The 72,089-nt window shown below is 32.2% G+C and overlaps 3 protein-coding genes across 3 annotated transcripts in view; all 3 read left to right on the plus strand.

Annotated features, from left to right (window-relative positions):
* The first annotated feature begins 20,235 nt into the window (after positions 1 to 20,235).
* On the plus strand, positions 20,236 to 21,033 carry LOC143056127 (uncharacterized). The gene has a single exon (XM_076229213.1). It carries the CDS (start codon positions 20,236 to 20,238, stop codon positions 21,031 to 21,033), a length of 798 nt encoding a protein of 265 aa, XP_076085328.1.
* Positions 21,034 to 46,543: 25,510 nt separating this feature from the next.
* Positions 46,544 to 48,694, plus strand: LOC143057263 (uncharacterized). Its single transcript, XM_076230542.1, has one exon. The coding sequence runs from the start codon at positions 46,548 to 46,550 to the stop codon at positions 48,510 to 48,512; it is 1,965 nt and encodes a 654-aa protein (XP_076086657.1). The 5' UTR covers positions 46,544 to 46,547; the 3' UTR covers positions 48,513 to 48,694.
* Positions 48,695 to 49,237: 543 nt separating this feature from the next.
* Positions 49,238 to 72,089, plus strand: part of LOC143057031 (peroxisomal acyl-coenzyme A oxidase 1-like) — a 24,594-nt gene continuing 1,742 nt past the window's right edge. Inside the window, exons 1-13 of the mRNA XM_076230258.1 lie at positions 49,238 to 49,372; positions 49,932 to 50,094; positions 51,131 to 51,291; positions 51,617 to 51,724; positions 53,014 to 53,133; positions 59,293 to 59,408; positions 61,027 to 61,196; positions 61,991 to 62,153; positions 63,250 to 63,440; positions 63,962 to 64,114; positions 67,313 to 67,418; positions 68,241 to 68,387; positions 70,962 to 71,168. Of these exons, the coding sequence (XP_076086373.1) occupies positions 49,252 to 49,372; positions 49,932 to 50,094; positions 51,131 to 51,291; positions 51,617 to 51,724; positions 53,014 to 53,133; positions 59,293 to 59,408; positions 61,027 to 61,196; positions 61,991 to 62,153; positions 63,250 to 63,440; positions 63,962 to 64,114; positions 67,313 to 67,418; positions 68,241 to 68,387; positions 70,962 to 71,168 (1,926 nt within the window). The 5' untranslated portion in view covers positions 49,238 to 49,251. The remainder of the gene's footprint in view (positions 49,373 to 49,931; positions 50,095 to 51,130; positions 51,292 to 51,616; positions 51,725 to 53,013; positions 53,134 to 59,292; positions 59,409 to 61,026; positions 61,197 to 61,990; positions 62,154 to 63,249; positions 63,441 to 63,961; positions 64,115 to 67,312; positions 67,419 to 68,240; positions 68,388 to 70,961; positions 71,169 to 72,089) is intronic.

The following is a 72,089-nucleotide window of genomic DNA, read 5'->3' on the forward strand; positions in this document are numbered from 1 at the left end:
AAGACTTTGTTAAATATTTTTCACAACTAGTCTTTACTTTGTGTTATTCTGAGGTAAAAAAAAGTATTAAATACTTTTAAATTTTTAAATAGCATCACCAAGATTAGTTTTTCATATCGACGTGTTTTTCAACAGGCTGCTGGCATTGCTCTAGAACCGTGTGGCTCTTTTATTCTGATAAAGCAGACTTTTTACGGGAGCATTGAAAAAGATGCAATAGAACCACAGACTGCTTTATAAAAAATGTCCACTCACTTGAAAATTAAAAAAATATTCAAGGTTTGCTGACTTTGTTTACTTTATCGATCCCCTTGAAATAACAGTAAAAGATACAACTAAGATAGTATACATTCGACTCCAAAGATTTCCTTACAATACAAAATTAACAGCGATGGTCATTAGCTCAGAAATTTACGACAAAAGGAGCAAATTCAAACTGAAAACTGACCATTTACATGTAGCAGCCAGCACCTGCATATATTGTATGCATGTCATATGTGGGACATTTTTTCTTTTATTAAAATAGCTTTTCACAAAAAAGCTATTGTACCAATACCTCTGAATGATATAATGATAACATTGAACTTATTTGTGTATGTTAAACAGACACATTATATGTGGAGCAGAATCTGCTTACCCTTCCGGAGCACATGAGATCAACCCTAGTTTTTGTAGGGGTTCGTGTTGCTTGTTCTTTAGTTTTCTATGTTGTGCCATGTATTCTTTTGTTTGTCTGTTTTTTGTTTTTCATTTTTAGCCAGGCGTTGTCAGTTTATTTTCGATTTATAAGTTTGACTGTCCCTCTGGTATCTTCCGTCCCTCTTTTATATATGACTTTGATTTGTGCAATATCTACATTCTATTAAATATATTCATTATGTTATGAACCATAATTTTAAACCTGAGGAAAATACATAATGACATTAATTAACAAATCTATACCACGTTTTCTTTTTCTATTAGACAAATTACATTTACCATTTGTATTTGACATTATGGAAGTCAAAACTGTAGCATATGGTTTTGTCTCATGGTTATTAGTGGTCTATTAACGTTGTTTAACAGGACAAGAGAAAACAGTTGTGTCTTTCTCAGGATACTTTAATATATTCTAAGTCGGTCAACTATTGGTCACGTTGAATAAAGGTTACACAATGTTAAAGATACCTTGCCGAGATGATGTGAGATTTTTATTAAAACATTAATAAGATATAGACTGAATCTTGTTCGTTTTATTAAGGAATATGGTATATCATAAGGAGAATATGTTTCAAAGGCTACATGTCCTGAAATTGTGTCTAATGACAAATTAACTGAAAATTGCAGAATCTCGTAAATAAACATAGGTCACAGACTCACAGGTAATGAAAATCTATTAACTGTCATTAACTTCGTATAGTGATGTAATATACAACAATTGTTTCCATCTACGATGTTTCTCAAATGCAATTTCTGTCTTTTTTTTTCAATGTGAAATTTCTCTAAAGTAATCATTTGTTTTCATTTTTGAAACACAGCTGCAAATATCATTTAAACCATTTCCGTCTAAGTTCTATAAAAAAAATGTAACTTCACTTATATATACCAAAAATTGAATAGGTTATATAGCAGTGGGTTGCTTTTGGTAAATTAAAAAACCATCCACGGAAGTAAAACATTAATAACGCTTATTATTTGAAAATACGCACCTGCTATAAAAAGTATGTTTTGTCAAATACTCTGCAAGTTTTCTTGTTTAGCATCTTTACTTGCAAGTTTTCCAATGTTTTACTAAATAAAGGATGCATATATACAAATCAATGTCGGGTATCAAAAATGTAGATCAGTAAAACTAAAGTATAGCATGAGTAATTGTAAATTGATTATTTTCAAAAACTACAAATTTAAGAAAGGTGTGGTATATATCATGTTCTTAGGGAAAAGGTAAAACATCAAAAATACTGAGGCAAATTCAAAACGGAAAATCCGTAATCAAAAGCTAAAACACAACAAACAAGTAGCTAGCTAAACCTCTCACTTGTATGACAGTCGAAAAAAACCAATTATATTGACAACAATGTGCGAACAAAACAAACAAACATGAGTACTATCAAACATTAATTGACTAATGATCTGAGGATACCTCGGGACTAGAACTCCATCAGCTGCGTTACCTAAACTGTGTTTGGCATATCTTTTGGAAATTATGGGTTCTCTATGCTCTTCAACTGTGTACTTGTTCGGTTTTATAACTATTTTGATCTGAGCGTCACTGATGAGTCGTTTGTAAACAAAACGCGCGTCTGGTGTATTTAATAACAAGCCTGTTACCTTTCATAACTATTTATTTAACTTATCAAATTATGAAAAGCAATAAGTTGACCTTTATAGGTCTTTGGTTGTTTTGATGGGTGTTTTTCTTTCGTTCAGACGAATGCCCAACACCTACTGTTATCCATGTATTTCCTGGTCGTATGTCACAATTTTATGGCCTCTTAAAGTCCAGCTTTAGAATAATATGAAAATCAAGAATAGTCCTAAGATTGTCAATCAGACAACTATCCACCAAATAAGGATGATAAAAGTATTTATAGGTTACTGTACGGCCTTCAACCAAACATGATGTTCTTTATATGAACGTTGTGACCTTACTTTTGATATCATTTCACTTTTTAAGTAGATCATATATAAGTTAAGTATGTAATTGATTAACCGGTTTCAGAGGCATGATGACCCCTGTCCATGATTTTCCTGTTTTACATTTCCACTTAATCAAACAGTACAATTGAAATACGCACGGAACAGCAAAATCTTTTTTTCCAGTTGACAAGACTCTAATTTGAAATACTTGCCTTGTGTCTAACTAACATTAAAACCTCGACATATACAGACAGAGTCTAAATGATTGATAACTTTGTATTGAGGAATTACTAATGTGTGGTAAACCAGATAAATATACGGAGTGCTTTGGCCTCTGATTTTCTGTAGTGCATCTCATTGAGTCAATGATATATTTTACAAATTCATATTTGTTTATCCATGCAATAGAGAACAAAATAAACGAAATATTTCCTCATTTTCTGAGATATGCCGTTTGTGTCTGTTTACATTGAATGTTGTAAATTATCAAGGTAACAACTATTATCAAAACTCAAAAAAAAAATTTCTGCTTAATGCAATACAAATATAATGAGACTTAATATGATTCCTGAAAGTACTATCAAAATCAAACGGGACACTGTATTCACTAAAAATGAAGAGGCACCCAGGAAAAAATATGAACATACTAAGCACATATATCTCAAACAAAACAAATATAACTACAATTAGTTATACATGTTGGGTTAATAAATCAGAGGCAGAATATTCCAAGAGAACATTCAAAACTCAAAAGTCGAAGATAATTTAACAGCGCCAAACAACGAAAGACAATTAAATCTTTAAAATATTCCATTGAAAACTAAAATCTGAATAGCCCGATCCACACAACAAACCAAGGGTTAACCCATGTATTCCGTCAGGTAAATACTTCGAGCTTCACATGAGGCACTCTTTCTGTTTATCAAGTAGAAAGCTTGTGACAAATCTCTCAATATAGGAAAAGAGGACGTCATTGTGATCACGACAAATTGAAAATATCGATGTTCCATTATGGTACACATGTAATCAATAGTGATCAACCAACTCGTAAAGGCATTCGTGAATGTTTCCAATCTCCTGTTTCTAGATTTGATTTGGTGTTTAACATACTATGATTTTGCTTGGGCCGTTAAACACCAGCAATTAACTAATTATTCAATCAAGACATTTTGTTTCTATTTTAATGAATATGTATGAAATATTTGCAAATATTATCCTCTAAAAAACAATAATCAGCATATCAATCCCTTTCGGGTGTTAATCATGGAAAAGCTTACATAAAAATTAATGGATGTGGTATGATTGGCAATTTATGAACTCCCAATCAGAGACCAGCTAACACTGATATTAACAAATATAGATTCCCAAATAATCAAAGGTTATCCCAAATAGACAGCTGTTAAAGGCTCCGAAATGGTAAATGTAAAACCCTTTTAATGCGAAAACGTTCGGCCTGATTTATGTTCAAAACATTGACCTCATAAAATAAACTCATCATGGATACCTAGATAAAATTTTGTATTTACCCCAGAAACGCGTTTCGTCTACAAAAAGTACTCATTTAAACCACAGACACTCTTTTTACAGCGTCTCAGCAATATATACCTTTTCATTTTGACATAAAAAATGATTTTCGAACTGACTGTAACAGTTACTTTGTCTCTTTTTACAATGTTTAACCTACTTGAAAGTGAGAATACTTTCTTTTTTATTTACTCCACATTAAGAAACTACAACAGTAAACATTGTTCTGACCAAATTCCCCAGCAGACCATTTATATTTTTTAACATGTACAAACATTAGCAATACAATACCATATAATTTATTTTAATCAAACAGTCATGTCATTCTAATTGTATTCCAATTTCTTTATTTGGTGTTTTCTTATATAAATCTCATAGCTTAAGACATAAAATCAAACATTAGCGGAGCTTTATTTCTCATCAGGCATCTAAATCAGCACATCTATGGTAATGTTAGACGTTGAACGTACGTTTTTTTCCAATGAGCTATTAGGTTTAGTCATTTATGTGCATTTTAGGTGTCTCTAGAAACTATAATTGGGAATACATGACATGATTAAGACATATAGAGAAATTCATTTATGCAATGCTTGGGAATTAACAGGATTTAGACGAACGCACTTTTAAAATATTACTTTCAAATCAATTTTCTATAACAAGGCTGCGTAACATTTCTTTATATAAAGCTGATATGACAGCATTTTGTTAAAGAATTTGCATTTTCAATGTAAACTATTAAATATAGTTCCTGGATTAAAGAACTAGACACATTCATATTATTATTCAAAACAAACGTCGAAAATGAAAGTTCAAGGAATATTTTTCTTTAAAAATATGAACAGATAAAACTTAATTCAAATAAATATATATATTATGATCCGTTAAACAGTACTGCCAAATAGTTTGTTTGAATTTTGGACCCTCAATGCTCTTCAACTCTGTACTTGGTTTGCTTTTAATATCACTTTTGTAAATATGGGCGACACTGATGAGTCTTATGTAGCCTAAACACGCGTCTGGCATACTAAATTATAATCCTGGTACCTTTGATAACTATTTCCCTCTTAATCACAATAATTCACCTTGAATGTTAAGTCTGCCAATACTCTCCGTAAACACGATTAATACTCTATCTGCATTGCATGAATGAACATAATCTCTTCTATATATGTTAGATGATTGAAGTATTATATCAATACAATACTTTCATGATTAGATATATAACGGACTATTTGTCTTAATGAAAAGGTAGACAAGTCACAAACGTCTTGCTTGTTTATCGTTTAAAGTATCAATACAATCAAACGTCCGCAAGGAAAGGAGGTAATTCTTCATTCAAAACATTTTATATGAAAAAAAATGAATTTAAAACATTGATATATATGAATCTGGATGTACCTTCATCTGGAGATCTAAAAAAAATGAAAAGCAAAGGGTGTATAATAACTTTAGGATTTATATAACCAAAGGGGACTAAAAAGACTAGCCTCTTTCGGTAAACTTTGAATACTGGAGTAGAATTCTCAGTTAAAAGAAAGATACCAGTACCGAAGCACTAACTTGTCTTCAAATAGGTAATTTATAATGAAGCCAAATAAAGTGGTGAATTACAATTATTTCCTTGTGCATAAACTGCATTTTCACAATATAGACAGGAAAACTTTCGATAATAAGACAGAGAGCATTTTCCATAGAGGTTCAAGGATTGAAATATGTGACAGAACTTTAAAAAAAAACAACACTAAAGCTAACCGCATAGCACGAATTGCCCCAAAGATTTTTCCAAAAAAATTGTGTTAGTGCCCACAAATTACAGACGGCATTTCTAAAAGCAGAAAGATAACAAAATTCGACCCCAAAAATCAGTAAAAAGTTAAAACAAATATTTTTTCTAACCAATTATGACAAAAGAACTATGAAAAATTATTTTTATAATGAACATTAATATTGATTTGTTGTGTCTTAGTAAATCATAGAGAATGATATATAGAATAAAGCTTTCATTGACAGCTTTCAAGCAGTTTTATCATCATCAGTGTCATCATGGGTGTTTATATCACATTTATATTCGCTTCATTATCATATTGTCCATGACATTAGTTTTCTTGCAATTTTGACCGAATTTTTTCAGTTCTTTTTTATTCTTTTTATAGACCAAAGCTGTTCACATAAATATAGGGAAAAAGTATGATAAGTCAAAACGACAAATTAAATAGTTAAAAGAATCGATAACATTAGTCATTTTCGATTATCGATTATCAGTGATTCGTAATATATGTTAAAGCTGAGCTTTGACGACATTTCTTATTTTTAAACTCATGAAACTGTTCAAATGTTAATCTTTTGGGTTAAATAGACCTAGATAAATTGTTAAAGGCCGTACTGTGACCTATAGTTGTTAATTTCTGTGTTATTTTGGTCTCTTCTGGAGAGTTGTCTCATTGACGATCATATCACTTTTTTCTAATATGAAAGTCCTTCTAATTGAACAGAATACGGAATAATAGCAGTTGTTTGGTATAAACTTTTAGAAACAAATGAAGTTGTGACACAGGAGTCTATGGATTATTTTAAACATATGTTCTATATCTTGAAAACTGATGTCAGCCAAAATGAGCAGAACCCATACCACATAGAAAGCTGGTAAAGACAATAAACGGAAAAACAAATACGATAAACAGCAACTATCGATAACCCCTGTACAGGCTTCTGACTTGGGACAGGCACATTCAGAATTTTGCAGAGTTAAACATGTTTGCATGTGTCAAACCCTCAAATAACCAGGGTCAGTGGTGTATCAGGACAAATAAGAATAACCTATATAAATGATATATATTGCCATACAAGCGGGAGGTTCGGCATGCCACAAAACCAGTTTCAACCCACCATTTTTTCTTAAAATGTCCTGTACCAAATCAGGAAAATGGTCATTGTTATGTTATGTGTTACATTTTTCTGTGTTTCTGTTGTGTCGTAGTTCTCCTCTTATATTTCATGCGTTTCCCTCCGCTTTGGTTTGTAGCCCGGATATAAATTTCGAACAGCGGTATACTACTGTTGCCTTTATATATAAAGTACACAACATTAGATACAATTAAGGAACAAACAAACAAATATTAACAAAACCACGCTACACACATGATACTCATTTGCGAGTACTCGTAATTACTATTTGCTTGTTCCAAGTCCAAAATATGACAGATATAATCCATGCGTTTAACGTGTTTGGGTTTTTGATTTTGCCATTTGATAAGGGACTTTCCGTGTTCATTTTTCCTTGTGATTTTCTTTTTTTCAAATCTAATAACATCTAATAAAAAAAAAGTATTAAAGCGTCAAAATAGGAAAGGCTCAAAATAAATTAAAATAAAAGTCATTTGGTTGTATGATTTTATTTGTAACGTACACACTACTATTTTTGTTTTAAATTGGACAAAAATATTTACATAAGTACAAATAACATTATATACATTTTTTTTTTATATTCATGATAGAGACATTGATATATTTGTCAAAACTAAGGTATATAGACCAGCGGTGGAATCAAAAATAATTTTTTTTAATGCACCCACCGAACACACGGCTAAATTATATATCATTGAAAAGATAAAATTGTTAACTTTAATATTAATGATGCCGTAAGCATGAGAAGTGGTCGGAATTTTGCATAATTGAGGTCAAAGGTCAACAATTGAATATTACAAAATTTTGACTTTACTGTCTATGTTGGGCTAAACTTAGGAACATAAAACATATTAAACAATCAGGGGACAATATTTCATTCAACATATATGGAGCCTGTTGGGCATACCATTTTTTTTTCTTCTAAATACGTCATTTTTAACGTTAAAATTGACGTTTTTCGTTATATGATACATTTTGTTTATTTATGACTTCATTTAGTTTCCATACAAGGATGACCTTGAACTTTGGTAATATTTTTTTCCCATAAAAATGAAGTCTTAAGACTACTTGCTACTATACAAAAGTTTAAAGTCAGGTAAAGGGTGATAAAAGTTAATTTCATTGATTTCAGTTTCAATGGTCATGATGGTTATTTCAGTAAATTTTTTACATTTTTTTTGCAGACAAAAGCTGTCATTAATATTTTTGTTGTTCAATTAAAATGTATTCATATAAGGTTTATAAAATATGTTAGCATCATATCAACGTTTTTTTGACGTTTTTTAACATTAGGAATGCCCGATCGTCCTATCATAATAAACGGAAATAGCTTCAGTGTCAAAGTAAACTAAACGTATATTAAATCAACAGAAAAAGTGGGCAAAAACTAAAAGCAAAACAAGTTTATATATGAATTAGCATTATTAAGACGTAGATAGGTCAGGTAATCAAGCATCATCATCATCATCATCTATATCTGCCAGGTGTGTATTGATGTTTTTACAAAGGAATGATGCTTGACATTGACACAGTTCAGTACAGGACAAATTCTGTTCAAAACACACACAACTTTTACTGCAAACTGATTTTTCTTTGCATGTGCACACCAAATCTTGAAGGAAGTCAGATGACATTTGACCTTCAAACTAGACAGGTTCAAGACCACACTTTCCTTCTTTCCAACCAAACTGTAAAGGCGATCCAATAGCAGACTTGGCGATATGTGCAGTCATCCAGATTTTGGTTTGGAAAGAAGACCTAAGGACGTGCTGTTTGAAAGATGCTTCACAAGGAGGGAGTCGGACCAAGCTAGAATCTTTACATGTGGCTAATTTCACCTGGAAACTGTTCAGATTAGTATGGCAGCCTTTGGACTTTCCTTTAGGATCATAAAGCCTAGTTACGAGTTTTCGACTGACGGCTACCGAATCTTCTATATCTAATAAAGATATCTGGGACAAGTCATTGAAATGAACAGGCGTTTCTTTTAGTGCCTTTAGCATGGATTTCTTGCCTATGCCAAATAAAGACGATGTAGTATCACATCCTGTAATAGCGTGTGCAGCTGGTAGGATTTTACGCAAAACTGAATTTAACGACCCACACAGCTCATGAACAGGAATGTAACGCCGACAATCCTTAATGCTAGTGATCATTCCTGTTTGAAACCACAATTCAGATATATGAGTCATCTGTGGGAAATAATGTATTAAAAGTACTAGCACGTCCGTATCCGGAGACTTTACAATAATGCGACCGTTTACATCGTTTTCCCTGTAAAGTTTGTCAGCATTCAATGCATGCAGAACAATACGTGTATCTGCCTCTTCTTGTGTACTTGACAATTCACTGCAATCTGATATACCTTTGGGACTTATTATTTTCACTATTTCTGGATTGGGAAATGATCCAGCAAGGTACAGTTTTTGTCCATCCATTAGACAACTATTTTCATTCATATATTGCAAAGTGAATTCACCAAGAAACTTTATAAGTGACTGCTTGTTTTCACCTGAACTAAGAAATTTTTTCCAGTCTGGAATGATTCTTCCTTCGATTACTTGAAACACTTTTGGATTGAAAAATGACTTTGATCGACGTTCCCGTTCAGAGCTTTTAATGGAATTTTGAATGTCATATATATCAAAAATGTCAGCAACCACTGAAGCATATTGAAAGCAAGCAACCTGATTGCGGACAAAATCTAAAGCCAATTCACCAAATGTTTTAAACCTTTTTGCATTGATAGATTGCAATAATGCCATGCCATCTCTTATATGGGTGGTTCGGGATATATCGAATATTGGAAGGATTTGACAGACTACTACATCCTGTTCCAGTATGTCAGCTAAATCTGCCTTGCAAGTCTTGCGCATTGTACCATCGTCATGGAACATGGATGTTGGGATAGGGCCAATTGGATAGGACAGAACTTTTTCAACTGTTACATCCTCTCGACAATTTGCCAAAACCAAGGCACGCCTAAAAACTAACTCTGAGTTGATATGCACATTAACTGTGTCACCAGAACGACACTGTAGTTTAGTTTTTTTCGTCATATCCTCGAAAGACTTTAGTTTAGATCTTGATATCGGGTTATAGAAACTTCGAGACTGCCCATTCGACAAAGAACCATCAACAAAGGATTTAACCCTTTGTGTGCCCTCATTAATAGAATTCAATAAAAAATCTTGAACTTCTTTAGATGCGTGCATCCCAGTTGAAATGTTTATGAGAGGAACTGGATGTAAGGTAACATCAAAAGGATCTGTCATTTTGTTGATAATATGATCTATCAAATCACTAACCTGTTGGTTATCTCGTGTCATTGCTGCTGGTTTCATTTCTTCGTGAGATAAATCACTCTCTATGGACAAACCAGCTCTATCACGCATTTCTGAACCGAAATGACCGAGAACATGTCTCGTTAATGTCCATCTAATCAAAGCAGATTTTTTGCGGGTTAATCCAACAATTCCCCCATGCCCTTTAGAGTCTTTTATAATGGTTTTTTCGGTGGCCATGTCACTCCAAATGCCGTTAAAAGTTACCTTTTTTTTGGTGAATTGCAAATTCACCAGAATCAAATGCTGATTGAACTTTATGAGGGATATCAAGCATATCAAGAATATAAACCGGGGTCCATCTGGAGTAGTTTGTTCTGTTGGTTATGAAGAAGTATGGCAGCATATCAGTAGTAGTATGTAAATGCAATGACCACAAACCCTCCCGTTCTGCACGAATGTTTTGGAGCATTACTTCAACCGCGTTCAGGAACATATCCCAGTACTTAAATGTCGGGGACTCGAGATATCCCCAGTTCCTGAATCTTACTGTTAATGGTAATACATGAGTGGTATACAGAATCGTTAACTCGTTAAGTACATCTTTGTAAGATTCCGATTCATCTGAAAACTTTGCTTGACATTTGGACAGCATCACCCATACATCCTTTGGTATTGCATCAATACCATCATTTTCCTCACACCATTTGAAAAACGAAGCAAACCATAACGATCGTAATGCTTCATATACGAGTGTTAAACCTCGAACTGATCGGTTAAACTGTTTCCCTAAGAGCATCTGGTCAACAGTGCATCCGGCATAAACACCAGAATCAACCATTAGATCCCGAAGACCTCCATCTGCCCACAATTTGCCAATACAAGCTATAAAACAAGACAGTGTGTGAAATTCACCAAGCCTCAAAATATGGGATTGAAAAACTTCCGGCATTGACCATTTCACTTGCTGTGATACTGCGTAAAGATCAAACGTCTGTATTGCAAAGTCCTGTCCTACTTCTTTTGACATGTCCATACATTTCTTCATTGTTGTATAAACGGTTGACATATCGCTTTGCTTCGAGTCAACAACTGGTGCATATGTAACAAGTGTCCGACAAGGAAGTGATTCTGAGACTAGGCCATTAAACCCAGTCCAGAAGGGGATTGCTTGTTTAATTTGTTCTGGAAGTTCCATTGGAAATTTAATTACTTCTCTGAACAGAAGTCCCAGCAAAACCCAAACGGAGTCTAAAGAAGCCTCACATCTTTCTGAACAATATTGTATATCACTATATGCATTCTCACGACGGGGAGGCTCAGGACGCTCTTTTGGCTTGTTGAATGGTACACAGTTTATCAAAGACAGTGTCTGCTCGTCGACTGGTAAAGATTTTTCCTGTCCTCGTTTAACTTTAACCTATTCAGCATGTACAGCGCTTGAATCTGTCATTTCAGTCTGCAGTTGGAAAACAGCTCTAGCCATAGAATGGAAAGTGTCCTTGCCATCCACCGTTTCCGTGTTTATGTCAATGTTATCTGATCCTTCCTGGATAAGACATCCATTGGAAGACAGCGGTACAATACCGTTTGGAACATACACGCCATTTTTGATCCTATCAATTTCATGACTTGATAAGCTTGTTAGGTAACGCCTAACCTCATCATACAAACTGCAAAACCCATGAGCCTTTAATGTTTCAACTAATTGTTTTGATCCAAATTCGTGATACAATTGTAATGCAAGACCAATTTGAAATGGAGTGATAACATTAGTACTCATTGAAACTATGCTTTCTGTAAGCGACATACATTTTCCCATTTTTTCTACGGTAGTATGGTTTTGGTTTGAAACGGCCAGAAAAGACTTTTCATCTATTAACCAACAAATAAATTTGGTCAGGTTTGGGGGCATTGGTTGAATTGACAACGGCAGAGAACATTCGGAAGGTGTTGGGTAATAATTATTGTTTAGATCAAGGCTATGTATATCACGCCTTAAAATATTGGCAGCGGTGTGTAAAATCTGTTCTTCACTTGTTGTATTTTTGGAACTTCCAATTTCCAAATCTAACTGTGCTATTTTGAGTTCAGATTTTAGCTGACTTGCAGCTTTGATTGCGTCACCGATAGATATAGAGCTGCTGAACATGATATTTGATTTACCCTGGCCTTGTTGTGGTTGTATGACAATTGAATCGCCGTAATAATTCATTAACCTATTTTGCAATTTATATGTTGTGTATTTGTCGGCATAGTCCTGTGGAAGCAAGAAACGAAATTTCTCAAGCAAGTTGGACATCATAAAAGCCTTATGCTTTACCATCAGGTCTGAATTAATTTCTGATACCAACTTCACAAATGCAGTATCGTGGTCAGAAGATTCTGCTTTTACTTTTTGGGGTGTTTTCAGTAGATATTTAGTTATACAGGCCGAATGATAAAGGGCATTTTCAGTAAAATTTTCATGTAAAACCGTTGACTCAATTTCATGATCCGAATTAATTCTAGCTGCCTCAAGTATATTCTTTATTCTGTCTTCTGATTCCACTTTGTGCAATTTAGCATCTTTTTTGTAAGTTTTGTTCTTACAAAAAATACAGGAATACCACTCTGATCGAGTTGTGATTCTAGATGTGCTTGCAGCAGGTGAAAAAATGCAAGCACCACCTATATTCTCCTCCGTTTCCATAAAATCTTGTTTATAACAAGATAGATTCTGCTTACTGGTGTAAGATTTACAACAATATCTATGGTATTTAACATCAATATTTTCCGAAAAAAATTGATTAATAGAAGACAACTCTTCTACAATCTTCAAATAGATCTCACCTTTCCGTAGTTTAGTAGCTTCAATAAAACTAACTTTGCCCTTGTCAGTGAAAATATATAATTTTTCCGGGCTTTTAATCTGACAAATTATGCATTCCTGCCAATCTAAGGAAGACGTCCCTCTCTTTGCACTTGTTGGGGTAAGTTTTAAAGGACTACCGAACTGTGACATTATCCGGAAAATTTTCACAACAGATCCGGAATAATTTTTAAGCGATTACTTAACACAATGTAAACCCTGATAAAAAAAAACAATATATTACCACTCTGTGTATTAAAAATAACAAAAAACAATGAAATCAACAACAAAGCAAATATAAAACTAGTGTAAAGACAAATATAAACCCTAAAACTGATATTAATCAAACAATTTCAATGTGAAATGCTAATCTACATTTGGCTTGTACAGTGATATAGAACTGAACGGAGTGAGGATTAAACAAAAATAAACGTCCCGGACCGTAATTCCGGAATTAAATAAATGTGTAACAGATTGAGGTGTTCTATTCAAATTAAAAATTTCTTGTTAATCGAATAAGAAATGTTACAAACGAAAGTTGCTTTGTATAAAGTAAATATCGAAGTGTATATTTATGCCAAATAAACACAAATGAAGTGTTTTATAATTATCCTGTTATTAACGGAAACCGGTGAAAATCGTGTTAATCACAACTACTGAAGTAAAACGGGTTTTAAAATGTTAATGGTAAATGTTTTTAAAAAAATTATTGACTATTTTTATCGTCAGTGATATATTCTTACATTATCAATTTAAAAAATAGCCGTAATATTGTGATTCGTAATAATAATTAACATTTTAGTGTATCAGTGAATTTTTTTTATACACTACATAACGCTCTAAAAAGCCATTTTTACGGAAATTCGACCATACGATTTTCTTACGGCATGTTTAAAATATAAGTTTAACATGTATTCTTTCATTTAAAAAAAAATTCAGGTGTGTGTTCTTTTGGTGCATTAAACTCCTTAACTAAGCGTCTTTTCAGATTTCGCCGCTGCACTAATATATAAGAAGTTTAATTCATGTATTTACTATCATTTTTCCATGGAAAGAGAGACTACTCTTTAGCTTCTCAGGATTTTCTCTATTTCTTTTAAATTCTTGTTTGTGATATTCGGGCGATATTCCTGTATTGAGTAGTATTTTTTTCTTACTCACACACTGCCATTATTTTTTGTGTTAAAGACTTGACAAACTATTCATATATGTACATAAAACATAAAGAGGAACAAAATATACCAAAGGAACAGTCAAGCTCATAAATCGAAAATAAACTGACAACGCCATGGCTAAAAATGAAAAAGACAAATAGACATACAATAGTCCACATGACACAGCATAGAAAACTAAAAAATAATCTACACTTAAATGCACGATAGAAAAGTATTTTAGATATCTGACAAAATTAATGTATATATATTACACGTTTAATTCATGACTTTACTGTATGATTTCGGAAGGAAGAGAGTCAACTCCTTATTCTTTATGTTTACGTTATCTATAGCATAATTCATTTCTAAATATGGATGTCAAAAGAACTAAAATTTGAAACTCGAGTACTCAGTCATGATACTCGTGAGTACTCATGTACTTAAATGGATCTTTTTGCCTAGTACAAAATTTTGCTTTTGTTGGGATGTTGTATTTGTGGTTATTACCTTTCATGAACCTTAATTAGTTCAGTATGGTGCAATCGCTTAATTACTGTCTTAACGAAAGACATACGTATTGTTGCTGAACTCAAACTGTATGACTACAGAATATAATTTGATCCTTCGTTATTTATATCGATGGTCTTTTTTGTGTCAATAGAACAATGAATAACGGACCATCTTACTTTGGGTTTTTTTAAAAGCTATCAATATAGCATGAACAGATTTTCACAGGGCACTCCTGCTTCTTTCACCAATAAAAACTGGCCAAATCAAATAGATCAAAATTGGTGCTGAAAAGTGGCGTTAAAAACACAAAATATTAAAATTATAAGAATCTGTTCCTGTGAAGTATTTTTAATAAAACGACTTGTCTCATAATTTGCCAACAAAAGATTGGACTTCAAATTACTTATACGAAACTATATCTAATTATAAATTAAACAAATGATAAAGTTTCACATTTTTTTTTTTACATTAAATTTGGATTTCATGCGATTCACGTTTACACGATAAGCAAACAAAAGTAATTTTACGGCTTGTGAGTTATTAATTCCATGGATTCTAGAAGTGTTAATCCGTGTACAAACACTGTTACAAATGTCTCTTATCGTTTGCCGTAGGGCAAATTCATTTTGTTCTTGTTCAGAAACATGATCCTACCCACAACTTGCTCTCGGAAAAAACAAACTATGTTGGTACTATAAAAACACGTTTTGCGGTTATAAATAAACCCTGAGACTATAGTAAGTTATAATACATACAAGTCTCAGGATACACTTATTTGTGTTGTGAATAAATATTTTTGTTATTAGTATTACGAAAGATATTACAAGGGAGAACTAAAGTGAGGGGAAATGGTAAGAAGACATGTCTCAAGATTAATAGAAAACAAATGAGTATCCGGATACTAAAATTAAACTCCAGTACTTGCTCGGAAGGTAGAGTACTCGAGTACTCGCTACCCTCCCTTCTTCTTACACATATTGATCAAGATCTGTTTAACATTTCGGAACATCTCCTCACTCTCAGTATTGGTGGTTGTATATGATGCTCAGTACTTAGTTTCTGTTACAGTGTTTTTCAAACTGATGTCCTTTTGTAATATTTGTTCTTTGTTTTTGTCATGGTGTTGCAAGCTCGTCTTCAACTTATGAGTGATAATGTACATTTGATAACATTCCCTTTTTTGATATAAAATTGTAATTATCGTTTTCTGTTAACATCAAACATTATCAAAACGTAAAACTCACATTCGAACAATTGAAAGTAAATATCCATTGAATGAAACTCACATGGTATGTAAGTTGTCGGTTAAAACACTAGATGATGCTACTAAATTAAACAAAAAACAACCAACAAACATTTCACACACCCACATAACCAAAACCAACAAAATAAAAGGGGAAAGATGATTGACCTACCTTGTTTCTGCACGACAATGAGAAATTCAACAAAATATCTGCCGGAAAATAACCACAAAATAGAAATACCTTTATCTTCATTGAGACTATCATGACTGAATATTTGTCGTTGTTTTTACCTTATTTGTATAACTTTTTTTAGGAATCGGTCTTGCTGGTTGATGTGGTCTATTATACTGTTCAGTTTTGATTTTTTTGTGCTTATTGTTATCATTTGTATGTTTTAAAAGAACAATTATAATGCCATCTTTATGCTAAATAAAAAAGAAAGTTCAATTCAATTTTATTTAGCTGCAGATTGAATCATTGCATTTGAAGAACTTGGAATTTTCATAGAAGTGCGGTTTATAGAGACGTTTGTGATCTTTTTAAGTAACGTTTCTATATTATCAGACACAGACACAATAAGTTTCACTAGATTACAATCCGACTTCATTTTGTTGAACTTTTCTTCACTTTGGCTCAACATGTTTTTTGTTTCATGCAAAAAAAGGAATGTTTTGGAATGCGAGCATGCATTAAAAACTTTATTTAAGTCTATCTTTTGTCTTTCGAGATGATCTATATTTGTTTTAATTTCTTGTATGTCTTCTTCAAGGGCGTTTATTTCTGTATTAAGCAATTTGCCCGTCTCATCAATAACTAATAATACATGGCTGTTAATTTTTTCAATCAGAGCTGACATTTCTGCTTCTAGTTTGGGCCTTTCTTCTTTTAATGCTTGGAGATTAGAATGTTTATGATCATGCATGGTTTTTAATGTTATCTGTTGTTTTTCTATTTTATTATTTATTTCCTCAAGTCTCACTGACGTGTTTAGGTCATAGCTATTTTGTCTATCTTTTCTGAATGCTCACATTTTCTATGGTCTTGTAGAAAACATGTAAAACAAAAAGAGGTACAATGATCAGAACAATAAAGCTCTCTATTTTCTCCATGGTGCTGATGGCATTTAATGGCCTGCATCAGTAATGTAGTTGGAAATGAATTTACTTCTTCGTAGCTAATAAGACTATGTGTTGTAAGTGTTGTTATTCTTTCATGAACTGTCTTACAAGAGTTACACATTGTTGAATCACAATCTAGGCAAAAGTAGGCCTTGTTTGATATCTCCAAGGAAATTGGTGCAAAAACAGGAACAACTCTTCAATAACGCCATACTGAAAAACACAAAAATTACTAAATATTTGAGTAAATACAGAATACATGTTATTTATAGCAATACTTGTCGGTTAGAAAATCAAAACCATTGTTTAATACATGGAACGCCATAAATTTCTTTAATAATGCTTTTCTTTGATATAACATTTTAAACTAACAAAAATATTAATTGAAAGAAAATGTGTATAAGGATCATGTACATCTCCAGTTAGAGGGCCCGACATACGGTAAAATTTAGAGGAAAAAGTAACAGTTTATTATCTTATAAAGTTTGTAATATAATAAGAAGAAAAAATGGAATATAACAAAGCATCTACTGCATACAATGTTGTTTGTTTGAAATATAAATAGTAAAATATGTTTGCAAACAAAGATGAAATATCATAGTTAAATAACGTAAGCACATGACATCATTATAACATTTTATTAATTATAAAAGGTAGTCACATATCATTATACCGATTCGTATTTACTTCATATATAACAAAAGCTAATATAAGTAGGTAAAACATATTATAACAAAGACACCACGCTTAGGAAACAAACAAAAAATCACAGAAAACTACTTCTGAAAATAGACAGGGAGTTCAATATTATACATTTTTTTTCAAACTGTATACATCATTCAGATTTTTATAATTATGTAAGGTTTCAGTATTATTTTTCCAATTAATTTTCAACTTAAAAAATTTGAATACTGAACAAATTCTATAATATTCTCAAAATAATACCAGAAATCGAAATTTTATAATATTGTCGAGTCAATTTCTCAAGATATGTCTTGACACAGGGTACTAATCAGAAAGTTGCTGAACGTCGTTGAATGGTACCACATTTCTGTAGGTCCATGGCAAGTCAGAATATATATTTAATTGAATATGTGATTGAACACACTATTGATATTTACATAATAAATTACATTTTATACTGAATCTGAAATAACTTTCACATTCGTTCGTTTTCCTGAATATTTTCAATTTTATAAAGCTTGAGTTATCACGTCACAGTACAAGAGGAAGTGATTACTTATTATAATTAATTGACAATATGTAATGTTGAGAAAAGCACATATGTAATACTATGTATATGATTAATAATCAATATTTTTTTCCTGTAAATGTCTGTTACAAATATGTAATATAATATAAGTACACAGGGACTTAAAAAATGATTTTAGACAAAAACTTTTATTACCACAGTGTCAACTTTTATCCCTTTGAATATGTCTTTTTTCTGCAAAAAGATCAAATTTGTATTACCAGCATTGCTATTTAACAACATGTAGTAAAATAATAAAATTAAAACAACAGCTTACCTTCGATTTTACAATTGAAGATGTGTATAATTGAGTATAAAACATATAGCTAGAATGCTTTATTACAGTAAATTACAACCTGAAGCTGAAACACCTGCTTACCTTCGATTTTGCAATTTAAAATGTGTATAAGTGTGTGCAAAGAATACAGCAGGTGTGTATTAAAGTAAATGACCTTTGTGATACACTACACAATAGCTGCTATTTAAATCATAATGTTTGGAAAGTTTAATTATATAAACCATAACACAAAGGTAAGACACGTGGTGTAAGAAATATCGAGATCATTGTATTACAGAATTATTATACTAAAGGTTTTTTTCAAACATGTGAGATCAGTAGCATAAGCTAATATCAATTGATTTTTTTAAATCTTAATCATCAAGTAAAAGAGTTTATAAGATAAGTTCGCCTGGATGGTTGCATGGGACTAAGGTTGTTGGTATAAGGAAGTAACGTGTCATATTCTGTATTTATACAAAATTCATTTCTTGCTCAAAGTTTTAATTTCCTGCATTTTTTTGGAAGAGTGTTTTACGTCACTAGAAAATGTCACAAGGGCTCATTATTATAAATCGTTGGTTTTCAATTGACTATATTACAGCAGGATTCATATTCATATTTCTACAAATCATAAAAAAAAACATAGACGGTCCATCTTCGCTAGCTAGCGCTTTAGATATGAATCAGATTTAAAGCGAATTTTGATTAGCCGTTTCATATAATTTCAAATATCAATGTTTAAATGAATGGTTCAATGAACGGTGCTTTATAGTACGGTAGGAATTATAAAATTCAAATTCAAATATTCTATCGAATTAAGCACGTGTATTACATTTAGTTTTCTCATATCTGAGTAGCGTCAGACACGAGGATACAGGGTTACAATATTTAATTTATATAGAAGAAATCGATAATTATTTCATCTTTTCTGTCATCCAAAATAAGACCATTGTATTTCTATGAAATAGGAAAAAAGTCACAATGTCTCATTTAATAGATGTCGTGATACGTTCAGAATTTGTTTTATCGTTGTTGGCTTCTACTTTTCTGTCATCACATTGATAGCTTATCACTGCTTTTGTATGCTACTATCAATTGCTGTTTATCTTGTCTTTTTCTTGTTTTTTAGCCAAAATCTTTACTTTTTGCTGATTAATTATTGTACTTCTGTGTAAATAGTATGTAATGTCTCCAAACGAGTTCTTTCAGACACTTGTCAAAAACATACAAGGTGATAAAAGAAGCCAGATCATTTAACTTCTCATTAATATATTTTGATAATATTCTTTCCATTAAAAATCCAAATTTTCTGATTTGGTTCCACTTATATATCCTCCAGTACCAGAAATTAAAGAAACAACAGACACGGCTTCCTTCGTCTCGTTTTAAATTTATATTAATTAAGTTATACCTCGAATTCGACATGATCTATGATATGCGGTTCCCAGGTGTAAGTAATATTAAAGTACTTGAATTATCAATATATTTTTACAGAATGAGCGAGATAATCAACCAGTGTGAAATTTGCTTTCTTGGTGGAGAATTGAAAACATCAATAAAGTACTGTCTAGATTGCAGACAGCCACTATGTGAAGGATGTTATCAACAGCATGGGAAGTTTCGCTTATTGAACGAACATAAAGTTCTTACAATTGAAGAATATTCAAAGTTCCTGCCAGAAATTCGCAGTTTTAGGAAGACATGCTCTGATCATGAAGACGAAACATTCGAGTTTCTATGTGTTGATCACAACTGTTGTATCTGTTTTCTATGCTTGAAAGATAAGCACAAACTTTGCAAAGACGTTCATAAAGTAAAGTCGTTAAATGCAGAGGAACAAATGGAATTGTTCTTTTCGAAGTTGAATTCAAACAAGAAAGAGGCAGAGAGGCTTATGAATTCATATCAGTCGAATATATCAGACCTAAGAAAAGAAACACAATCAGCTAAATCTCATATTCAGTCCATTATAAACAATGTACAATCTTATTTGTGCAGATTCCGTTCAACAATAGAAAGACAACTTGCAGATGAAACTCTTAAATTGAAACAGAAAATTAAATATTGTGAAGAAGTAGTAGCCAAAATACCAAAAAGAAAAGAAGTGCTTCAAAAATTCATGAAGTATGGCGATTCTTACCAGGTATTTGGAAAACTATGTGCTTTGGAAACTGAACAGAAAATAGACAAAAGACAGATACAAGATATGGAAAGCAAATTCCACAAAGTAAAATTTCGATTTAACATAGTACCACCTATTCTTGAGCAAATTGTTCGTCTTACTGTTTCTTAGTTATTTAATTCGAGACAAATGATTTACGTCATGACTAGCTGTTATGGTATAAATGTCAATAACACTTTATTATTAAAGGTTAAACCCAATTAATTCTTTCAGATCATTATTTCGTTTGTTAAACAGAAGCCATCACGAGTTGGTTATGATATATCCATTTCACATATGTTAGCAGATATGTTCCAGATGTCGTAAATATAGTCCTGTTCCCTTTTTCACCGAATGTGTACTAACATGAGCAAGACGACTGTTGTTACATGTGTAGCAGGATCTACTTACCCTTCCAATGCACCTGCGATCACTCGCCAGTGTTTGGTTGAGCTCGTTTTGCTCAGTCTTTAGTTTATTTTTGTTGTGTTTTGTGTACTGTTGTTTGTCTATTTGTCTTTTGTTTTACCATGGCGTTTTCAGTTGGGTTTTTTTCGACTTGTACAGTAGTTGTTTAGAAATTCGACGAAGCTTGAAACATAAATTGTTTATCAATATTATCATAAATTATTAGTAAAACATGTACAATAACAACTTTTATATCAGTTTATAAAACGAAAGGAAGTCTTAACAAAAATATATGCAGCCATCGATAAAAAAACACATACAATACAGAATAGTTATCAAATGTACCAGGATTATAATTTAGTACGCCAGATGCGCGTTTCGACTACATAAGCAAGTGAATAAGTACGAAGTTGAAGAGCATTCAGGATCCAAAATTCCAAAACGTTGTGCCAATTACGGCTAAGGTAATCCACTCTGGGATACGAAAATCCTTTGTTTATCGAAAAATTCAAATACGGCTAAGGTAATCCATTTCTTGGATAAGAAAATCCTTAGTTTTTCGAAAAAATCAAAGTTTTGTAAACAGGAAATTTATAAAAATGACCAAATAATTGATATTCATGTCAATACCGAAATGCTGACTACTGGGCTAGTGATACCCTCGGGGACGAAACGTCCACCAGCAGTCACTACAAAAGTCAAAAAGTCTGAAAAGACCAGTTTTTGTCTTCATTTGCATGAACTTTTACTCGACATTCTCCAAAAGTATGACTTGTGTCTTAATTTTTCTTGACAAATTCTCATTAATATCAAATTTGTATGAAATTTACTCGACATATTCTTGACATTCTTAATATGGTCTTAAAAGTTCTTGACAAATTCTTGACATTTGAATACTGTCTTGAAATTTCTCGACATATTCTCGACATTCTTATTTTTTCTCAGTATGGCCTGACATATTCTGAACATTTTGAATTGTGTCTTAAATTTACTTGACAGTTTTACAAATCATGACCAATATGATATAACTTTAATCTTTATTTCTCTTTATATAACACTTCTTACAACAAAAATAAAAGTTGGGCAAGTAAAATAATTGAAAATTTTGGTATATAAATATTTTTACAAATGCAAATATGGCTATGGAATCTAATGTATAAAATAATTTAAATGTGGGTGTGTTGATATAAAACAATTTAAACAAATGTGGGTTTTTAAATTACAAATTTTAATTCCTAAATCTTATAAATGAAATGATTAAAACCAAGCATACTGTCTAGTAGACATATTTCATTCTATGTTCATGATATTCAATGTTAATCTGGTAAATAAGTATTGTACCAAATTGTGGTTTATACAAGGATTTGTATAGTTAGAATATATATTAAGTATTACACACGGACAGGATGTTCCCATAAAATAAAGGTATTCCACACCCCAGAGTACACGCAACTGTCGAATAAAAATTACTGCTTTACCTGAAATCAGCCATAAAACTTATCAGTTGACCGACCATGTCACTACAATTTAAAAAGTTTGTTGATAGATGAAAATCATGAAAATCATCGCTTTGATGAAAAGAAATGAATTAAAATGGATTTTCTTCATCAAAATTATGAAGTTAATTACTTTAACATAAAAATTGAATAATTCCCAAAGAATAAAAGAAAATTATTATCTACTCCAGGAATAATAAAAAAAAAAATGTATTCATAATGGGTCCCATCAATGATTTCTTAGAAATCATTGGTCTTATGAAATGGATCTCAAACAGACATGCATAATATAGATATAAAGATTTTTTTCTTTTCACAAACATTTATTTTTGATAAAAAAATTATAAAATTCAACACTCAAAGTTGTTGAATAAAAAATGTTTTTGGGTTGTCCTAAAAAATGAATAAGGTTTTAGAATGAAGATTAAAACAAATTTTTGAACTATACGAAACCCCACCCTCCCTCTTTTTTTTTAGCCACACAAACCTAAAAGATGAATTGGGGGGTCCAAAAGAGACACATGGTCAGTTTTTAAAACTGCCTCAAGTCACCTATTTTATAGTAAAGCAAATTTGACTAGCAGTTTTGCGATTTGCGAACGGCAAAAATCTCAATGCTGTTTGTCAGTAACTTCGACTTATATTCCAAAGTGAAACAATTTATTAAATGTTTAATAAAAATAAATCAAAATTTAACTACACGGAGGATTATTCAGGGTTATACAAATCCTTGGGGTTATCAAACTTAGTTGAACAAAAAGGGTTTCATGTACCAAATTAATCCTGGATTCTTCAAAGTTTAGTTTAGCCATGATAAAAAGGAGTATATAACAGCAGTAGAATGTCATAAACAGAGCAGAATAAGTCTGTTCACATTTCAGGCTAAATTTATACTGTTGAGATAGTGTCAAGACATATTTAAGACTGTCAAGAATGTGTCGAGACATATTCAGACATTGTTTAGAATGTCAAGAATATGTCAAGACACATTCAGACATTATTAAGAATGTCAAGAATATGTCAAGACAGATCGAGACAAATTTAAGACAGTCAAGAATTGGTCGAGACTAATCCAGACTCTTATCATATGATACAGGAAGTGTCGAGAAATTTTAAGACAATGTTCATACTGTCAAGACACTTGTCAAGAAAAATCAAGAACCTTATAAGACAAATTCATACTATGTCAAGAATTTTTAAAAATTATTCAGACAAATTAAAAATGTCGAGTAAAAATTCATGCAAATTCAGACAAAAACTGGTCTTTTCAGACTTTTTGACTTTTGTAGTGAGTGGCATCGACCCATACATTGCTATAGGTGTAAATAGTTATCAAAGGTACCAGGATTATAATTTAGTACGCCAGACGTGCGTTTCGTCTACAAAAGACTCATCAATGACGCTCATATCAAAATATTTATAAGGCCAAACAATTACGAAGTTGTAGAGCATTGAGGATCCAAAATTCCAAAAAGTTGTGCCAAATACGGCTAAGGTAATCCACTCTGGGATACGAAAATCTTTTGTTTATCGAAAAATTCAAAGTAGTCATTGTTTATCGAAAAATTCAAAGTAGTCATTGTTTATCGACAATTTAATCGGTCTGTTCATTTCATTGATTTCTATGCGATTCGTATCAACTAAAACATCTTGCAAAATATTTCCATAGAAATAAGGAAGAAAACTGGATTTTAGAATTAGAAACTGCGACAACAAATGGTTACAATGACTAAAGCTCAATAAATATGATGCTGATGTTCAACTCTGGTCTTCGACGTAAAATGGTCTTCGTCATTGTGCGCCACCTTAGCTCAATAATATATATATTCATGACCTTCTTATATCTCTTATATTTAAACATAAGCTGCTAGAAATTCATTACATTCGTACAAATTTTAATGTGCGTATTGTTCTGCGTTTACTTTTCTACATTGGTTAGAGGTATAGGGGGAGAGTTGAGATCTCACAAACATGTTTAACCCCGCCGAATTTTTGCGCCTGTCCCAAGTCAGGAGCCTCTGGCCTTTGTTAGTCTTGTATTATTTTAATTTTAGTTTCTTGTGTACAATTTGGAAATTAGTATGGCGTTCATTATCACTGGACTAGTATATATTTGTTTAGGGGCCAGCTGAAGGACGCCTTTGGGTGCGGGAATTTCTCGCTACATTGAAGACCTGTTGGTGACCCTCTGCTGTTGTTTTTTATTTGGTCGGGTTGTTGTCTCTTTGACACATTCCCCATTTCCATTCTCAATTTTAAAGTTATATTAATCGACGTATGTGGAGAAACAACGTTCCACAAATCCTCATTCAAACAAACACATTCTGCTATAATTTCGAATATTTCCATCACAGACTTTTCACATCGGTTCACATTGAAAAATACGAATTGGAAAAAGGATACTTTTTCAAACATGCCTTTGAAAATAAAGGTATTGACGTTATCAACTTTGTTCAATCGAAAAAAAATCGAAACAAAGTCTGTACCTATCATCTCTAAACCTATACCAAACCAGTTGCGACTAACACATTTAATTGCAAACACCTGTTTTTCGATAATAAAAAAAAGTATATGAACAAACTGAAGGAATCTTTCCAGTCGTTTTGTGCAATGTCAAATATTTGATAAATAGGTTACATTGCGGAATCTTATCTATAAGATTGTTAATCACTTTTAAAACCTCTGTTTTTCTGTAATGAAAGAATTCAGATTTCGATGGTGTGACTTGATCAAAATCAATATCTTGATTGTCTCCCTCCTCACTAGACTGATTATATTTTCAAAACATTTAAGAAACTGTTCCATATATTCCAAATATTATAAAACAAATTGTGATATAAGTAATAAATTGCTTTTTTATATGATATACGAACATTTTCCGTTGCTTTCTAGTAGCTTTTCAGTAGCGTCTGTAAATATTCTATTGAATATGTTCGTGGGCTATCGAATTCTTTAAAGATAATGTACAAATAAAGATATGTTAATTCATATCTGTATTTCGCAATAGAGGATTCATGATATCTGATAAACATGATGATTCACATCTACTTTATTTTATATGCGGTAGACGGGCTAGTCTCATTCAGTTGCTTCTATGTTACATCCTTATTCACTTCTTGCGAATGATTTTTATATATTTGGCTTGGCGTTGCAATTTTCTCTTCCACTTTTAAATTTGAATGTCCTTTTGTTATGTTCCGCTTCTTTTCACGTATATAAATCATAAAAAATTGTACAATGCATAATTTTTTTTCTAAATTTAGCAATTTTCTACATTGAAATATTTAAGGTTAGTTCTGTTTAGCCTCAGATGGGATCATTGCAGTTGAAGAACTTGGTATTCTAGCAGAAGTACGGTCTATTGAGACGTTTGTAATGTTTTTAAGTAACGTTCCTATATTATCAGACATATACAGAATAAGTTTTACATTACTACAATCGGATTTCATCTTTTCGAATTTATCATCGTTTTTGCTCAATATGTTTTCTATGTCATTCAAAAAGAGAAAAGTGTTTGAATATGTGCATACATTTGAAACTTGAGTAATTTCAATCTTTTGTCTGTCAAGATTTTTTAAGTTTCTTTTGATTTCTTGCATGTCTTCTTCAAGCGCTTGTATTTCTGTATTTAATAAGTTGCCCGTCTCGTCTATAACTGATCGTACATGGGTGGAAATTTTTTCGATGATAGATGCCATTTCCGCTTCTAGTATGGGTCTTTCTTCGTTTAAAGCTTGAAGGTTAGCCTTTTTGTGATCATGCACGATTTCTAATGTTTTCTGTTGTTTTTCAATTCTATTTATCATTTCGTCAAGTCTAACTGACTGATTTGGTGCATTGGCTAATTTTGCAATCCTTTCTGAATGCTCACATTGTCTGTGGTCTTGTAGAAAACATGTAAAACAAAAAGATGTACAGTGGTCCGCACAATAAAATTCTCTATTTTCCCCGTTGTGATGGTGACATTTTATTGCCTGCGTTAGTGATGTAGTGGGGAACGAATTCCCTTCTTCATATTTGATAAGACTGTGTTCCTTAAGGATAGGAAATTTGTCATGTACTTTTTTACAAGAATTACAAATGTTTGAATCACAATCCAAGCAAAAGTAGTTCGTACTTGGTGAATCTATATCTTCAAAGGAATTGGAGCAAATTAAACAAGAGTAACTCATCATTAACGCCATGCTGAAAATAAAAATAATATAAGTATCTTTTCAAATTGGCTTCATTGAATGATCGTATAAAGATCTAAAACTGACAAAAACAACTTGTTTGTGCACTAAAAGTTGACGTATGATAAGGGTTCGAAAATAAAACAATAATATGAATCTGTCATATTGTATCATTCAGATGTTCCCCAGTCATAAAATCATTAGACACATGTGAATCAGCAGTATAAAATTGTTTTAATTTGTTCATACATATTTTCATTAGGATTTATCGAGTTGATATCATTTCAAAAAATGAAAATAACACTTTTTTTTAATGCAGCAACTGCAGGGCTCTTCCGGATAACCATCATCAAAAATGATATAAAAAACAAGAGAAAACTGTGCTGAAAGGAGTTTAATTTGTTGTATCTTTTAATGTTTTCTAGGTTGTGTCATGTGTATTATTGTTTGTCTGTTTGTCTTTTTTATTTTTAGCAATGGCGTTGTCAGTTTATTTTCGATTTATGAGTTTGACTGTCCCTCTGGTATCTTTCGTCCCTCTTGTAATGAACATGATGCATATTGTGATCTTAACCATAACTTTAAATGCTCACATAAACATTATATTTCGATACAGCTTATTTTAATGAGTAGAAGTGTGAATGTTTTATACTTAATTCAAATACTCAACTTTGAGTGTTCCTGATGGAGGTAAATCGAGAAAAACGCTTCGGAAGCATGCAATTTAAACCGGATGGCTTTTGGTTTTTCATAGTTGTCAGAAATAGATTGAACCAATTTTCCTCATATTTCTAAGTATTGGAAACATACCAGGATGTTAATATAACAGTCTGAATGTAAAACTAAAAGAACTATTTATTCTAGTAGTTCATGTTTTATCAATAACATGGACTAGATTTCATAAATAGAGAGTACTTTAAGATTTTTTTGTCTTTTTTGTTATTTGTATTTGTTTTGGCGCTGAGTGTAAGGCTGATGTGTCAAACAATTTCCATCTGACTTTTTGAGTTTGTCTAGTTGTTGTCGTTGATTGCTGTCTACAATATGTGTTGCTCTTTCATTCTGTTAGTATTAATCAGACCGTCTTATGTTTTGATTTGAATGCTAATTTTAGTCAAATCACATATTATACAAATTGAGCATATCATGCACTAATGTGTAGGTATTATACCTTATAATATACATAAAATTTGAATATTTCTACTTTCGATGATATTTTGGTGTTCGAAAAGAGCGATAAAGGTTAGATAAACATAATACAGACGTCACAAAAATTGAGAAAGCAGCACGAAACTTATGTTAATATATCCAAAAATAGTTATCAAAGGTACCAGGATTATAATCTTGTACGCCAGACGCGCGTTTCGTCTACATAGAAACTCATCAGTGACTTTCAGATCAAAACAGTTATAAAGCCAAAACAGTACAAAGTTGACAAGCATTGAGGACCTAAAATTCCAAAATGTTGTGCCAAATACGGCTAAGGTAATCTATTCCTGGGATAAGAAAATCCTTAGTTTTTTTAACAATTCAAAGTTTTGTAACAGGAAATTAATAAAAATGACCCAAACATCGGGAATTGGACAGTTTCCCTCATAAACTCCAGGAAAATCTACCGCCATGTCCGGTTGAAAAGCCTAAACAACTGTTTAACACCTGAATGAGATTTGTTCAATTTTGTGCAGAAAATTAGTTTCGACGAAAGAGCTGAAATTATAATGCGTTTCTTTTATATTACAATTTGTAGTTTATAAAATTGAAAGAAAACAGCCTACCTTTAATTTTGCACTGAGGAATGTGTATAATTGTGTACCAATAATATCAAAGATTTAATAATTCACCTTTGCGATAAAGTTGTAATCAATATGTCTGATTGGTTTAATGATAGTAACTAGAACACAAACATAAGGTAAGACAAAATGTACACATAAGGTGTAAAAAAAAATGTGGAGATATTTCACAATTTTGATTAATAACTTCTAGTGTAAGATTATTTTTTCTTTATTAAGGTTTTATTTAGTTTGTCGATCATTAACATAATAAAACGTCAAATTAATGACAAATAAAATGTGTAGTCAACCACGTTCCCATAGCCTCGTGTTGGATTCATTACACTATAAAGCTATCAAAGATCTTTCCTTTTGTATTTTGTAGACTTCAATTTTGTTGTTGTTGTTGTTATCTTGTTAAATTTCGATCAGCCATTTTCTACAATAAAATTGAACATGGAAATGGGGAATCTGTCAAAGAGTCAACAACCCGGTCAAAGAGCAGATAACATCCGAAGGCCAATACAAATGCGTTCTTGTTCAGTGAAAATGGACGACATAATAAACTCGGTCACATTGCAAATGCGATTTGGTGCCACGATATCTCAGTAGCATGAGTTCAAATCCCGACGAGGAAAGAACAAAAAATTTGCTTACGCAAACTTGCAGATCTAAAATTGTTGGCCTGATGTTTAGACGAATTATATATATCCATTGCAGTCAGCTGATTAAAGAACATCAGTTGTTTGACCTGTAAGTCAAATGCGTTTTGTTAAAATATACTTTTTCACTTTTTTTTTTGTCTTTTGGAAAATGTTGTTAGTGCTGTATTTAGACCCCTCTACAACGACATTTGCTTTACATGCACACGTATAAAAATGCGGTTTTATCCTACGCAATCGTACGTTTGAACGTTGTTTTCAATTTAGACTTGTTTATATATATATATACATATATCTGAAATTGAGGGTAAATTATATGGCCTTCCAAATACCGTTTCGATCCCTAGCATCACTGAAGAGACATATATTGTCGAAATCTAGATCTGGTGTACAAAAAAATATTGACACCTTGTGTTTGTGGCATGACATCTTGGTCACAAGTTTATCGTTTTCTGTTTAGTATTAAATTTATATTAAGATCCATTTTGTTACATCTCGTGATCAATTTTATTTGGCAATCGCCAATGACAGTCAGCAGGGTTTAAGAACATCAGTTGTTCGACCTGTTAGTCAAATGCGCTTTGTTTAAATATACTTTTTCATTTTTTTGGTCTTTTGGAAAATGTTGTTTGTGCTGTATTTAGACCCTTCTACAACGAAATTTGTTTTACATGCACACGTATAAAAATTGCGGTTTTTTTATCCAACGCTATCAAGTAGGCAAACTTAAATTGATTTTTTATTGATCTCTAAAAAAATTAAATAATAAAATATAAATTGTAACAACTATTCACCAGGGTTCAAATGACTCGGATTTACGCAAATATAGGCCCTCAACGATGAGAAAAACCAATACCGTAAAGGCGACTATAAAATGCCCAGACATGAAAAATCAGAAACCTTTTTAACGAGTAATTCAATTCAGAAAACTAGCGGTCGAATTTATAACCAAACAATTTACGAAAACAAATTATGCCTATCAAGGACCATCGACAAACACGGAACTATATGCGTCTGATTTGGTCCTGGTAAATATAGAATATGGCAGGATTAAACATGTTTGTGAGCACTAAAACCCTCTCCTAACTTGGGGCAGTGGTGAAAAAACACAATATGAGAACATAACTGTAAAAATCAGTTGCAATAGGGCGTAGCTCAAAAAGATCGGTACGAGGCACAAACACAACAAACATAAGATTAATTGACACAAAGCACAAAAATAAGAGTACTCGTAGTGGCTGTAAGCTAATTCAAAGCCAAAAAATCTTATTAAAAAATCATGTTCTCCCACACTTCAGTATCAATCAGTACACATCAAACTGATTTAGTATAAACGCATGACTTTGTACAATTTCAAAATACAAGTAAACAGTATCGACAGGATGAAGGATCACGAGTTCTCATTATTACTATTATCCCGTGTGAATTTTATATTTTCAAATCAAGAAAAAGATACTTATTGTTGGCTTTATGAATTTATTTAATACGCTATTCTTTTAAACAGTTTATATAAATATCTTATTGGGATTACCAATTTTTTTTTAATTTGAAAGATATCATTATTGTATATAAAAAAAGGTATCTCGTTTAATTTTGAAATATCTTATAAGTTATTTTCTTCTTTTTAAAGATATTCTTATACTGAATATCTTCCAAACTAGTAGATGTAACGTGTAAATTAGTAAAGATATTTTTTCAAACTCAAAACGATTTTGATAATTGAATCACACAATAATAATTATCAAAAGTACCAGGATTATAAATTTCTGGTAGCGTTTATAGGATATCTTACAAAGTGTAAATAAAATTCAAGATATCTTATAAACTATTTAAGATATGTTATATAATTTCAAGTATTTGTTTTATAAAAATATATAATATCTTTAAAAGATAAAGAATAGTTTATATCATATTAGCATATCTCATAAACCATGTAAGATGTCGTATTTATCGTTACAAAAAGTTTATATAGTGTAAAAGATACCCTATAAAGTAAATTAGATATCAAATAAAGTATATACGATATATCTTATTTACTTCAAGTCCAATTAGATATCCCATAAAGAATACAAGACATGACAAATGCTTTATAAGATAACTTATTCAATTTATAAGATTTCTTAAAATTGTATAGATATAAAAACGGCTTGCCATATACATGATATACTCCTGTAATATTTGTTAATTAAACATTTTTATTTATTTGTAAAAATTCAAAATAAAAATATAAATGCTAACATATGTTAGCCCTTTGTGTGAGTTTTGTAAAAAATAATGTATAATAGAATAAGTTTGAAGCATGTACATATAATGTGTGCGTATTGATGAGTGTTTGTTTATTCTACATTGGCTATAAAGGTATAGGAGGATGGTTTAGATCTCACAAAACATGTTTAACATATATAACCCCGCATCATCTTTGCGCTTTTCCTCTTGCCTTCCTTTGTTAGTCTTGTATGTTTTTAATTTTAGTCCATTTATATGTTTTGGAGTTTAGTATGACATACATTTTCACTGAACTAGTACATATTTTTATTTAGGGGCTAGCTGAAGCCCACTTCCAGGTGCGGGATTTTCTCGCTGTGTTGAAGACCCGTTAGTGGCCTTCCGCTGTTTTCTGTTCTTTAGTTGGGTTGTTGTCTCTTTGACATATTCACCATTTCTATTCTCAATTTCATCTGGTAAGAAAAATAAAAAAAAACAATTGTACGAAGTATGTGGTCACGCCAATGTGTATACAAAATAGGTTATATAATGTGCATTATAGCAGAATGCCTTGAGTGTGTAGATAAAGGTAATATCTTTGGTAAGCATTGCTTGCTAGCTGAACCGTAAAATCATTATTAGGTAAGGTATACTACCCTCATTTTGAAGTAGTATAGTTCTACATACAGATAGATTGTTTATCTGCCGGACTAGTCTACCCTTAAAGGAGGGTAGTATACCTAACTTAATAATGACTTAACGGTTCAGCTACCAGCAAGCTAACCAAATGTATTACCTTTAGCTCCACACTCAATGCATTTTGCTGTAAATCTCACCGCATGCTTGGATAACCAATATATTTTTTACAGAATGGGAGAACTTGTCAACCAGTGTGAAATTTGCTTCCTTGGTGGAGAATTGAAAACATCAATAAAATACTGTTTAGATTGTAAACAGCCACTGTGTGAAGGATGTCATGAACAACATGGGAAGTTTCGTTTGTTGAACGATCATAAAGTGCTTTCAGTAGAAGAATATTCAAAGTTCCTACCTGAAATTAGCAGTTTTAAAACAACATATACTGATCATGAAGATGAAACATTTGAGTTTCTTTGTTGTGATCACAATTGTTGTGTATGTTTTCTATGCTTGAAAGATAAACACAAACTTTGTAAAGACGTACATAAAGTAAAATCACTAAATGCAGAGGAAAACGTTGAATCGTTCTTTAGCAAGCTCGAATTAAACAGGAAAAAGGCAGAGAGACTTAACAATTTATACAAGTCTAATATAAAAGATCTAAGAACAGCAACGCAATCCGCTATGACTGATTTTCAGTCCATTATAAGTAATGCACAATCGTTTTTGCACAAATTTCGCTCCCAAATAGACAAACAACTTGCAGATGAAACTTCGAAATTGAAACCGAAAATCCAATATTGCGAAGCATTAGTAGCCAAAATATCCCAAAGAAAAGAAGAGCTTCAAAAATTCATCAAGTATGGCGATTCTTATCAGGTATTTGGCAAGTTATGTGCTTTGGAAACGGAGCAAAATAATGACGAAGAACTACTACAAGATATGGAAAGTAAACTTCACAAAGTAAAATTTCGATTTAACATTGTACCACCTATTCTTGATCAGATTGTTCGTCTAACTGTTTCTTAGTTATTCATTTATAGTCAGATGCTTTCTTTCATGACTAGCTGTAATGGTATTAATGTCAATAAACAAAGGCAACAGTAGCATACCACTGTTCGAAAGCCAGCAATCGATTGAGAGAAAATAAATCCGGGTTACAAACTAAAACCGAGGGAAACACATCACCTATAAGAGGAAAACAACGATACAACAGAAACACTTAAGTGCAACAAAAAAACAAACGACAATGTAACACATACAGAAACGAACTATAAGATAACAACTGCCATTTTTCCTGACTTGGTACAGGACATTTTAAGAAAAAATGGTGGGTTGAACGTGGTTTTGTGCCTAGCCAATTTGAAACCTCGCACTTTTATGGCAATCTTAAATATAACGCTAAAACAACATTACCTGACAAGACTACAGTACAATCTAACTCTCTTTCATCTTGCAAAAGTATTAAAACATTTGACTATTCTATACTTTCCACAAGTATTCCACATTCCAAACTAAAAGACAAATTGAAAGAGTTAGTATTGCTGTGTTTCATGAAATACAACGGCCGACGTAGATACAAGTATCTTGTCTTAGGGAGGGATGAATCCTTCTGTGTAAAGGATCACTCTGATTCAAACAAAAAATTCTCTGAAACTGACATTATCAAGATGCTTGATGTCTTGATTGACAACATATTTGTTACGTTCGGAGGTCTAGTTTTTTTAACAAACTGTTGGCATTCCAATGGGAACCAATTGTGCCTCTCTTCTTGCCGACTTGTTTTTTTTTTTTTCATTATGAGACTGATTTCATACAGGAACTTCTTAGGAAGAAAGATAAGAAGTTAGCAATATCCTTTAACTTTACTTTCCGCTATATAGATGATGTTCTCTCACTAAATAATTCAAAATTTCGTGACTATGTTGAACGCATCTATCCCATCGAACTACAGATAAAGGATTCAACAGATACAGTTAAGTCGGCCTCATATCGTGACTTACACCTAGAAATTGACAATTAGGGTCGGTTGAGAACAAACCTTTACGACAAAAGAGATGATTTCAGCTTTCCAATTGTGAACTTTCCAATTGTGAACTTTCCATTTCTAAGTAGCAACATTCCAGCAGCACCTGCATACGGGGTATATATCTCCCAATTGATACGATATTCCCGGGCTTGTATTTCCTATCATGATTTTCTTGATAGAGGCTTGCTGCTCACAAGGAAGCTATTAAACCAAGAGTTCCAAATGGTGAAGTTTAAATAATCCCTTCGTTAATTTTAGGGACGCCATCACGAGTTGGTTGGCCGTTTTGGAATAACCGTTTCACAGACGATATCGTATATGTTCCTTACGTCGTACCTACAATTCCCTTCCCTTTAATGAATGTGACCTACCGAATTAGACTATTTACCGCATTTGTTATAACTTCAGCAGCACGACGGGTGCCACATGTGGAGCAGGATCTGCTTACCCTTCCGGAGCACCTGAGATCACCTCCAGTTTTTGGTGGGATTTCGTGTTGCTTATTCTTTAGTATTTATAATAGTTCATACTTATGCAAACAGTAAATTTATAAAAAATGACCATATAATTGATATGCATGTCAATACCGAAGTGCTGACTAACCTCAGAATAAAAACAAACACGTAAAACAATCTAGGGCAGCACATAAAATCTGTTTGATCATAAATTAAACAAAGAACCCCAATAAATGGTTTCAAATTCTACGTCCTTACTAATAAGCATGCGTTCCTTCCTAAAAATGAGTCTAACTTGTAGTCATAACTACAATTACATGAGCAGTCATTCAGATCAACATTTATAACTGGCATGAATTTGTTTCCTCATGTTTCTCTTAATGAATTGATTAAAAAGAAAATTATAGCATACACAGAAATGGAGTGTTAAATGTGTTAAATTTCACAAAGAAGCAATTAAACCAAGAGTTCCAAATGGTGACGTTGAAATCATTCCTTCGTGATTTTTACAGACGCCATCACGAGTTGGTTATCCGTTATGAAATATCCGTTTCACAAATGGAAGCCGATATGTTCCAAATGTTGTAACTACAATCCCGTTCCCCTTTTCCCCGAATGTGTACTAACATGAGCAAGATGACATGTGATACATGTGTAGCAAGATCTTCTTACCCTTCCGAAGCACCTGCGATCACTCTCCAGTGTTTGATGGGGTTCGTGTTGTTCAGTCTTTACTTTTTTTATGTTGTGTTTTGTGTACTGTTGTTTGTCAACCTGTCTTTTTTAGCCATGGTGTTGTCAGTTTGTTTTCGACTATATAGTTTAAATGTCTATTTGGTATCTTTAAATTTCGCCTCTCTTTTATCGATCAATACGATTGACAACATCTTGTGCAGTAGTTGTTAACAATTTCAGCGAAGCTTTAATGATAAATTGTTTATCAATAGCAATTATAAATTATTAGTAAAACATGTGCAATAACAACATGGATTTCAAATTATAGAACGAACGGTAATCTAAACAAACATATGTAAAGCCATCAATCAAACATAAACAATAAAACAGATGACATTGTTTATCGACATTTTAATCAGTCTGATACTTATATCATTTATATGCGAGTTTGCCCGGTATCTATGATGAGTTTATTTGCAACCACTGGGTCGATGCCACTGCTGGTGGAGCTTTTATTCCCCGAGGGTATCACCAGTCCAGTAGTCAGCACTTCTGTGTTGACATTATCACTGATAATGTCATTATTATAAATTAACTGTATTAAATTAACTGTATGAATACAAAATTTAAATCCTGGTATGTATGATGAGTTTATTTGCCTCATCGAAAACATATACCACAGAACCAACAATCACCATATTTTTACACCTCTCCTTAGAAAACTAGAGGCTCTCAAGAGCCTGTGTCGCTCACCTTCGTCTATGTGCATATTAAACATTGGACACAGATAAATTCTTGACAAAATTGTGTTTTGGTGATCATGATGTGTTTGTGGATCTTACTTTACTAGATATTCTTCTTGCTACAATTATCTCTATCTATAATGAACTTGGACCAGTAATTACAGTGAAAAATATATTCTAAAAATTTACAAAAATTTACAAACATTTATGAAAATAGTTAAAAATGACTATAAAGGGCAATAAATCCTTAAGGGGTAAACTGACAATTTTGGTCATGTTGACTTATTTGTAGATCATACTTTGCTGAACATTATTGCTGTTTACAGTTTATCTCTATCTATTATAATATTCAAGATAATAAGCAAAAACTGCAAAATTTCCTTAAAATTACTAATTCAGGGGCAGCAACCCAACAACAAGTTGTCCGATTTGTCTGAAAATTTTAGGGCAGATAGATCTGGACCGAATAGATTTATTTACCCAATCAGATTTGCTCTAAATGCTTTGGTTTTTGAGTTATAAGCCAAAATCTACATTTTACCCCTATGTGCTATTTTTAGCCATGGTGGCCCTCTTGGTTGGTTGGCAGAGTCACGCCACACATTTTTCAAACTAAATACCCCAATGATGATTTTGACCACGTTTGGATTAACTTGGCCCAGTAGTTTGAAACTTTCAGAGAAGAAGATTTTTGTAAAAGATTACTAAGATTTACGAAAAATGGTTAAAAATTGACTATAAAGGGCAATAACTCCTAAAGGGGTCAACTGATCATTTCAGTCATGTTGACTTATTTGTAAATCTTACTTTGCTGAACATTATTGCTGTCTACAGTTTATCTCTATCTATATAGGCGAGTGACTTATTTCAAAAAGACGCTTAGTTAACGACTTTAATGCACCCACCTAACACACGGCTGTATCATATATCATTCGAAAGCTGTTAATCTGTACTTTCTGTTTTGCCCGGTCGTAAAAAAATCGTACGGTGCAATTTTTGTTAAATCAAGGTCAAAGGTCATGAAAAAAAATTCCAATTTTTGCGATTACTAAATAAAACGCCATTTTCTAATTCTTGTACCATCAAATTTTCCAGAAGATCATATGAACTTTATGGAACATGATACATAATTTCCAAATCAAACAGAAAATAAAAAATTCGATGCGCAAAATTTCCCGAAAATTGAAATTTATCACAAATCCTAAAAAAAAATGAAAAATTATTCAAAAAGCAAAATATATCTTGGGGAATCGATATTTGAATGCTAAAAAAATAGATAAATGTATATGTTTTAGGTCAAGGAATATTTGTTATTTTAAGATGCAATTATTAATTATTGTTCATGGAACAGCCTTCTATTGAAGTGTTTGCATTTGCCCAAAAATCTGCCATCTGCAAATAGCGATCATTTTGTTAATCTATGTTAAAATAGCACATCGCTAATTGTGAATATCAGGGAGGAGAATGATTTTCCATAATAAAAGAAGGGGTATTTAAAGTAAGAAAAGAATATATGCGAGGTAATTGAGGTTAAAATATGTTTTTTACGAAGTCAAACTGTTTTACTTTTTGTAATCTTGTTTAAATGCAAACATTACTTTGCGACTAAATCGTAGGCAACATTGAAATAAGTAACCTTGTTTAGAAACACTTGGTTGTCTAAAGCGGGATGTAAACGAACTAAATAAAATGCGGCTGCTTCTTATTTAGTTTTAAATCGTGTTATAGTAAGTCATATTAAATGTGTTTAGAAGTTTAATCGCTTTAATTATTTGAATAAAATATGCTTTGAGTATTTTCTACATAAGCTTTAAAAATACAAATGCATGTCATTGTGTATGTAAAACACTATAAGCAGTTGTGAAATAACAAAATGAAAAAGTTAAATACCCTTCCTGACCTCATAAGATCATTCGCTGTTTTAGGAGTGTTCGTTTTCATGGTATGCTGTGTTTTTTTGGACTGATGTTCATCTCTTGGACTTTAATCTTATTTTGTTCATGGTTTTAATTAACTTTATTTGATTCATGGTTTGAGATGTTGATTGTCCCTTTGGTATTATTTTACTTTAAACACATTAACTTGCAGTAATGAAAATCAGCCAAAAAATCACCTCAAAGAAAAGTGAAGAAGATTAACACAATAAGACAAATATCCGCGAAAATAACTTAATTTGCTCACGATGATATATATATATAGAACCAAATCGTTATCATGATACATTTAGCTACACTGATCTACAATTTTTAAACCTTTTACTACTTGAATAGTGACGAAATATATCAAAGGGACATCAAACTCATAATTAAAAACGAACTGACAAAGCCAGGCAAAAAACGAACAAGACAAGCAACAGTATACAAAACACAACATATAAAACTACAGATAGAGTAACACAAACCCCCAAAACATTTTTTGAGTGAACTCAGGGGCTCCCGAAGGGTAGGCAGATCATGTTCCACAAGTGACACCCGTCTTAGTTTAAACATATTTATTTATAGTGGATTGGGAATCAAATTTGCAACTTAAATTAATCGCTTTCCACTTTGCGGGTGCGAGTGCTGCCTTGTAGCGGCATTAGCCTGCTCTTTTTCGAAATCTACAAAGGTGTGTTTAACGTGCAAGAGATATGGCTCTCTCTTAACACGGGTCAGCCATTTATCGTCCCCTTCCGACGGACTTTCATCGTTTCCTCAAGACCATACTCACAAATGGTGTCAAGGAAGAGCCGAAAATTCAGTCCCTGAAATTTTCATCATGGAACGGAAACGAACCAGGAACCTTTGTGTTAGTAGTCCTATGCACTAACCACTACACCACGACTCTCTTTTACCCGTCTTGTGGCTCATGTATTTCCTAACTCGTCGCCAAGCCTTATTCGGTTGGTGACATTCACGGCAGAAATGACGGCAATTTAGTTACATCGATGGAACTTATCAGTCGTCATCTGGCGAAACAGATATCTCATAATTGCAACCAACTCGTAGTGGCGTCCATGAAATTTTCAAAGGAATGATTTCAACTTTGCATTTGAACTCTGGTTTAAAACATGTTTAAACCACCATTTTTCTTCAAATGTCCTGTACCAAGTCAGGCATGTGGCAGTTGGTATCGAATAATCTGTTTCTTTGTATGTTGGCGTTTGTTTTTGTAGCAGTTCTGTGTTTCTGTTATATCGTTGTGTTCCTCTTATAGTTGATGCGTTTTCCTAGTTTTTGCTTTGTGACCCGGATTTATTTCAGTTACTAGTAAATCAATTGATGACTATTTAATAGCGGTATACTATAGTTGCCTTTTTTTCAGAGGAGTTGAGGCTCATATCGGTCTCTCCTTTAGTAGTAAAGATATGCAGGCGTTGCTATAATGTTGTTACATAGAAATGAAAAGTTTATAATTTGGTAGTAAGGGGTGTTTTTATGGGTTGTTTTATGCTCATCTCTTTTGTCGTAAAACTTGTTCTCAACCAACCCTCATCATCGATTTCAAGATACGTGATAGAGTAAACTGTATCTTTTGAGTCTTTTATTTTTATTGAAAATACGAGTCCAACATTGTCACAAATTTTGCGATATTCAGTGAGATGACATCATCTATATAATGGAACGTGAAGTTTCAAGATAATGATAGCTTCTTTTCAGTCGTCATCAGAAACTCTTGCATGAAGTCATCCTCGTATGAAAAATGAACTAGTCATTCAAGCTATTCAGGAAGTCTAGTTGTAACTAGAATCGTTGCGTATTAATGGATATTTTTTCTTCAAAATTATTCTTATTTGACGAATTAATGCATGTAAACAATGAGCAACGCAATTTAAGCAATCAAGTAGTCAAGTTTTATAATGTGTTTACTAGTTTTTGAAATTCTTTGAAATTTCAATTTTCATCAATTTATTTTCTATTTATATATTTTGGTCTAAACTTTCTATTCACATTAAATAAATAAAAGGTCTTTTCACTACATCAATATTTATAATGAAGCTACAAATCAAACAATTAGAAAAGTCGAAATATGTTTATTTCAGTCTGGTAGTTACAATGCAGATTGCAATCTCTTAGTTTCACCCCCTTTATTTCAAGCAATAAGATGATTCGCGCACATATTTTTTCTACTCTAAATTTTTTAGATTCTTAAGAATTTGTTTATTAAATCTTATATTGACCACATACAATGTTTAAATAGGAAGAAATGCTTAAAAGCTGTTTTTTCGCAGATGGCGGTATTTTGGGCAACTGTATGAGTTGTTATGATTTGCTGTTTGATTAGAAGTAAGCATAATTTTAGGAAATTTTACTATGTCAAAAACTTCTTTGATAGTCATTACAGGGTTTTACTTAGTTTTAATTGATTAGCATTTGCACCAGAAAGAAAATTTTGGGTTTTCACACATTTTGTTAACTTTTAACTTTACTTTCAGGAAACATTTGAATAATGACTGTTAATCTCTCTGCTAGAAGTTTAAATTGTTTGCATATGTGCATTTAGTATATAAAAGTCATAGTATGCAATCAGGCTGAAATCTTAGAAAATATGCACTTAGTCGTCCTTGGCCTTTGATCTTGATTTGACGGAAATTGCACCGTACGATTTTTTTACGACCGGGCAAAACAGATAGTACAGATGTGTAGCTTTCAAATGATATATAATTTAGCCGTGTGTTAGGTAGGTGCATTAAAAATTTATTTTTATGGTTAAAGTCACTCGCCTAATAATAATATTCAAGATAATAACCAAAAACAGCAAAATTACCCTAAAATTACCAATTCAGGGGCAGCAACCCAACAACAAGTTTGTCCGATTCATCTGAAAATTTCAGGGCAGATAGATTTTGACCTGATACACAATTTCACCCCCATGTCAGATTTGCTCTAAATGCTTTGGTTTTTGAGTTATAAGCCAAAAACTGCATTTTACCCCTATGTTCTATTTTTAGCCATGGCGGCCATCTTGGTTAAATGGCCGGGTCACTGGACCCATTTTTTAAACTAAATATACCAAAGATGATTGTGGCCAAGTTTGGATTAATTTGGCCAAGTAGTTTCAGAGGAGAAGATTTTTGTAAAAAATTACTAAGATTTACGAAAAATGGTTAAAAATTTACTATGAAGGGCAATGACTCCTAAAGGGGTCAACTAACCATTTCGGTCATGTTGACTTATTTGTTTATCTTACTTTGCTGAACATTATTGCTGTTTACAGTTTATCTCTATCTATAATAATATTCAAGATAATAACCAAAAACAGCAAAATTTCCTTAAAATTACCAATTCAGGGGCAGCAACCCAACAACGGGTTGTCCGATTCATTTGATAATTTCAGGGCAGATAGATTTTGACCTGATACACAATTTTACCTCATGTCAGATTTGCTCTAAATGTTTTGGTTTCAGAGTTTATAAGCCAAAAACTGCATTTTACCCCTATGTTCTATTTTGTGCCGTGGAGGCCATCTTAGTTGAATGGCCTGGTCACCGGACACATTTTTAAAACTAGATACCCCCAAGATGATTGTGGCCAAGTGTTGATTAATTTGGCCCAGTAGTTTCAGAGGAGAAGATTTTTGTAAATGATTACTAAGATTTACGAAAAATGGTTAAAAATTGACTATAAAGGGCAATAACTCCTAAAAGGGTCCTTTGACCATTTCGGTTATGTTGACTTATTTGTAAATCTTACTTAGCTGAACATTATTGCTGTTTACAGTTTATCTCTATCTATTATAATATTCAAGATAATAACCAAAAACAGCACAATTTCCTTAAAATTACCAATTCAGGGGCAGCAACCCAACAACAAGTTGTCCGATTCATCTGATAATTTCAGGGCAGATAGATTTTGACCTGATACACAATTTTACCTCTTGTCAGATTTGCTCGAAATGCTTTGGTTTTTGAGTTATAAGCCAAAAACTGCATTTTATCCCTATGTTTTTTTTTAGCCGTGGCGGCCATCTTGGTTGGTTGGCCGGGTCACCGGACACATTTTTTAAACTAGATACCCCAATGATGATTGTGGCCAAGTTTGGTTTAATTTGGCCCAGTAGTTTCAAAGGAGAAGATTTTTGTAAAAGTTAACGACGACGGACGCCGACGGACGCCGGACGACGGACGACGGACGCAAAGTGATGGGAAAAGCTCACTTGGCCCTTCGGGCCAGGTGAGCTAAAAATGTGTCCAGTGACCCGGCCATCGAACCAAGACGGCCGCCACGGCTAAAAATAGAACATAGGGGTAAAATGCAGTTTTTGGCTTATAACTCAAAAACCAAAGCATTTATAGCAAATCTGATATGGGGGGTTAAATTGTTTATCAGGTCAACATCTATCTGCCCTGAATATTTCAGATGAATCGGACGACCTGCTGCTGCCCCTGAATTGGTAATTTTAAGGAAATTTTGCTGTTTTTGGTTATTATCTTGAATATTATTATAGATAGAGATAAACTGTAAACAGCAATAATGTTCAGCAAAGCAAGATCTACAAATAAGTCAACATGACCGAAATGGTCAGTTGACCCCTTTAGGCGTTATTGCCCTTTATAGTCAATTTTTAACCATTTTTCGTAAATCTTAGTAATCTTTTACAAAAATCTTCTTCTCTAAAACTACTGGGCTAAATTAATCCAAACTTGGCCACAATCATCTTGCGGGTATCTAGTTTAAAAAATGTGTCCAGTGACCCAGCCATCGAATCAAGATGGCCGCCATGGCTAAAAATAGAAAATAGGGGTAAAATGCAGTTTTTGGCTTATAACTCAAAAACCAAAGCATTTAGAGCAAATCTGACATGGGGGTAAAATTATTTGTCAGGTCAAAATATATCTGCACTAAAATTTTCAGATGAATCGGACAACCCGTTGTTGGGTTGCTGTCCCTGAATTGGTAATTTTAAGGAAATTTTGCTGTTTTTGGTTATTATCTTGAATATTATTATAGATAGAGATAAACTGTAAACAGCAATAATGTTCAGCAAAGTAAGATTTACAAATAAGTCAACATGACGGAAATGGTCAATTGACCCCCTAAGGAGTTATTGTCCTTTCTAGTCAATATTTAACAATTTTCATAAAATTTGTAAATTTTAACTAACATTTTCCACTGAAACTACTGGGCCAAGTTCATTATAGATAGAGATAATTGTAAGCAGCAAGAATGATCAGTAAAGTAAGATGCACAAACACATCACCATCACCAAAACACAATTTCGTCATGAATCCATCTGCTTCCTTTGTTTAATATAGACCAAGGTGAGCGACACAGGCTCTTTTGAGCCTCTAGTTCTTTTTCTTTTAAGTTCAGATTGATTTACTGACATAATCGATATCTTCGTCGACAGTTTGCTGTTGAGGCGGCTAACTATATATATTTTTCGTTTATGATTTGTACTTTGTATATATTGAAACTTATTTTACTGTGTAAATCAAGAGAATTGGGGTAGATCCATGATACATCTTTCAAAACAATTTGATTAGGGGCAATGAAGATGAAGACAAGATAGTCTATCAATTCAGTATCATAACATATTCTTCTACCTACATTTTTGTCATTACATATTTTAAAAATACCTCAAAATAAATTCATTTGCTTTCCAATGTTAAGAGGTCTATGACCATAAGGGTAAACATAAACGTGTAGAATTCCTCTCTGGTAAAATGTCATTGGCAAATACAGTATCATAATTATAAAAATATTTCTGTATTTCCTCATCATTAAAATGAAACATGTCCAGAACAAACCGTTCTGGAGACACAAAATATTGGCAAGGAGTGCATTTCGTATTATGTTCTTAAAGCTGTAGGTACTCTGTTTCATTTTCATTAAAAGCTAATATGATCGATGAGTATTTTTGGAATCATACACATCCAATTGAAATGAGTTCCATCAGTTGATATGTTCTTTGGAACTGAAAAACCACTGCACGAATTCAGTGGCTGTTTTGTGAAATGTCGAATACTGTTCCAAAATTACTCATATTTACGACTATTAAATCCCTAGATTGTCTTTTGAGACTAAGTGTTACAAAACATAAATGTATTCTTGCAGACTCGTCAAAATCTTATAGCTACATGTACATTGTATATCGCTTTTAGTTTCAACAAAGAAAGCACATCAATTTGTAGAATGAATTCTGAGAATTCCGGAGCAAAATTGTTTGATTTAATTCCGTAAAGTTTTAATAACATTGATGTTGGAAAACTTTAAATCAACTCATGCTGTTTGCAATTTGTAATTGTTAACAATAACAATTAATAAACATATCCATATAAAGACTGGTGATCGTATTTTTCAAAATATATATGTAAAAACGGCTTAGACTGTTCAAGAATGAAATCAGTAATAAGAGCATCCTGACTCAATATTTGAAACTTTGGTCAGATATCAATCATAAAAAGAAGTCACCTGAGAATTTTTTTGAAGAAAGTAGTGATAATTAAAAGGAAATGAATTATAATCTTTGAATTGATACATGTAATGACTAGTATGAATTTGTTAGTGATCTTTGGGAAATTAGGCAGTAAATACTGCTGGCGTTGTCGTTGTGTTCTAAACTTCGAACAGCACTAGAGTCGGTCGAAAGATTGAACCAGAAACAAGATGAAGAGATTGAAAAATACCTATTTAAAATAAATAATTTAACTTGACCGAGATAAAAAATGAGAAATTTATAATAGCGACATTTCTAACAAAGTCATATAAAAATACAAAACAATATAAAATACATCTAGTAAACAACAAATGCAATATCATGAGAAATGCAATATACAATATTATTGTATAGTAATACAATATTATTGTATAGTAATATAATATTTCCAACAGAAAGTAACCAAAAGTTAGCGTGCAATAAATTCTAGTATTGCACTAGTGCAATAAATCTTCAAAATTCATGACGTCATCAATGACAAAATATTAGTTTAAACCAATTTTTACTTTCAAATATTATATTGCTATACAATAAAAGGGTTATTGCATGAATATTGGGGAATATTGTCCCTCGTAGAACATATATTGCCAGTGGCGGATCCAGAAATTTTCATAAGTGGGGGCCCACTGACTGACCTAAGAGGGGGCCCGCTCCAGTCACGCTTCAATGATTCCCTATATAAGCAACCAAATTTTTTCCCAAAAAGGGGGGGCCCGGGCCCCCTGGGCCCCCCCTCTAAATCCGCCTCTGATTGCACTCGCAAGCTCGTGCAATATAAAATTCTACTCGGGACAATATTCCCCAATATTCATGCAATAACCCTATACTACTAAGTTAAAAAAAAAACATCCTGCGTAAAAGAGAGATCATAGGTCTATAAAGCTTTTGCGTTTGATATTTTAACCAATCAAACAGTATACTCCAATTCGGTATGTATAAGAGATGATACTTGTTTTATATGTAACGTCAAAATTAGGAGATTGTTTTTTCATCAAATTATAAAATGTATATTATCGTCGTGTCATATGTTTTCGTACGTCATATGTTTTCGTATCATTCATATTTCCTCGGTTTTTACTGCGCACGCGTATATTGTGACGTCGTTTCCTGTTTCTATATTTGTAACAATAACAAGTACACAACGTGAGATATGTCAAATATCTTAAAAGTCTCTTTTAAAGACGTAAGTACAAATTTAATAATAGTTACCTGTTCAGCCATTTTTATTTAAGGCCAAAATTATGCTCCACTAGAAAAGTTGTTTGGAAAAAATTAGGAAGGGTTATATGAAATACAGCTGTGTCGTCTGTAAGTCAGACACCGGATCTTCAAGTCACATGACTGTCATGTGGTTTTTAATCGTACTTATTACACACCAGCAAGTTAAAATGAACATAGTTCTTATATAAAATGGTTGTCCAAAATCAATTTTTCTAAAAAAAAAAAAAAAAAAAAAAATATTTTTGACATTTTTTTTATATATGACCTTAATAATGATCAATAATATCTTTTGTAGAAACCTAGTGCCAGAAGGCAAAGATACAGGCAATATTCACCAACAACATTGAGCAATGCCTTGCAAAAGGTTATTGCAAATGAGATTTCTGCTTATAAGGCTTCAGTTATTTATGGAGTGCCAATTACTACCTTGATAGACAGAGTTAAAGGCAGGGTGCGTAAAATTTGTGATAAATTTCACATTCATATACATGATATATTTTAATTAAAGGGTAAAAAAATAATAAAACAGTTTTAAAAAAATATATTGATAATTATAATCTATCTTTGTGACAGGAATGGTAAATTTTTATCAAAATGCTCAGTGGTTAACAAAAACTTGTCAGTATTAAAATAATATATATACATATCAACACCATTGAGTTAATATTTATATTGTTGTCCTGAATATGCATGAAATATTTGCAGCTGGATATTCAACAATCAATATTTATATTGACAGGTGGACCCTGAAACCATGAAATCTGGCCCACCACCACTCTTTTCCCTTGAACAAGAGGCTCATTTGGTAAACCACATTAAAAAAATGAGCCACCTGGGATACGGCTATACACGTGTGGAAGTAACAGCTCTAGCTTCTGATTATGCTGTTAGCATTAAATTAAAGGACAAAACTGACAAACAACTTTCACTTCAGTGGTTTAGATCATTTATGGATAGGTGGCCTGATTTGAAGTTACAGAAGCCACGTGCTTTGTCAATATCTAGGGCCAAAGGGGCTTCTAAGGAAGTGATTGATTCATATTTTGATGAGTTAGAGAATATATTAAATAAATATGACCTAAAGAACAAGCCACATTGTATATATAACATTGATGAAAAGGGTATTACACCGGAACATACTCCTCCAAAGGTAGTTGCTGATGTTGAGATAAATGCATCAGCTGTCACCTCAGAGAGAGACAAAACTACAACCATCATAGCTGCTGGCAATGCTATTGGTACCCAAATACCACCTTTTCTTGTCTTTGCTGGCCAGCGCATGAGGCAGGAACTAATTCAGGGCTGTACACCTGGAACCACTGGTGATGTTAGCCCTACCGGATGGTCAAACACTGATATATTTCAAAGTTATCTTGAAACACATTTTATTAACTATGTTCAAGGTTTATCTGACAAACAGCCAATTCTTGTAATATATGATGGCCATTTGTCGCATGTTTCTCTAAGTGTTATTGACTGGGCCAAGACAAACAACATTATACTTTTGGTTCTTCCAGCCCATACAAGTCACTTACTTCAACCTCTTGATGTTGGTTGTTTTGGTCCTCTCTCTAAAATATACAACCATTCTTGTCATAAATTTATGAGAGAGAATCACTGCAAAATTAGTAGATATAATGTTGGGGAGCTATGCACAAATGCCTATGTTAAAGGACTGTCGCCAGACAATTTGAAGTCATCATTCAAACGTTCAGGAATATATCCTCTAGACAAATCTCCGTATCCCCCACAGATGTACCTACCAGCTACTGTATACACTCAGACGGAGACTGACGGACAGAACCAAGAAACAGATGACATCATAGACCATCTAAATGACATAAATGTACCCTTGACCTCTGACCAGACTGACAGTATAGACAACTCCCCTCCAATGGACTTGTCTCCTGGTGTGAATCAGGTACTTGTTGGAAGCCCTACCAAGACTTTATCCCCTGAAATTATGACACAAGTACCTGTTAATTCCCCACCCATGGACTTGTCTCCTGACATTTTTCGTTTCTTTGATGACCCTGACTTTATGGACATTGACATTGCAGACAAGACAGACACTTTACATGACAATGAAGAGACACAAGACATACACATGACACTGACTGACATACCCAGGGACAGAACTCTGACAGAATCACCAACATTATCTACATTTTTTCATAGTCGTGAAAAAGGTATGCCAAATAAAAATATTAAAAAGAATAACAGAAAATGTTTGTCAAAAATTGTGTCTGGTAAATCAATTACAGAAGAAAATGTTATAGAATGTATTAAAGAACACTGTCAGTCTAAAAAGTCTGTAACCAAAAGTAGTAAAATTAATTCTTCAAAAACAAAAAGTAGTAGTAAAAAGAAATCTAGTACTAAAAAAATGAAAGAAAGGGGTGTACAATCGAAAGGTAATTCATCACCTACACCAGGTACAAGTGGGTTGCAGGTTATTTATTTATCAGACAGTCAAGAAAGCCTGTATGAGCATGAGAGTCAAATGTCTGAAAGTGACCTGTGCTGTGTATGTCACAAATTTTATCCACAAAAACTTAAAGAATGTGGCGATTTGACTATAGCAAAATGGGGCCAGTGTATGTTTGATGGCTGCTCTCACTGGGTGCACTTACGTTTTTGTTGTAATGTTAGAGCAGTAAGGACACACAGTATTTTTAACTGTCCTTGTCATGGCTTACCATGTTTGCAGGAAGAATAGCTAGGCCAACTTCTATTTATATATATATGTCTATATGTGTCTGTTACTAGTAGTTTATGAAATTATGCATGTAGTTCACTACGTTAAATATGTTTGGTTAATATAAAAGTAATTCATGTATAAAGCTATTATTAATTGTGAAATCTCAGAAAATTAGTAACACTTTTGTGTGATTCCTTTATGTTCAGTGCCATTAATCCAGAATAAAATAATTTCAATGGCAAAATCATTTGTCTTTATCTCTAATATGAAAACAATTTTACAATTTCAGCACATGAAACATCAACCGAAAGCTATTTAGTTATTTATATTACTGAAAAGTATTAAATATTACATTTTTTAGTGACTCAAGCAATCACCAGAACTTCGACTTTAAAAAACTCTAATTTCCGGGTTTTTTAGTCGTTTCCTATACGTGTACTGATCCAGTTTTTACTTCATACGAAAACATATGACGTCATTTTTAGACAAACGAAAATCACAAAATAATCAGAAACAGTTAAAAAACGTAGTAAGCCTTGACAAATAAATCTAGACACATACAAACATTCGACAGAATATGCTTTTAAAATTCCAGTACACAGGTAAATAAAAACTCAACAGTGAAAACCGGAAGAAGTGAAACTTGTTATTAGTACGAAAACACATGACACGATGATATATTTGTAGTTGTAAGATTCCGGAAACAGTATTTTCCGGATAAGTTTCCGATGTTTATCATTTAACTAGGACAATCAAAATGTCAAATGCAGTTAACACCGATTTGTTGAAAGAGAGATCTACAGCTACGTTTGATGCTGAAAGGTTAACAGAATTCATTTATAAAGGACCAGAAAAAGTAAAGCGAAAACGTCAAATACGTACGTAAATACAGTTAAAATGTCGTAATGCGTTAGAGGTCAAAATATAGGACACTTGCAGCTTGCACTTCGATCTCAGATGTTATATATTTGTTTTTTGTAATATACATTTACATTTTAAACTGAGGTACACAAATGTCATGACCATTTTTTGGTGGATTATACCAAAGTTCATACATTTTCCCCCTATTTACAAAATTCAGCAAATAAAGTCTGAACTGATTTGAAATATGTTTGCGTGGCATTTGTAAGTTCTCATCAAATTTATTGTTGATAAGGTGCAATTATACCACGATTACATGCTCATTAGTCATTTAAGCTGCTTTCCTTAAGATATAAACCAATAAAGAGGCAACTTGCTCATTAAGAATTGTCCATCGGCCAAGTTTTCCCCACAGCAAAGTATTTCAACCTCCCATTATTTATTCTAAAGAAAGTAAAGTGTGTCATACATATTGTACCACACCTGTATATACATTGTCAATATGATAAGCACCAATAAGCATTAAGGTAGATTGTTTATCATGTTTATGAATACTTATTTGTTCTTTTATTTCAGAAAACATAGTCCTCCAAGACAAGTTTTTACAAAGTTTTAGGCCAACAGAGTTTTATGATAGAGATGGTCAATATAACAATGCTGTGCGACGCCAGATCTATATTATGGATAGATTGGAAGAACTGGGAATTAAATCAGAAACTGACAGACTTAACTTTAGAGAGTAAGAATGTATACAAAATGTAAATCATCTTCTTATCCCCTGCACATCAGTAAGGGATACAGGGACAAGGTTTGGAGTTCTGTCACACTTTTATGTTTCACTATAAAAGAGAGGAGAAGGTGCCAAAGGGGCATTTACACTCATAACTCGAAAATAAACTGACAACACCATCGTTAAAGGAAAAAGACCTACAGAAAAACATTAGTACACAAAACGCCACACAGTAAACTAATACCGAACAACACAAATGAATAAATGACTAAATGTACAAATACATGTTCTATGCTAATCCATTTGGAAATATATATAATGGCTCAAAACATAAAATCGACCAAAATTTCATCTGTTTGATAAGATGCTAAAAATCTAAGAAATTAATTTACCTACATGTATAGGTTCATAGGGATATTCCATGAATTTAAATGTTGCAAAAACAAATTTGCTATAGTCTTGTTCATTGTGTATATACATGTATATGTAGCATGTGTAGGCTTTATAATATATTTTAAAATTTATGGTAATTAACTTAAGAAAAGTGAAAAAAAATTAACATAATACCTTCATAATACACAATCTATCTGTATCATATGTCTGACACTAAATTTAAGATATGGGACACACCAATTATTATCACGTTTCATCAGATATCCATCCAAGTTGTCTCAAATTTATTATCTTTCATGACATCAATGAAATTTTCACATATATTTAATTTGATAAATTAACTTGCAGTTGTTGCAAAGTCTCAAACTCATGTTTTATATGACCCCCGTCGGATAGAAATGGACCTTATGCAATTATCAATACATCTGTTAATTTATTTCGTGTTGAAAATATCTATATACAAAGTACATGTATGTAACTGTTTGAAAATTAATTGATCTTAGAAACCTACAAAACAAACCCTAATTGAACTTTTAATTTTAATATTTGAATGTTCCAAAATCAACCAAAGATTCGTACATGTACATGAATACATATACTTGCATAAGGTCGATTACTATCCCACGCAGCTCATATGTTTTTTTTGTTACAGGGCTGCAGCCCCAATTGAATTGAGTCCATTTGGTTTACATTCTGGTATGTTTGTTCCTACGCTGGAAAGACAGGGAACCCCAGAACAGAGCAGGAAATGGGTTCCATTAGGGAAAAGCTTCAAGATGATTGGTACTTACGCCCAGACAGAACTAGGACATGGTAATTAAATAGATACATTAAAACATAGTTTTATTGTATAGCACACTCAAATAAACATAAATTTTGATCATGTGGGGTTTGATGTAAATAAATTAATTATTATAAAACATTGTAGTAAGAGGAATTTGATGTTAATATGTGATACTAAATGTACATGTAAAAAATGTAGCTAGACTTCACATTGAATTTAAATTTACAGTTTTCACAAGGAAGACACAAATTTTAAATTCTATGTGCAATAATGAATTTAATTATCAAAAATGCAAATTTCTTGTTACACTTTTAAACAAATGAGTTTATTGAAAAAATGTTTTTGCTTTTTCAGGAACATTCATCAGAGGTTTAGAGACGACAGCAACATTTGACCCTAAAACACAAGAGTTCATACTAGACAGCCCTACACTTAGCTCTATCAAGTATTGGCCAGGAAATGGTAATTATGTAAACAAATGGATAAAATATATCTTCTCTAATTTTTGTGCTATTTGCACATTTCTTGAGCCGTGTGAAAAAATCTTATTCCTCAATAGTAAAATATCTGTTCTCTGCAATATGATTGGTCAAAATTTAATCATGATGTTTAATATTCACAATTTTTTCTGAATTTCCATTTGTGAATTCATGAAAAAAAAGCAATCATGCCTGATGATGTCACATAAATGCTGAACACAAATGGCAAATCTGTGAAAAGGAAGGATAAATATCATAAGAGAAACAGATTCTATAACTATGACTTATGTCTAATACAATATTTCTCCACTCTTAACATTTAAATTTTAGTTATTTAATTTGCTATGGTAGAGTATATGTCTTCTCATCCTGTTGATAGTACAATGTTACAGAGAGGCAAAATTAAACTTAGACAATGCCATGGATGGAAAAGAAAAACAATCAACAGACAAATAGCCAATAAAAAAAACTTAAGACTGATCTACTCATTACAAACAGCATTTAAAACTGAGAATTTAAGTATTGCACATTTGCAATAGTTCACCAAATAACTGATCATGCTTATTGAAAACATGTTTGATATACTTTATCCTAAGATTTTGGACTCTTTTTAATCTATTTCAAATACAAAAAGGAGATTAAACACAGACAATTAAAACAAATAGTCTGTATATAATGATAAAATAAGAAGATTGCAAAGGAGAATTAATTCTCATTCATATTTTGAGGTAGGAAAGAAATAGCCAATATCAAAAGGAAGAAAAGCGAGAAAAAGAGGATGATTGCCAATGAGACGACTCTTTACAAGATACCAAATCACACAGAAATAAACAAATATAGTTCACCGAACAGCCTTCAACAATGTGCAAAACAAATACTGCATAGACCATACCACTGAAAAAACTTGAGAAATTAACTGCCAAACACAGGAGTTTCCCGCTGCATTGAAGACCCATTGGTGGCCTTTTGCTGTTGTCTGCTTTATGGTTGGGTACATGTAGTTGTCTCTTTAACACATTCCACATTTTTATTCTCAATTTTATGGTACCTTCATTTCCCACTTTATCAAGAATGTATGAATCAACCTATAGAAAAACATATACCATAATGGTAAAAATTTGAAGGGTGACATAAAGGCTGCTTGTAAAAGAATGATGTTACCTGGATCTGTTTATTATTTAACAGAGACTGGAGAAATCTGAGATTTTCTTTGAATAAACTTAGAATGGGTGAACTATTAACATATATTTAATGCATTTCTTTATGTTTTAGTGGCAAAAACAGTTAACCATTGTTTGGTAATGGCACAGCTATATACACAGGGGAAATGTCATGGAACTCATTTGTTTCTAGTGCAAGTTAGAAGTATGGAGGACCATACAATAATGCCAGGTTTGTTTCAAAGTTACTTCATAGGTATTAAGACACAAAATAAATACTTCATTATAGATCAAACCAAATCATTTGATGAACAGCCAACTTGGCCAAGAACAACCCTGAAATTTTGTCTAGGATAAAACTTTGCTCATGTCAAGTATATCTTTATTTGAAACAAGGATAAATTCTGCACGAAGCTAATTGGGAAAAATTGATGGTCAAGTGTTACACAAAAAACAACATAAAAAACTAAAGACTGTTACACCAGAAGAAAAAGTAAAATAGCTACCTACGTAACCAACTGAATATTTCAATATTCACCAGCAGCATTCAACACTAACATTTTACTCAAGATCTGAACCATTCTGATTCATATATTTATCTCTCAGAAAACAAAACTTTTATCCTCATCTCATAAATTGTAAACAATCTGATAATGCCTTGGCTAAAATGTGGAAAAGACTAACAGTACACAAAAGTAAAGACTGAGCACAGGAACCTCACATATCTCAGGTGCTCCAGAAGTGGCATCTTACATAGTGTATAATAAGGAACAAACCAGTTGATTAGGATCATTAAGATGGTCAAATTGGTATATTAAGGGAATACGGTACAGTAGCAGGGGCAGATAATAATGTTTTCAAAACTTTTCGTGTTGTTTTCGCGACGTTGGTACCCAGAACGTTGTAATTTCGCGATGTTTCTAATACGAACGTTAACATTTCGCGACGTCACTTTAAATGAAGTCATCTTTTCGCGGAATATTCACTGACATCGTAATCAGGTTGCGCGAATTTAAAAAAAAGTACCTGCTAAAAAAGCGGCTATCTCGTTTCTAAAAGACGGCGAAATCCGCCCAAGAGCAGTGAGATCAAAGAAAATACTGGAGGTAAACAAAAATAAATCAAATACAACTTTGCATGACGAATTGAAGAAAAGGTAAAAGACACAGAAGAGAGTTCTGACAACATGGAAAGACGGAAGAAGAATTGTGGAGCTTTTTTAGTCTGGTAAAAGCACTTAATAACTGCTAAAACTGTACGGCCAAATGGAATCTGCTCAACGTACTAAGAGAAAGAAAAATTGTAAGGATTTCAGAGTTATCCTACTATTCGTTGCTTGAACTGTAACATGCTGAATAACATTTTTTAAACAAATAAGACACATTACGGAACAAAAGGACCTGCTAATTTTGACATCAGAACAAACATGATAAAAGCTGCAATAGCTAATTATGAGTATAGATTTTATATAGAATGGACCGTTGGTTTTCCCGTTTGAATGGCTTTACACTAGTAATTTTTAGGGCCATTTATAGCTTGCTGTTTGGTGTGAGCCAAGGATCCGACCGTGTTGAAGGCCGTACCTTTACCCATAATGGTTTACTTTTATAAATTGTTACCTGGATTTGTCTAATTGCCACTCATACCACATCTTCCTATATCTATTAATAGCTGCTTAACGTCCAGCGGCAAATATTTAATTGAACATTTATGATATCAACATGTTATTTAAATGAAACTAAAAGAAAGAGAAAACGTACGAACCCGTGATTAATTAGAAAATTTTAAGAAAATATATGGCGCGTAGGGTGGCCGAATCGGGTCTAGTGTTGGAAGATTTGAAATCCATACACAAAAGTCATTACTATGGCGTGGTGTACAGCTGTGCAATATTTTTCATGACGAGAACATTTATTTTCATGCATTGATAATGAAGTCAATAATACTATCTTCAATTGAAAGATAATCAGAATCAAAATAGTTTGTATCTTTATTTTTTTCTTCTTGTATAGCATTGGACAGACTGCAAATTGAATTGTGAATTGTTATTGTACGGCCGAATTTAACAGACAATCAATAAAATAACAAAACCGACTGCATATGCCTCATGGCTGGACAAGGTCATACAACACCCCTATTCGTAAATAAAATTATAAATAAAGAAGTCTCTCATCCTGTTCTGGACTTGCCTTGGTGCATAAAAAAAATGCAGAGTTTAATTGATTTTTTAAAAATATATGATATTATATGTGTATGTAGAAAAGGTGTCAATAAAAGTCCGTTAAAAAGATTTAAAAAAATTACATTGTTGTCGTTTTTGTTTTGCATCTATTGTCAATAGATGCAGAATTGTCACACGTTAGTTTGTTTAATTGGTTTATTTTTTTATGTATATCAATCTGGATGTTATAGACCAAACAAGAAAACATCCGTTCACATGCTGTTAAATGGGCTTGCAATTCAATGGTGTCATTTGTTATTATATATCATATTTGTATTTCGTTCATTATTTTGTACTTAACTCAGGCTGTAAGTTTCCCGTTTGAGTTGTTTTGCATTTGTCATGTAGGGTCTTTTCATAGCTGACTATGCGGTATAGGTCTTAATCATTGTTGACGTTACGTCTTTGTCATTTGGTCTCTGGTTAAGATCATTTGCCTCATTGGTAATCATACCACGTCTTCTTTTTGTATAGTCATCTCCCTTTTGTACTTCAATGTATTGAGAGATATAAATTAAAGTATCGACAAATGTACACTAATTGCAGACAGACAGACTGATCAGAAAGTGTACACACGTTAAAACTCGTCGCTGTCAAGCTGATGAGCAAATATGAAGTCATGCAGAAGCGTTGTTTCTGAGAAAAGTAACACAATTATAGTTAGGCGATCGGACAGAAGAACAAATAAAGTGTTTTCAATATAGCTTTACCTCTAGACAAACAAGTACGACAATAATCATACAGTTACGCTGTATGAAAGGTAATGCAACTTATCTATTGATAAAGACATCCTTGAATATCATTCTCTAATACTAGCTGCTGTACTTCCTATGAAATGTTATACTTCAACTTCATTTTCAGTCGACTGAGGCAATTATGACATGAAATTGCACAAAACAGCTCAAACTATAGAACAAGAAGTACTCCTTATAATCTAAATTTGAAAGATGATTATCTTTTGAATGTAAAAAGAAAAAAATCAAAGTACGTCGGGGCCATTTAAAGCTGACAGGTTTTGTCATTGTTGAAGGTTATACGGTTGTTAATTAATGGTATCACCTCACTTAATTTATAGTTGGTTCACATTTTGCCATGTTAGGGCCTTTGCAATAATGTCGGCTATCCTCTTTCGGTACATGAAGCAATTTAAAACTAATGTCGGACGGAGCTGCACCTGTATACTTCTATAAGATTTTTAGCTCACCTGGCCTGAAAGGCCATGTGAGCTTTTCTCATCACTTGGCGTCCGTCGTCGTCGTCGTCGTCGTCGTCTGTCGTCGTTAACAATTTTTCAAACATCTTCTCCTCTGAAACTACTGAATGGATTTGAATGAAACTTAGCATGATTGTTCCTTAGATTATCCTGCTCAAAGTGTGTGCTTTGATTTTTGATCCGTCAAAAAACATGGCCGCCGTTACTTAAAATAGAACATAGGGGTCAAATGCAGTTTTTGGCTTATATCTCAAAAACTAAAGCATTTAGAGCAAATCTGACAGGGGTAAAAATGTTCATTAGGTCAAGATCTATCAGCCCTGAAATTTTCAGATGAATCAAACAAACCATTGTTGGGTTGCTGCCACTTAATTGGTAATTTTAAGGAAATTTTGCAGTTTTTGGTCATTATCTTGAATATTATTATAGATAAAGATAAACTGTAAACAGCAAAAATGATCAGCAAAGTAAGATCTACAAATAAGTTAATATGACCAAAATTGTCAATTGACCCCTTAAGGGGTTTTTGTCCTTTAATGACAATTTTTCACAATTTGTTCATCACATTTGCTAACTTTAAAAAATCTTCTCCTCTGAAACTACTGAATGGATTTGGATGAAACTTAGCATGATTGTTCCTTAGATTATCCTGCACAAAGTGTGTGCTTCGATTTTTGATCCGTCAAAAAACATGGCCGCTGTTACTTAAAATAGAACATAGGGGTCAAATGCAGTTTTTGGCTTATATCTCAAAAACGAAAGCATTTAGAGCAAATATGACAGGGGTAAAAATGTTCATTAGGTCAAGATCTATCAGCCCTGAAATTTTCAGATGAATCAAACAAACCATTGTTGGGTTGCTGCCACTTAATTGGTAATTTTAAGGAAATTTTGCAGTTTTTGGTCATTATCTTGAATATTATTATAGATAAAGATAAACTGTAAACAGCAAAAATGATCAGCAAAGTAAGATCTACAAATAAGTTAATATGACCAAAATTGTTAATTGACCCCTTAAGGGGTTATTGTCCTTTAATGACAATTTTTCACAATTTGTTCATCATATTTGCTAACTTTAAAAAATCTTCTCCTCTAAAACTACTAAACCAAATTCAACCAAACTTCAACTGAATGATCAGTAGGGTGTATAAAATAAAGTTTGTGCTTTATTTTTTATTTCGTCAAAAAACATTGCCGTCATGGCTAAAAATAGAACACAGGGTAAAATGCAGTTTTTGGCTTATATCTCAAAAACTCCAGCATTTAGAGCAAATAAGACAAGAAGTTAAAGTATTTATTAGGTCAAGGTCTACCTGTCCTGAAATTTTCAGCCGAATTGGGTAACTGGTTTTTCAGGTATAATGCCCCTGAATTGATGATTTTAAAGAAATTTTGCAGTTTTTGGTTATTATCTTGAATATTATTATAGATACAGATAAACTGTTAATAGCAAAAATGTTAAGCAAAGTAAGATCTACAAATAAGTCAATTTGACCAAAATTGTCAATTGACCCCTTAAGGAGTTATTGCCCTTTAAAGACTTTTTTCACAATTTGTTCATCATGTTGACTTACTTTAAAAAATCTTCTCCTTTGAAACTGCTGTATCAATTTCAGCCAAACTTAGGCTAAATGAGTTTCAGAGTATCTAGTATAAATTTTATATTTCATTTCCTTGTATGTCAGAAACATAGCTCCTATGGCTAAAATAGAACATAGGAGAAAATGATTTTTTTTTTGCTTTTGAAGAAAATAGGACGATTCAAAGAACATTTAAATAAATTGAAAAGCCAAAATAATCATTGATGAGAGATTTAACCAAAAAAATTAAGGTGAGCGATTCAGGCTCTTGAGAGCCTCTTGTTCTGTTTTGCCATACATTTGACAAAGTAATCTGCTGGGATCATTTTTATTATCTTGTTTTTTTTATTATGAAAAGGTTCCTGTCCAAATTCCGTTTCGTAAATGTTTAGCCTCATGTTTAGCACAAATGTTTAGCGATTTTACGAATAACCATCTTATGAATTTTTATAATAAGTATCAACGCTTTGGAAAACACCTTCATATACTTTGCAGCATAGTCGTGTGCGGTGGGAATGATTACACGACGTTGGTGCGATTAAAACTTTATATAGCGTAATTTAGCGGCATACTGACAGACGTCGTAAAAAATTAAGGTATATGGCTTTTATTGAAAAAACAAGCACATGGACCCATATTTTTTTCTTTTGCAATCAATCAAGTACTGTTTCAAGAACACTCCGCCAAAACTTCAAGAAAAAATCAACGATCAATTTTTTTCTGCGCTTCCGAAAAGACGCAAAAATGTGGTCAATTTCTTTATTTCGCATATATCAATCTAAATCCGGAAAATGATAATTTGGTTTAACCTTAAACTTGTTTCAGCATATAGATGCCATGGATCAAGGGAACGTTTTACAAAAAACCCGGTTAAGTTATGACTTTTTGTTCAAAAGTATTGTTACTTTCTTTAAAAGTCATTATTTATGAATTTTCTGGAATTTTCTTCCAAATATGCAAATTTCGAACCAAATTATCTCAAAAAGTAAGTCATGAAGGTACTTTTTTCTTTTCATATTTGGAAAGTACACATTAAAATTGACCTATAATCAAAATTTTAGGAAAAAAATCAACGAGGAATCTCTACTGTATCGTATGCCCTTAAGTCATATAAACATTTACATGATATACTGTAAATTCAGAAATTATTTTGAGGTTTTTATATGCGAATAAGTGAATGGCGCATTAATTAGAACTCCTGTATGCAGATTTTTTTCAAGCAATTGCAATAATTTATTGCGCGTTTTTGTCGTTTTCCAAAGTTGCAATAATAAATGCTCTAAATAATATCTGAATATACAGTAGTTCTTTATAAATTTATTTTAAATCAACACCTGTTTTTTAGATAATTTTATTGATTTCATTTTTTTTTAATAGGTCTAGAAATAGGGGATATTGGACCAAAGCTTGGTTTTGATGGTGTAGACAATGGTTTTATGAAGTTCAATAAATACAGAATTCCCAGAATGAATATGTTAATGAGATATGCTAAGGTAATCAAGAAGTAAACAAGCATATATATGTTTGAACTTATGGTTAAAGACTAGTAATTGAGTATTTCTGACATTTTCTCACTCACAAACTGAATTAGATTGGAAAAAATTAATGTTATGTGAGTGAAAAAATTATTGAGTTTTTCTTCCATAAACTCTTACAAAAATGTACTAGTATACATTTCAAAATAATAGAGTTTTTCATTGAAGCAAAGATATTTTTAAAATGTCCTATTTGTGATTTGCTACCACTATTTGGCTTATATGGCACTTCATTTTGAGAAATTACAATTTGATTGAAAAGCTGAGAAAGGAAACACAAACATTCGGGTCAATAACCCTAATTAATATGCCTGAGTAATTGTATGAACTTTACTATTTGTACTTTTATGAAAACCAGAAGACTGTACAATAAAGATGTAAAAACTTGGGAGCTATTAAATGTTTGTACAATGTACATAATTTCCAAAATATTTAACTGTGGGAAAATAAGGACTTTTCAAATGCTAAAGCAGTATCACATGGGGCTTTTGGGGTTAGTGGGAGGTCCCGAAATTCACAACAACTCAAAATGAAGAAATTTTTGGAACAAGTTAAACTGCCGGACAATAAAATAAAATAAGTGACATTCAAAAAGAAGACTCGGAATAAAGTTTATAAAACTGACAAAAAGAAATTTAAAAATTTCTTGGAAAAAGATCATGAATGGTTAAATTATATAGTCAATCGAAATGTAATTAATTGTATAATAACATGTTAAACATTTGCATTGTCTGACCTATTTAAGAAATGTTTTTTTCGTAATGAGATCTTCAAATTTTAAGTTAGTGTCTGTACTTGCTCAAGAACAATCAGAACAACAAAAAATCTACTGGAGAGGAAAGCACCCGAGGAAAATAAATGTAATCATCTATCATTTATATTAGTCATTTTAGTGTTTGTCAAATGAATGTCAGTTTTCAGGACAAGTAGATTTGGAGCCGAACCAGTACATTTTCAGTCCACTGGTCTGGCTGGCCAGTACACAAAAAAGCTTAAATTTGACCCCTGGTGGCAGGTCCCAAAATTTTTACAAGGGAGGGGGGTGCACTGACTACCAGGTACCCTAGGTTTCCTAGCTAAACCAACTTCAAGGGGTTGCCCAATTTGTGAAAAATTTAAATGCACTTCGCATTCCAAAAATTTAACCACATGTATGAATATGTCTCAGCTTCGAAACTTTCACTCATACACATCAAAGTTTAAAATATGGACAGAGGAAATGAACTGCACATCTTGACCAATTTACTTTAAGTTAGGAAAAAACAGTAAATTTTCTTATGTATATATATATATATATATATATATATATGTCCACTTTTACTATATTTAAATAATCCAAATTGTATTGTTTAATAAATTGACATAACAATTAATTATTACATGTATTACTTTGTAATCATTCACAAAATATCCATTCCATTTTTTTTTTTATCCTTTTTTTAAATGTACTGCCTCCCCCATGATAGATGAGGGTTAATTATCAAATATCCAAATTAATATATTACAAAATATTAAAAGTTAAAACAGTTTATAGCTTTTATCTAATATGTTGCTTATATATTTTATTTTATTAAAGGTGCTAGAAAATGGTGACTACATAAAACCAAAGAATGCTAAGCTGACCTATGGTGCTATGGTAATGGTTAGAGTATGGATAGTAATGGATGCCTTTAGAGCTTTGTCGAGGGCCACGGTTATTGCTGTTAGATACAGTGCAGTCAGACGGCAGAGTGAACTCAGACCTGGGTATTTAAATATTCAATACTGGGGGTTCATTAATTTTGTGGGTTCCAATTTTCGTGAATTGAAGAAAACTTGCATTTTCGTGGATAATTGATTTCGTACTTTTGCCAAAGTCTGCATCCATTCTTATTAAAAATTTGTAGTTCCATGTCCATTACAATTTGTTGTTTCAGATAATCACCACAAAAATAGGTATCCAACAATGATTATGTATCCACAGTACTAGATCTGATAAAGTTGTAATTGATTTATTATTTAAAAAATTCTTAGACAAATTTACATACTTGGAATAGTAATTCTTGATATATTCAATACCATTAATTATTTAAAGTCAAAAGAATATTTCAATATCCTGACTTTACTAATGACTCAATAAATGCAACATCTATTTATAAAAAACGGATATGTGGTATGGTTGTTAATGAGACAACTCTTCACAAAAGACCAAATTACACAGAATTTAACAACTATAGGTCACTGTGGGCCGTAACCAATGAACAAAGCCTATACCCTATTGTCTACTTAAGTGATATTAGAATATTAATAAATGTTAATCATATACAGATTCGTTCATTTAGTTGAGAACAAATATATTCTTTGTGAATCAAAGAAAAATTATAATTTCATGGATATTTGACTTAATTGAAATTCCAAATTTGCATACAAGCCTATAGAAAATATATATTGGAATACGTTAAACATTAAACTGTGGATCTCCAAAAATCCTTGAAATCCTGCAAATTGCTATCCTATGCTTACAGTACCGCTATATGTTATTTCCTAATTTTGTTTTCAAGAGGAGAGGAAGCCCAAGTGATGGATTACCAAACACAGCAGTATAAGTTATTCCCCTTGTTAGCTACTTCCTATGCTTTCTTATTGGCTGCTGAAGGGATGAGTCAAATTTATGCTAAAATTAGTAGTGACATTGAAAGAGGAAATCTTGAGGATATGCCACAGGTATGTATGAATATGACCTATTTTGGTAACATTTTTAACCTTTGCCCTCAATTGAAATGAATAAAGTAAATATCAATGAGAAAATTTCAGTTTCATGCATATAAATCTTTGTATCAAGTTTCTGTCATAGTGTGTTTGCAGAGACCCTGAAACAACGGATCACTACTTATTGAAATGCAAAATATTCAATGTACCTCGCCAAAGACACATTCACAACCTACAGATTCCAATCAAAATTTCTACTAATGTCTTACTTTTTGGCTCCGATAGACTCACAGTAGAACAAAACATACTGATATTTAAAGCTGTGCAAAACTTTATTATAAGTAGCAATCGATTCACATCCACAATCAAATAATTCTAAGTACTCACTCCTCCCCTATATAAAAAATTTTGTTTCATTCTTTAATAACACTCTCATTTTTCTAAAAACATCTTTCACCCCCTTCCTTTGCTATATAATTTTTCTTATAATTTTCCTTTTGTTATTGTAATCATTGACTGTATTTTGTTACATATTTATTTGTTTGCTATTCAGCATGCGTTCATAGCTTGTAATTTTATTTTCGAATTTAGGGAGACGGATTTATATAAGAGCACTGCTCTTGTTTCCTAATCCCTGTTATTGAATCTTTTGTATATTTCGTATTTATGTCTTTACCCTTGTAGCTATATATATAATGATTTCTTTAATAAAATATGTTTACAGTAAATCTTTGATTTACACAAGAACTTTTGACAATTTATCAGAACCTGTAGAAGTCTAATTTCTATATACTCCTTTAGAATTATCTCCCTTTGACCTGTTTTCTTTAATTTTAAACATGGACTATTTTCTTTTTCTACATGTTTACTGTTGATAGATAAAAGTCAATGTATATGTAAAAGTAAAAGATGTGGTATGATTGCAATTGAGACAACTCTCCACAAGAAACCCAATGACACAGAAATTAACAAATATAGGTCACCTTATCATTTCACAATGAACAAAGCCCATACTGTTGGTCTAATATTGACCATTGTGAAGATTACATGTATTGAACTAAACAACGTGGATTACCAGACATAAATTGATAATCACCTTTCAATTTCTCAGCTTCATGCTCTTGCATGTGGACTGAAAGCATTCTGTACCTGGGTTGGCTGTGAAGGAATAGAGGTGTGCCGAATGAGTTGTGGTGGTCATGGTTACTCACATGCTAGTGGTATTCCTAAGATTTATGCTAATATTGTTGGAGCTTGTACGTATGAAGGAGAAAATACAGTGATGATGCTTCAGACTGCCAGGTAGGTTAGCATTTAAACCAAAGTCAGTACTTCTGATTGACACTTGTCAATTTTCAATGACTTACCAAGTTAGAATCATGTTATTAATCATGAAGTTGCGGAACTGTATGACCATCTACAAATAGTAAAATTAAAGATAAGGACCTAAGAGATACGGTTCGGCTGAAACATGAATACTAGTTAACAATTAAAATATTTATGTATGTTTAAAACAGAAGATGTGGTATGATTGCCAATGAGACAACTCTCCACAAGAGACCAAAATGACACAGAAATTAATAACTATAGGTCACCGTACGGCCTTCAACAATAAGCAAATCCCATTCCGCATAGTCAGCTATAAAAGGCCCGAAATGACAATGTAAAACAATTCAAATGAGAAAACTAATGTTTTAATGAGTATAAAAATCATTCGGGAAAGGCTTTTTTTATTTATCCTTGCTGTCTAATTTGAATTTTATATGGAATATTAAAAAACAAATAATGTATAAATAATTATGTGTTAATAATATTTTGAATAGATATCTATCAAAGAGCTACTTCAGAGGCCAGAGAGGGGAATCTTTACCAGAACTTATACAATATCTGACTATAGATCTAAATGTCAAATCAACACTAGGTGAAGACTGTTCATTTGAAAGTTTAGTAGCAGCTTATTCCCACAGAGCAGCAAGGTAATACCTCTTTTGAGATTTTAAGGTGGTACCAACAACCTAGACTCTAATAAATTTGGCCCATTTTATTTTCATAAAATTTTTACAAAATAATTTCTTTGACCCTTTGACAATAATTTATTTTTGGATGTAAAGCGTCTTCTGATTGACTCAAGTTGTTTTGTTTATCAGCTCATAGACATAATTTAGTCATGTGACCATGACTTCAATAAAGTTTGTTCATGAATTACTCCGGTTTAAAATAAGATTTAGAATTAAATTATAAGAAATAACTGTAATATTTGTCTATTCGAAATAACATAAAAAATGTGGTGCACAATTTAACATAACCTGCTATGCATGTTATTTAGTGTGCACCACAGTTTTTATGTTATTTCTTCATAGACATAAAAAATATTACAGCCATTCATTAAATAATATAAAAATGAAATAAAAAAACTTGAACCACACACTTTATCAAAAAGTTTCATTGGATAGATAGCCATTCAAATGACATGATTAATAGGTTCAGCTGAATTTTACAGAGTTATCTCCCTTTAGTGTTATGTACCACCTTTATTTGGAATTTGTCTTCTTCCTTGTTCTGGTCTACTTCAAATATAACAAGAATGTATTCCCTATCTTATCTTAGCTGCAAAGGCCTCTTTTCGAAAGAGTATATACCGGTAAAAGTTCAATATCTTTCAGGCCTATAGAATTCAAACATGCACAATATCCAGGGAAGGCACTTCGAAAGTAAAGTACTTAGATATAAAAGCAATTATGGGTCCCTGCATACCTTTTAATCATCTACAGTATATTTCCTTGATCCCATAAATGTTTCAATAGAACAACCCTCACCCCTTAAGGAGGCTCGCGGGTACAAAATTTTCAGCAAAAAATTAAACTTTTATTTTTTCATTACAAATTTTATTTATTACATTATTAGTTATTACTTTTTATCATATACTTAGCATTGATATGATAGCTTTTGCATATGTGTAATGAGCGGAAGTACACAAGCCATAATTTCCCACCCGGGCTGATAACCCATATCATGTGCATCTCGTGCACAAAACCCATAATAGTGCCTCTCGTGCAAGTTACTTCAGGTGTTTCCGGTATCGGTTGTTTACTTTTCCATTGTGACGTCAGATGTTTTTTATGACGACGTCAAAATTTACAGGAACTTTTATGGGGATAGTTTAGTACTTGCTAACAAATGCCATTGACAATTATGAATCATTTTATAGTACAACAAACATGGAGTAGTAATGATCATAAAACTTTTCCAAATTTTCAATGTTTCAAAATGCCTCTATAGGAAATGTTACCATACATATATAAGGAGGTAGTGATGCTGTTGTTGGACAATTATAGTATATTTGATTCATAATTTATTTTCTTTATAAAGTTTTTGACTGTTTTAGTTATTGCATTTGTTTATTTGCCTTACATAAAACTATTGTCGGAAGTATATGATAAAGTGATTAATACATGGCCTTTTCCATATCAGCCTGGGTATCATCCCTCGACCCATATCAGCACCTCGACTCCGTCTCGAGCTGATATGGGGGTCTCGGGATGATACCCAGGCTGATATGGAAAAGGCCATGTATTAATCTCTATATTATATGGTACAAAAATCAACCAATAAAATCGATTCTGTTTGCCCACAAATGACTTTTAAAATGTTTATATCATTGAAAAAGCTTCAAATTATCTCCCTCTGGTCCAAAAATGACATTTTTGGCATTAAAATGGAAATATCTTTTTTCAGTCAGAGGCGTTACTTAAACAGGTAACTTTTTTTAGTTACTGTTATAGGTAATTTTTGTTTTTAAAAAATATAAAATTACTCAATAGAGTTATTTTAAATTTCAATAGAAGCAGGGACTAAATGTAGTTTTCATGAATTTTTACATTATTTTATATCATAAATTTAAGAATTTGTAAGATTTGAGAGTAGAATAGACATAAAGGGTTACTTTAAAAATAATGACAAAAATGTTACTTGAATAAGTTATTTTGTACATCTTTGAAAGAATTAGTAATAACACTTATTTAAGGAACATATGTAATTGTTTTGGGTTACAAATTATAAATAACTTTAAGTCTTCATTAATTCATAAGTTTCTATCTATTTATATCTTTCTACCTTCAAGATTTTGAAGGAAAACGATATTTTAATAGTCCCAAGAGACCAATCTTTGACCAAGAAGCATGGATATCAAAGATAAGTGTGTCAGAAAAGCAATTAGTGTTTCAGAAGGATTGGATTTTATATTTCATGGGAAAAATAACCAGATGACTGTAAAAATTTGTTAAAACTAGTAAAATTTGTATAATTGGTCACCTATAAAAATAATATTTAGAAAAGTTACTTATATAAGTAATTTTTAAAATAGCCTTGTTTTCAACATTACTTATATAGGTAATTTTAAAAGTTAATTATTTAAGTAATGCCCCTGACTGTTTTTTAACACATCGGTGAAATATATTTTTTTTATTATTGTTTTCAAATAAGCTGAACATAAACTAAATAATTGTAAAATTTAAGTGATTTCTGTAATTAGGTTATTTTTTTATGTCGATTTTACCTCTATTATGTCTATTTCTCCTACTAGTTCAACAGAAAAAAAGTACCTTTACAAAAATGTATGTTTCTTTCGAAGGCAGATTGTGAGCGAAAATGAACAATGACCCCATTTTTTTATTTTCTTTTTCTTTTAAGTATAAGATAATGTTCATTTATAGAAAAATATATCGAAATCCTGTATTAGAAAAAAATGATTTAGACCTGCGAGCCCCCTTAAATTGTTTTTTAGTGCTAATGGGAAAGTGTATCTGATGTTATAAGTGATATGCATCAAATAAATAAGAGTTTTGCCAACCCCTTCTGAAATCTTTTCACTTCGTAGTTTACATTAAAATATACTGGTAAATGAAATTTGATTCGAGTCTTTTCCTTTAGTTGATAGATTCTTTTTGTTTTTAGCCAGCACAGAAAAAGATGTTTGAAAAGCTACTGGATGAGGTGTATGAATCTACTAATTCTGCTAATTTATTCCAAAAGAGGGAAAGTGTATAACAAAATATATGTCAATCAAATTTAAGATACATTATTGTGACTGGCAGCTTCAAACATCTGAAATAATGCTCCTTATATAATGATTTTTTTTTTTTTTTTTTCTGATTGATGAAATCTAAACATTTCAGGATGGTAACATCAGCCTGTAAATTGCAAAATACAAACAAACAGAAAGGGATGCCAAGTCATGATGCTTGGAATAGATCTACAGTGCCATTTATTGCTGCTACCAAGGTAAATATCCAGTATTGGATTTATTTATGTAAATTTTATGCTGGAACAGTAAGATTGATGCTATATTTCACAAATAGAATGAAAAATATAAAGGAAAATGAAAGTACCTGTATATGTTATTGGATTCTCATCTCAGTAAAAAGACTCATAATTCCAGACTAAAAAAATCTACTGTAGATGAAAGTAATGTTTTTAAAATTTATTTTTACATGCTTTCTTTTTTAGAAATATAACATCAACTAAAATTTTGTTCTAAATATAAAATAAATGTTTTCGATTCTTGCTACATTGTAGACCCATTGGTGGCCTTCAACTGTTGTGTGCTCTATGGTCAGGTTGTTGACGCTTTGACACATTCCCCATTTCCATTCTCAATTTTATTTCATGTTTTAATTTTGGTCACAGCATAAAATATTTGTTGTCACAGACAAAAAGTGAATGCTTTGCATTCAAAATACCTTCCTTAATCATCAATGACCATTAGCACAATATAAGTTCAGATAGTGAAAAAAATACTATACATGTATAGTCTTCATAGATGAATTAAGATAGCGACTCTATGCATTGACATTTGTTTCTGTAAGATAAAATTAAGAATGGAAATGGGAAATGTGTCAAAGAGACAACAACCTGACCAAAAGGCAGAAACAGCCAAAAGCAACCAATGGGTCTTCAAATCACCAAGAAAATCAGCACCTGGATGCAGGATACTTTTAGTAAAACTAGCAAGAACCTGAAAAAATAAAAGCCATTTAATTCAGTATATCACCAACGTTTGAATCATTTTGAAACAATATAATACATATTTGTTTTAATTTTCAGGCTCACTGCCACTTGTTTATAGTTAGGAATTTTGTGAACATTTTATCTCAGAGGAAGATAGATCCTGCCACACACAATGTATTGTCACAACTATGTAGATTGTATGCTGTATATGGTATTGTGGAAAATATGGGAGAATTTATGCAGGTAAGTGATGTAATGCAAACCACCAAATTTTTACAACTATGCATATTTTCTATGCTTTTTTTGGGAATTTTTTGTCGACCTGCAACTTTTGTTGCAGAAAGCTCGACATAGTGATAGTGATCTGGCGGCGGCGTCGTTAGCCAAGTTCTTAAAAGCTTTATATTTTAGAAGTTGGAAGACCTGGATGCTTCATACTTTGTATATAGATGCCTCATGTTACGAAGTTTCCGTCAGTCACATGCAAGGATCCGGAAATTTTTTCACCTAATTTCGGTCATTTTCATATAACTTAAAAGTTGGTGCCCCTTTTCAAAAACAGATTGTCAAAATCTCATTACTGCATGAGTATGCTCCTACTCGTAGCATCAACGAACTTGTTTAACTGTTGCATCGCGTTTACTTCATGATTTATCCTACCATTTTCCTAAAATCGATTGAGAGCAATTAAGGGAAGGCAACAGTTTAAGAATAAAATGATTTTAATGACTCAAAATCGTAATTTTCTCAGTCATCGCTAACGTTTCTTTCGATTCTGAAGTCGAAATTCAAACTGAATGTAATGCGAGAATACTAAAACGAACAATTCCGGACTTATTCCCGGGATTAGTTTTGTTTATCAAATTCACAGGAAAACATCGTTTTTTTAATATTTTACCTTTAATAGTGTAAGAATATTAATGAAAATAGTTGCACTTGCTTTATTTAGCAAGAAATCATTTTAAATTTACGATTTAGTGTCAAATCTGCAGAAGAGAATTTTAGGCATGTGTATCATAGTAAACAAAGCACGTGTGTTAGTAGTGAAAACAATCTTTTTTCTATGTAAATTGAATCAAGTTTTAATTTAATTTTAAATCATAATTGACAATTGTCTTAGCTGAAAAGTAATTAAATAATGAAGACAGTTGGTATTGAATTTTAATTTCTTTATAATATTAGTTCGGAGCTTGTGATTTATAGCCAGGTGTGAATTAAAACACAGGTAAAGAGATTAGCGATCATTAGCCAATAGCTCCCCGAGGCATTAATATAGCTATTAGGAGGGCCCTCAGGATTATAACACTTTACTGGAGTGGCAGTTTAATTACATAAAATCGATAACAAAACAAAAATATGTTTAAAATGGCGATTTGAAACTCAATCTCAACGAAATGACCGAAATTATTTCTGTTGAAAAATAAAATTTGACCTAAATCCCAATAAATGATTTAGGACTTTGGAGTTTCCAAATCGGTCATGTCTGGCATATATGACCGTTTCTGGACCCTTGGTCACATGTCCAATGTCCTTGACCTCATTTTCATGGTTTAGTGAACACTTGAAAAAAAATTCAGATTTTTTGTAATGTTGAATTCTCTCTTATTATAAGTAATAGGATAACTATATTTGATATATGCGTACCTTGCAAGGTCCTCATGTCTGTCGGACAGTTTTCACTTGACCTAGACCTCATTTCATGGATCAGCGAACAAGGTTAAGTTTTGGTGGTCAAGTCCATATCTCAGATACTATAAGCAATAGGGCTAGTATATTCAGTGTATGGAAGGACTGTAAGCTGTACATGTCCAACTGGCAGGTGTCATCTGACCTTGACCTCATTTTCATGGTTCAGTGGTTATAGTTAAATTTTTGTGTTTTGGTCTGTTTTTCTCATACTATATGCAATAGGTCTACTATAATTGTTGTATGGAATGAATGTAAGGTGTACATGTCTAGCGGGCAGATGTCATGTGACCTTGACCTCATTTTCATGGTTCAGTGGTCAAAGATAAGTTTTTGAGTTTTGGTCTTTTTAATTAATACTTTATGCCGTAGGTCAACTATATTTGGTGTATGGAAATATTTTATGATCTTTATGTCAGTCATGCAGGTTTTATTTGACCGTGATCTCATTTTTACGGTTCATTGCACATTGTTAAGTTTTTGTGTTTTGGTCTATTTTACTTAAACTATAAGTAATAGGTTAACTATATATGTTGTATAGAAGCATTGTTAGCTGTACATGTCTGTCTGGCATGGTTCATCTTACCTTGACCTCATTTGCAAGGTTCATTGGTCTTTGTTTAGTTATCTTGGTTAATGTTAAGTTTATGTGACACTTGTAATAAAGCTTAGCTTTATACTTAGGACTATCAACATAATATCAATGATAAGTATAGAAGGCGAGACATTTCAGCGTGTGCACTCTTGTGTGTAAGCTGACACTGGGAGAAATGAGTGGAATAGGTCTGTTATATGTAAGATTTATTTCAAAATTGCATTATTTATATATATGAGCAGCTTGATAATCAGTTGTCAATCAATGTTTGCCTTGTCTTACCACTGTCCTTTGCGAAAAAATTTAATCTACTTAAGAAAAATAATTACTTCTAGATATTTCTCTTTCCAATTTAAAATATGAATAAAATGTCATGTATTTTATTGTAAATAATTGATTAGCATTTACCTAACATGACAATACCCAAAAAAAACCAAATACATCTACTGTTGTTGTTATCAATGATCGAGTTAAAATGTTTCGCTTCAAAGAATAAACATAAAATCTGCAAAAACAATTCACTTTTTCCTTTTCAGGATGGTTACTTTAATCAAGATCAAGTTAGCATCTTAGACAGGAAGGTGTTGGGCCTGTTAGAGGATATTAGACCAAATGCTGTAGCCCTGGTAGATGCATTTGATTATCCAGACCATTTGTTACAAAGCTGCTTGGGTAGATATGACGGGCAGGTGTATGAGGCTCTGTATGAGTATTCCAAATCATCTCCTCAGAACAATACTGATGTAAGATTTTATTGAAAAAAATTTTAAGGATGTTTGATTCTCTGTTTCAAAATAACAATCTTTATAAAATACTTTTATAAATATATAGTACATAGATAAAGAAACTGAAATAGCAAGAAAATATAAGAGGTGTGCATGCTTGTTTTTGAGATATAAGCCATTGAAAATTTGGCGGAATATTACTTTTCATAAATTTAACATTGGCACTTTCTTTCTTTCAAAAATGATAATAAAAAAACAAGTATTTTATAAGATTTTCTAAGATGACATTTTAAACAATATGTATTCAAATTACGGATAGAAAATTAGGGTTCAGTGGGCAAATTTTTTAATGGCACAACATGGATAAAACCAGAGGATTTCAAATGTCTAGCAAAACTTCAAATACTAAAGGAATGAATATCCTTACAAATATTCAGAACTTCTGCTAAGCTTAATGAAAAGTCATAAGTAAGTAAAGAATTTGCCAAAAATGTATCTTACTAACTCGTAATTGATACTTTGTATTAATTTCAGTTTGTATTATTATGAATAATTAATAAACACACAGCCATAACACACAACAAAATTGAAGCATCATAACATGTGACAATTATAAAAATGTACAAATAAAATATTACAGTAGCAAAAATCACAGCACAATAATAAGCATCTTAACAAAACTCAAATCATAGAATGCACATCTATTCACAATTGAATATACCGTAATTTATCCTGTAAAAATCTCAAATAATGGTAACAAGCTTCACACTTTAAAATTTTTACGCTTTAAAATTTTGTGTATACATTATCATGATTATCAGTGCTTCCATTGAAGTGTGTAAATAAATTCATCATACAAACCATGCTTAAAATTGTGTATGCATCACATGTTTACTACAGAAAGACTCATCAGTGGTGCTTGAATCAAAAACAGAAAAA

The sequence above is a fragment of the Mytilus galloprovincialis genome, chromosome 13, assembly GCF_965363235.1.
Source record: "Mytilus galloprovincialis chromosome 13, xbMytGall1.hap1.1, whole genome shotgun sequence".
NCBI classification, from domain to species: Eukaryota; Metazoa; Mollusca; class Bivalvia; order Mytilida; family Mytilidae; genus Mytilus; species Mytilus galloprovincialis.

Coding starts and splice junctions, on each gene's coding strand:
- LOC143056127 (XM_076229213.1), top strand. CDS start 20,236: ATGAGCGAGATAATCAACCAGTGTGAAATTTGCTTTCTTGGTGGAGAA.
- LOC143057263 (XM_076230542.1), top strand. CDS start 46,548: ATGAAATCTGGCCCACCACCACTCTTTTCCCTTGAACAAGAGGCTCAT.